General features: G+C 37.3%; 1 protein-coding gene across 1 annotated transcript; it reads left to right on the top strand.

Moving 5' to 3' along the window:
* Positions 1–33,354: 33,354 nt before the first annotated feature.
* LOC138340342 (uncharacterized) lies at positions 33,355–51,537 on the top strand. The gene is made up of 12 exons (XM_069292057.1): positions 33,355–33,568; positions 33,843–33,872; positions 34,114–34,374; positions 34,785–34,859; positions 35,168–35,458; positions 46,305–46,578; positions 47,028–47,261; positions 47,458–47,471; positions 47,769–47,879; positions 48,642–48,815; positions 50,870–51,003; positions 51,490–51,537. The coding sequence occupies exons 1-12, from the start codon at positions 33,355–33,357 to the stop codon at positions 51,535–51,537; spliced, it is 1,860 nt and encodes a 619-aa protein (XP_069148158.1).
* Positions 51,538–69,673: the final 18,136 nt, after the last annotated feature.

The raw sequence follows: 69,673 nt of genomic DNA on the forward strand, positions 1-69,673 counted from the left end.
AGTAGCAACAAGGCGAGTTTTAATGTTGGCCACCATTAAGAGGATTTCTAAACAATAGAATTATAAATACATGCAACAAACTGTTCTAAAACTGTTATGAAGCTAGTTTTACTTTGTTAATTACCAATGGTTTCACAACCCTAGTTGTAGATTGGTTACCCATGCTAAGAATTATACAATTCATAATTGTTAAACAAAAAAATCATGTACTTACTTTAACAAGATTGAAGAAAACCCATAAATATCACTTGAATTCACTAAAATATTGAAAGAAATAATTCAGAAAAAATTATGTATTCCCCAAAAACCAAAGTTTTTCTTCAAATAACACAAATATGAAAAATAGTAAAAAGTCTAACCTCAAAAACGAGGTTTTTAGTCCTACTTATAATAATAAATTCCTAAAATGAAAAGGAGTCCTATTAAGGGAAATCTATCGAAAACATGTCTTTCGGTGACGACACAAATGACGGTCCATTGATGGAATGACGGACCATCGACAACTTCCGTTGGTCCATACTTCAAATCTTTTTAGCCTTCACTTTTCAACACTTTATGTTTCCATAAACGAACCAAAAACACGGTCCATTGATCAGTCGACGGACCGTCGATCCTTCCGTAGCCCCACACTTGGTAAGAATTCCCCGATTTGATTGTAGCTGCTGGAACCCCCAGTCCATGATTATCACTTATGGACCGTCACTGGGTCGATGGACGGTTGGTTTCTGTGTAGGTCATTAATTCTGCACTGATTTCAGTATAGTCATCAACATTTCTGTTCTTTAGCTTTCCTGCAAACACAAATGAAAATACATTAAAACTACTACAAAAAAGGCCTTAGACACACATCTCATCATTAGAATTAATTATGCATTAACTTAAATACTTTCATTAGGGTGTTCATGGAGACTAGTCTCTTCATTAACTTTACACTCTCATAGGTGAGTATGTTTTGGTAACATTTACTTAGGCATCATTTGAGATTGCTCTCATCTTTCACATTAGACTCTTATCATATTGTCACCTCATTCTTTAACTTTAAAACATTTGCTTTTCAAAATTACTCACCCCTTCACGTGAATGTTCATTTCATCATATGCCAATGCACTTGGTCATTTAGTGTGTTTTACAGTCTTAATTAACCCTTCTAGGGTTACATCATTTTATCACAAACATCTTAGGCTCACTTACTTTTAAACCTATACTAGACTTATGAGTCTACACATACAAGCCATGAGGATTTATTCATAGTTTGTCTAAGTGATTCATGTATACCCAAAATTATGTGGTACAAGACTTATGCATCTTGTAAAATATTGATTTCCATCTTTAGAGGAAGAATTGATTATTTATTTGTTCGCATGCGACTTATGTGTCAATACTGAATTGGACAAGGGAACCCGATTTTGAATCCCTTGAGCAACACTTAATATATTATTAAATTTGGTACTTGCATTTTTAAGATTTTGGGGACCTTAGGTCGATCCCCATAACCCCCATAGTATTTTCTTTATTTTCCCTCCTCTTTTTCTCGTTTAAGACAAAGAGGTTGTGGGATCAATCCCCCACAAGCTCATTCTTTTTCTCTTTATGATTCTCTTAACTTTTTCACCTATCCAAGAGGTTGTAAGTTCAATACCCACTCACCTCATATTATTTTTCTCCTTTATTTTTTTTATAACTCTCTCATCTATTCAAGAGGTTGTGGGTTCAATCCCCACTCACCACATTAATTTCCTCCTTTATTTTTCTCCTCTCTCATCTATTCAAGAGGTTTTGGGTTCAATCCCCACTCACCACATCTATTTTTCCTTTCATTTTTCTTATGAATTTTTTATGTTAGGTTCAATTCCCAATGACCTCACAATTTTTTAAAAAATTTAAAACATAGCATTTTTTCAATTCTCGGACGAGACCACCAATTTTTAGCAATCGGAAAATTTGATCTCTTCCTATCCATTTTCTCTCATTCTTATGTTGATTTTTGTAGTATTTTGAGTGACATTAAGTCAGCCACCTTAACCTTATATGAACATCACGTTTATACATTTTTATACATGCAAACACAACATTTTAACATAAAAAATTCAGGCAGCAAAACATAGTAAATTTTCAGTACACACATGCTCAAAACAGTCAACTTAATATACTTTTTCCGGAATATATTTTTTCATCCCTTACATGATTTCCGAATACACATTCAACAAATAATAACAAATAGACCTAAAAGTATCTACCAGAATACATACCAACGCATGCTTTGAATCTTTCAAAGGATCTAATGACAAGGACATGCAACGGGGACAACCTTAGTTTTTCAATAGCGATTAAACTGAACCTTAAGGGTCTCCTTGGAAAGGGGACAAAAGAGAAGGAAACCCATACCTTAATGTCATTCCACACTTGTTTAAATGCTGCCAAGTTTCCACGAAACCAAGCCTCACCATCGATACTTCAAGCACAATCCCATCAAGAACTTTGTTTTGTTTTATTATTTTTGTTCTGTTCTTTTGTTTTACAGAATTCATAAGCGTGAAAGTGAGAGAGGGGTAGATAAAAACGTGAGAATGAGTTGATTAGGATTAGGAGAGTTAGGTAGAGACTTAGTCAAACTAGGACTCATCATTTTTTTATTAATTTTATTATTATTATTATTATTATTATTATTATTATTATTATTACTATTACTATTATTCAAAATCTGATTTTTCCTTTAATTAAATCAGTAATTCAATATTAATTAATTAAATTAATTAACCAAATAAAATAAATCAACTTAAATCATTGCTCCTACATAGGTTCGAACCCGGGTGGAGTATGATTTCACTCAAAGGGTCAATTTCGACCCTTTGTACCAAAATTTCCCCTGCACCATATTAATTAGTTAATTAATTAAATGTTTAGGGTAATTAAAATACTACACTTATCTTGGAAAAGACCATTTTATCCCTAAACCCTCCAAACTTAAGATTACCCCTTTTAAAGTCCAGTTAAGACTCATCCGGGTAAATTTTCATATTAGGGCTCCCTACATGGCTGGACCCAAGCTTTCCTATATCAACTAACTCACCAAGTTAGTTGGCATGGCTGTTGCAAGGTTTAAGAGGCCTAGTTCTACGCGCATGAATCCGTGTGAACCTGGTCTAATTGTAGTCATTCTAGATATATTAAGCATTACTTAGCATAGTCATTTTAGAGTTGTTACAGGACCGACCCCCTAAGGATCATCTTAGGTGTCCACGAAGTTGCCCCACCCTTTGCCAAGAAAGTTGTCAAAAGGCAGGAAAAAGTTACACTGGCAGAACCAGTCCGCATCGCGAGCTTGGTGCACCCATGGCCAATATATTTGTATGCAATGTGGACACGTCGTAGACTCCTCTAGTTCAAATATTATGTTCGGAAATCATACGGGAATAGCTCCATGACACTGACTTGTTTACCAATGAAAAATCTTAAATTAGAATTAGAGTTTGACTTCATCAAAATGTTAACTTAAGTGAAGATTTTTAGGGTATTTTAGGGAGGGTTATATATTGATTTTAAATCATATTTTTACCACAATATCCCTATAAATCAAATCCCCAAATCAAAACCCAAAATCTCTTCCTTACTCTCTACTTTCTCTCTCTATTCAACCTCCATTGAAGAAGCTTTAAATGTTGAAGGAAAAGACCAAATTTCCAAGTTTTCTACAAAAATTGGAGACTAAAGTCTTGATTAAGGTATGGTTTCTTTCACTCTTGATATTCATTTCCCCAGGAGGTCCTTTCAAAGAGATTTTCAAACTTCCCCCAAACTATGATTTTTCTCTACACATGGGTCTTCTTTGAAAAAACCAAATAAGGAATCAATTGTGATGAATTATGGTCAATTAAGTTGTGTAAGTTTATATTCATAGTTAATTCTTGTAATTCACTCAAGATTCCAATGGACCCATGCCTTTCCCCAATCTCATGAAAACATTAAAATAGTATGGTGAATGGTGGACATGGTGAATTTTTAATTGACTATATTGATGTTAATTGTGTAATTTCTTCATGAATTTACCTTAAATATGAAATGGCTATGCATTATTTGGTAATTAAAGTATGAAGAGAATGAGAGGTCAAGAAAGTATGAAGATTGATTCTTCTTCAATTCCATTATGAAGTATGAGTTACTTAGATTGCAATAATTCTATTTGTAATGGGTGGTTGTGATATTGATAGCAAGTATTCCTCATCCTAAATTCTAGAATATTGAATTGGTAATGAAGTATGCAAGTATGTGAGGTATGATTATTATATGATTTAATGTAGTTATTATTATAACAAAGTGTTGAGTGGAAGGTTTACTCAGTTGTATGTGTTTTCTAAAGTGAAAGGATTGTTCTCACTTATGAATATCTATGATCTATTATGATGAGACATTTCATATAGGGGTATAGAAGAGACTAATGCGATCTTGTATGATGAGTATGATGACTTCTAAATAGACTAAATGCTTAGCACCGAAAGGGCATGTAAATTAGATGGAAGTCTCACGTTTAGCAAGTACGGCCTCCCACATGGGCTTATTTACGTTTAGTTAGTTTGAATTTCCAAGATATGTGTTTTCTCATGATATGGAAACCTACACGTTAGTAAGTCAAGGTTTCTAGTAACAATCTCCTTGACCCTTAAATATGTGCCCACATAATACTATATCTTAGTGGATATACCTATATAGCTATGTAAGTATGGTTCCACCTTAGGTAAACGTTAACCGTTTCTTTTCGGTGTGGCAGAAGAACACCATATTTTATGTAGCTCACATGGTCTCATGTGGGTTATTACACTTCTTCCCTAATGAAATAAAGTAAATGAATAAGTCGAGTTTGTGAATTATTGTTAGGGTTTGTCTAAAATATTACTACATAGGGTGAGGGAGGATATAGGATTTCTCTTACTCTTTGCACATGTGGGATCCTTAAGGATGGACTTAGTAGTTTTCTTGCTTGATTAAGCGGCTCAGATGTTATGTATGTCAAGTTTATAGTATGAATCAAACATGTTATGATAAAGTATGAAGTTATGTTCTATGGCTGTAGTAAGTAGCTAATTGTGATGCTTAGATTTGGAAAGGGTTATATGGTTCTATTCTTGTCATTGCACAAGTGTTGCTTTGGGTTGCTTATACGTTAAATAAATATCATGTTTGGTTGACTTATATTGTTCCTAATATGTGTATGTTGAGTTGATTGACACTAAGCATGGTTTTGACTAAATTGTGTCTTTTCTCATGCAGTTTATGATTTTATTCATAGGAAACATACTTAGTACGTATGTTTTGTACTAACCCATATATGTTCTTTTTCCCCGCAAAATATAGGTTCGGGCCATTGAAGTATCTTGAGTCTAAATCAAGAAGGCTTTGATTAGTTTCCCTAAGTGTTGGTAGGTCCTTAATATCCGAGAATGTTACCGATTCATATTCAAGCTTTGTCATAGTGTTGCCTAAAGACATTATTCATTCCTTCATCATTTGATACATTGATGTAAGTATATATTGGCATATTGACTTTTTATTGGCTATGTAAAAAAATTATACTCCTTTAGATTGTAATGTGAGACAAAGTATTAGATTAAATTTTTACGTAATGGTATGTCGTGTAAAGTAGAAGCCTAAGTATGCTTCCTATGTGAGGAGTCTATGTAAACTCCCTATATGTTGTATGAGAGAGGTCTATGTAAACCTCTCTAAGTATATCTAAAAAAATACTTTTTCCTCATTTTAACCTATAACATGTTATGATCAATGCTAAAAGGCTAGCTTAGTCCTCTCCTAGGACAACGACACCGGTTACATCTAGTGGTGCTCTTCGGTCGTGACAAATTAGGTATTAGAGAATGAGTTTAAATAATTTTAGGATTGATATCTCACTTAACCCTGTCAATAAGAATCTTGTTCATGAATGTGAAGCACGCCACAATTATGAATGAGAGACAATGAGATGCCTAGGAAAGTCTCACTTTGGTTGTATTCTTGCGGTCATGCCTCGAGAGATTTAATTTTTGGTATCCTTATCTTTGAATCTGTTTGTTGTTCTAATAAACAATGAATACAAGAAGGAACAATGCTTGAAGGGTCGAAGAGGAGAATTTGAATGAGGCGGTTCCCCCTCCGCTCCTCGAAATCATCAAGCTACTACAGAAGAAGGGGTTATGTCTAATGTTGAGATAAGGGCGGCCATTCATAGCTTCACCCATGTGTTGGCTACTCAAGTTCTAAGGATGCCTGGGTCCAAGTGAACCCCAATGCTAGCTCCACCTCATCAAGGATAAGGGATTTCACAAGGATGAACCCCCGTACTTTCTTTGGCTCCAAGGTGGAGGAGGATGCACAACGGTTCGTTGATGAAGTGTTCAAGGTAATAGGTGCTATGGGGGTGTCTTCTCATCAAAAGGAATAACTAACCACCTACAAATTGAAAGATGTAGCTCAAGTTTGGTATGATCAATGGAAGGATGAAAGGTCGGTTATAGAAGGACAAACTACTTGGGGAGATTTCAACACAACTTTCCTTGATAGGTTGTTTCCTTTCAAACTAAGAGAGAGGAAAATGCAACAATTCATCAACCTACTCTATGGGGGTTTGAGTTTGATGGAGTATAGTCTCAAGTCCACTCAACTATCCAAGTATGCTCCTACTATTGTGGTAGATTCTAGGGACAAGATGGACAAATTTGTTGTGGGGATATATGATCTTGTGGTTAATTAATGTAGGTCAACTATGTTGATTCCTAGCATGGACATATCTTGGCTCATTGTTCATGCCGAAAAATTTGAAGACCAAAAGCTTAAGAAAGTTGGTAGAGAATTGAATAGGAGAATGGGCCGATGATGGAAATTCTTCTAAGGCTAGATTCGAGGTGCTAGATAATCCAAGGTTCAAGAATAGTTTCCCCTATCAAAGCGCTTCTACCATTCCAAAGGTCAACTATGGAAAAGGGTATGTCTACACCTAAGCTTAAGAATGATAGAGGTAGGGGTCCATATGTTGAGAAGTCTACTTATGCTAAATGTCGTAATTGACATGAAGGCAAGCGTCTTGTTGGTATGGGAAATTTCAATGGGTATGGAAAGAGTGATTACATAAATATGGATAGTCCTATGATTAATGCTCAAGGGAGAGAAAATGATCAAGCACAAGCAAGTGCTCCCTATCCCGATGCTCCTAAAAAGAATCACTTTTATGCTCTCTACTTTAGGGGTGATCAAGAAGAGTCTCCCAATGTTGTCACTAGTATGTTACAAGTGTTTTCTATTTATGTATATGCTTTGCTATATCTCAGTGCTACCGTATCGTTTGTAACTCCTCTAACACCTAGAAAGTTCAATGTATTACCCGATGTTCTAATAGAACCTTTTTCTGTTACAACCCTGGTGGGTTACTCCGTGGTTGTTAGAAAAGACTTTAGGAGTTTTACAATATATTTTCTCAATAGAATTACTTTGGTTTACTTGATAGAACTTGATATGGCTGACTTTGATGTCATATTCGCATTGGATTATTTCCGTGCTTGTTTTCTTTCAATCATTTGTAGGACAAAGTTAATTCATTTTCAATTCCCTATGACACCCGTTTTAGAGTGTAAAAAGGGTATGGTCTCCAAAGAGTGTATTTACCATGTTATTAGTGTAAAGGACCTTGAGTCTGAAGTTCCTCCATTATAGGCAGTACCTTTAGTGAGGGACTTTCCGAAAGTCTTTCCCCTTGACTTTCCTGGAGTTCCCCTCGAATGGGAAATAAATTTCTTCATAGACTTGTTGACGGATATGAAACATATCTCAATCCCTCCTTACCGGATGGCTCCGACCGAGTTGCAGGAACTTAAGCTTCAACTGAAAAAGGTACTTGACAAAGGTTTCATAAGACTTGGTATTTGTCCTTGGGGCGCTACGGTGTTGTTTGTAAAGAAGAAGGATGGGTCTCATAGGATGTGCATCAACTATCATCAACTAAATAAAGTTACCATAAAGAACAAGTATCCTCTCCCTAGAATTTATGATTTGTTTGATCAATTACAATGGGTAAGCTACTTTTCCAAGATTTACTTGAGGTTCGGTTATCACCAACTTAAGGTGAGAGGGGAGGACATACCTATAACGACTTTCTGAACTAGGTATGATCACTATGAGTTCCAAGTCATGTCCTTTGGTCTAAAGAATTCCCCAGGTGTTATGATATTACCTTGACTCCTTTTTATTTTCTTTATTGATGATATTTTGGTGTACTCCAAGTGAATATAAACATATGGATCATTTTGGGGTAGTGTACAAGTCCATAAGAAACACAAACTATTTGCCAAATCATAGCAAGTGTGAGTTTTGGTTAAGATCGGTTGTGTTCCTTGGTCATATTTGCCTACACATTTAACTCCAACCCACATTAGAAGTTTCTTGGGTTTGGCCGGGTACAATAAGTTTTATGGATGAATTTGCGTCCATTCATTCTCCTTTGTCTACCTTGACCCAAAAGAGTATTAAATTTGAGTGGTTGAAGGCATATGAAAGACGCTTCCAAATTTTGAAGGATAGGCTTGCCTCTGCTCCGGTGTTAACTTTACTAGAGGGTTACAAGGATTTATAGGTATATTATGATGCATCCCGAGTGGGTTTGGGTGTGTACTTATGCAACATAAGAAGGTAGTAGGATATGCCTCTAGAAAACTCAAGGTGCATGAGAAGAACTATTCAAAACATGATCTTGAATAAGAGGCTGTAGTGTTTATTTGAAAATATGGAGACATTACTTGTTGGTGTCCATGTGGATGTATTTACCGACCATAAAAGTCTCCAATCTGTGTAAGCCCAAAAGGAGTTGAATCTCGAACAACGAAGATGGTTGGAAATTTTGAAGGATTACAACATGAGTGTTCTCTACCACTCCAGCAAGGCCAATGTGGTTGCGGATGCTTTAATTCATATAACCATGGGAAGCGTGTTTCATGTGAAAGAATGTAAGAAAGACCTAGTTAAAGATGTTCATATATTGGCTCGGTTGGGTGTTCGGTTGGAAGATTCTCTAAATGGTGGTTTTGTGGTTCACCATAACTCTGAATCGTCTTTAGTGGTTGAGGTTAAGTCGAAATAACATCTTCATCCTCTATTAATGGATTTAAAGGAATCATTTCTTTTCAAGTGTAACGAGTCTTTCTCCCAAAGGGGGATAGTGTACTTACGTATCAAGGAAGGTTGTGTGTACCAACTTTGGATGATTTGTGGAATCAAATTTTTGAAGAAGCTCATTGTTCCTTATACTCTATTCATCTGGAAGCCACAACGATGTACCGAGATCTCCAAGAGATATATTGGTGGGATTGATTGAAAGAAGACATAACGGAATTTGTAGGTAGGTGCCATAATTTCCAACAAGTAAAAGCCGCGTGGTTCGACTCAAGTAATGCATGATCCTACTTTGAAGTGGGAAGATATTAACATGGACTTCGTGATGGGTTTGCCTCGGAGACGTTGGCAAAATGACTCAATATGGGTTATTGTGGATAGGCAGACCAAATTCTCCCATTTTATCCTTGTTAAATCTAAATATTCGACGGAGAAGTTTTATGCCTCGTATTTTTATACGTAGTGCGCGTCATGAACTAGTAGATGTAAGTCTAGGGAATGAGATTTTATTTTAAGTTCCAAGTGATTAAAGAAATATTAGGAAAGGATGTTAATTCCAAATGTGATATTAAGTATGATGTGGCTAATGTAAGTGCCATTAACTTTAAGTGAGGGATTAATTAGTGGCTGATTAGGATTAAATTAATGTAGTGGGCCCACCACTCAAGGCAAATTAAAAGGAATCATATTGGGAGTTTGTCTTAGTGGGGCACGTGTAGAGGGGGCTGCCTCCACTTCATATTATAAATGAGGTGGTTAAATGCATTGCAAACATATCATCTTCTTCACCACTTGGCTTAGGCAGCCATGGAAATGGAGAAAATGAACCATGCAACTCTTGGTCAGCAGCTACAAAGAATTTGGTTAGTAATCTCTTTGCTTGGTATGTTAATTCCTTAGAATGCTTTGTTAATTCTCCATTAATGTTAAGAAGGCAGCATGACCAGTAGCTTATGAAATTTGTTTTAGTTATTGAATGTGCTAAGTATGAACGGAAACCATAATCGAATTATTAGTGGTGTCGTGTTAGTGTTTGGGCTGTTTTGATTATAGCAAACTGCGGGAAATTCTGTTTTGGCGTTATGTATATGTTAATGTGATTATGGGTATATACTCAAAAGGATGAATACGATAAGGTAGATGTGTTGCGAATTATAAATGAGTTACCGCTTTGTGTTTCATTGCTTTGTTACTATGGTTGCCAAGATGGAACTATTTTTAGAGGAGGGGGGGCTGTTTAATATAATTCGTTGGGTTATATGTGTTATTGTTATTGCTGTGGATAATATGGGTAGTTGTCGGATTGGGACGAAGTAAGGAAAATAGGGAAAGTGCTGCCGGATTTTTGTTAGATTAGCTAGCTTACAATAAGTAGTAAAATGCGACGTTTATCTAATTGCGGCACGGTTGTTGCTTGTTATAGATTAATAGCTTGAGCAGCAAATATTGGACCTACGACTCGACTATACGGTATAAAACTCTATACTTTCTTTCTTTGTTTGGCATGACTTTTAAAAATGAGCGAATAACGGACAGGTTTGATACTTACTTCTAGAGCGTCTAGGTGACGTAGATTCTTGCTTCACAACTATTCATCTATATATCAGCTATGTCTAAGGCTATGGTGATTTCTCATATCTATGGTAGTGCTTCTTAGAGTCATTAAGATTTAACGTTTCCATATCGTATTAAAGGTTCATAATCTTGATAAAACGTTAATCTTTGGTAATACTCCTTGCTGGTTCACGTTTATTGTTCTACTAAGTTATAAGAAATGATTTTAATTGTATATGGTTGCTCAAAATGTTCTGCTCGTGCATAGAGTCATTTATTATTTCACCGAGTCCCAGGATGGGTAATGTTCGTGCGGAGTTTCTTGCATATGTTACCGAGTCCCTCACTAGAGGGCCGGGTATGTATATTATATATATGATTGGTGATGAGGATAGCTATGATGATGATGATGACGGAGATGATGTAATGACTATTTTGCCGAGTCCCTCACTAGAGGGCCGGGTACATATGATGTATATATATGATGATTATTTGGCTGAGTCCCTTACAAGGGAGCTGGGCACCTTATATGTTAAAGATATGCATGATTTTCACTTAAAAGGTACATGTGTAACGATATCTTGTTTCGACTTATCATGTTTGTATCCTGTAATCTTTATCTTATGCTTTACATACTGAGTACATTGTCTGTACTAACCCCCTTTCCTTGGGGGGCTGCGTTATATGCCCGCAGGTGTAGACGCACAATTCGGTGATCCTGCCGCCTAGGATATCTACTCTGCTGATTGGGAGAGCTCCACTGTTCTGGAGCCTAGTTGTTTTGGTACATAACTTTTTGTGTAGTCTTTTTCTTGTCTATGGGTATGGCGGGGCCCTGTCTCGTCGTGTTTCACTACTATACTCTTAGAGGTCTGTAGACATTATATGGGTTGTATATATATGTTTTGGATAATGGTCTAGACATATTTTTTTGGGGATGTCCGCTTGTGCAGGGGCAGCCTTGTTGACTGCGTACATCATTGTGTATTGTGTATTGGCATCCTTGTCGGCTTGTGTATGCTATTATGCTTTGGATAGTGGCGGCCTTGTCGGCTCGCGTATGTTGTTATGGTTGAATGGTTATGACTCCTTATGAAAAAGGTCCACTTTATATAGATATGGAGTTGGGGTTGTCTTGATTTGATTAAATTCCATATTGTCTTAGTTTCAGTTGGTTATACTTAGTAGGTTTGTATATGAGCGTCCAAAACGGGAACTAGTCGCAGCCCATCGGGTCGGGTCGTGACAAAGAGTGGTATCAGAGCGGTTCTTCCTCGAAAGTATCTACAGACCTGTCTAGTGGAGACTTGTTTATCTGTGTGTTGTGCACCACACCTATAAACAAGAAGCTACAGGACATTTAGGATGTCATCCTTTCTTCTTATTCTAGATCCTGCAATAGAGCTATATTAACAGGATAATCCCTCTCTAACGAATCTTTGTGTTTTAAGTTATGCCTACTAAGAAAGCGACAACCGCCCAAAAGGGCAAATCGGTAGCAGAAGGTACTAGTCAGATCCGGAGAGTTACTAGGGCCCGTGCCCACTCTATGCCTGATATTGTGCTCCAGTCGGAGAGATCTGCTACATCGCCACAACCAGAGGAGCTTAGAGCAGCATCATCTCCAGTTCGAGGGACACCACCACCATCCCCCGGGGCCCCAGCATCAGAACCTCCAGCTCCTCTCCCAGGGGCGGAGGTTAGGGCCATGACAGATGTGGTTCAGTTGCTGACTAGATTAGTGGCAGGTCAGGCTCACAGGCATGGACTACGAATTGATCATGCGGATAGATCTGATAGCTTAAAGGCTCGTGACTTCTTAAGTTCTAATCCTCCAAAGTTCTTTGGGTCAAGGCCCCATGATGATCTGCAAGAGTTTATTCGTTAGATATAGCGTACATTGAGGATAATCAAGGCTTCGGAGACCGAGTCTGTTGAGTTGGCTACGTATCGTTTGCGGGATGTAGCTATTAATTGGTATAAGTCTTGGGAGTTATCTATGGTTGTGGGTTCTCCTCAAGTGGTATGGGATGAATTTGTGGGGGCTTTCCAGGGACACTTCGTGCCTCTTGAGATGAAACGAGCTAGAGTGGATAGATTCTTGCGTTTGAGGCCGAATAGCCGGAGTGTTCGAGAGTATAGCCTTGAGTTTCATTCATTGGCTAGGCATGCGCCTACTATTGTGGCTGATATAGCAGACAGGGTACATCGTTATGGGATAGGATTGGATCATTATCTGATTGACGGTTGTATGGTAGTGACTCTTCATCTAGGTATGGACATAGCTCGGGTGCAGGCATATGCACAGGGGGTAGAGGATCGGCACCTGGGACGTCAGCCAGATAGAGATTATAATAGAGGCCAGCATAAGAGGGCTATATCAGCAAGTAATCCTGACGAGTTTCGACGTAGGCAGTCTCAATAGTATGTTAGATTTTCTTCCAAGCCATCACAGAGTGCACGCCCACGTTCCATGGGTAGGGGGTTCGATTGTAGGGGATATTCAGAAGTTGGTTACAGCTCTAGGGCGTCAGGGTCATAGATGGGCAGGGGTTCGAGCCAGTCGAGGCCACATATGCCTCTGTGTTCTCACTGTGGTAGGTCCCTTCCTGGGGAATGTCATTGGGATACATGTGCGTGTTTATCTTGCGGCCGTCAGGTTCATACTATGAGGGAGTGTCACCTTAGAGGTAGTGCAAGTGGTATGGCACAGCCTACTAGGTCCATTGCTGGTTCATCTTCTTCTGTGGCTATGCGCCCTACGGGACAGGGTATTCAGGCGCCAGTAGGCCATGGTAGAGGACGTGGTGGAGCTTCTAGTTCTAGCGGTCCCTCGAACCGTATATATGCTTTGACTAGTCAGCAGGATCAGGAGGCGTCACCTAATGTGATCACAGGTATATTATCACTATTCTCCCGAAGTGTGTATGCATTGATTGAACCAGGTTCAATCTTATCATTTATATCTCCCTTTTTTGCTAGTAGGATCGGAATAGAGTCTGAGTTGATAGAACCATTTGAGATAGCTACACCTTTAGGAGATTCTGTCATAGCTACACGAGTATATAAGAATGGTTTAGTGGTTATATATAGTCTTCGTACCATAGCAGATCTAATAGAGTTAAATATGATTGAGTTTGATATTATCATGGGCATGGATTGGTTGGCTGCTTGTTATGTTAATGTTGATTGCAGAGGAAAGATAGTTTGATTTAAATTTCTAGAGGAATCGATTATACAGTGGAAGGGGAGTACAATATCGCCGAAAGGTAAGTTCATTTCAAACCTTAAGGCTGTTAAGATGGTTAGAAAAGGCTATATTTATCATCTGGTTCGGGTTCATGACATAAAGGCAGAGGCACCTACTCTGCAATCAGTCCCGGTAGTTAATGAATTTCCCGATGTATTCCAGAGGAACTTCCAGGACTTCCTCCAGAATGAGAGATAGAGTTTACTATGGATGTACTGCCAGATACCCAGCCTATATCTATACCTCCTTATAGAATGGCACCTGATGAGTTGAAAGAATTGAAAGAGCAATTGAGATATTTGCTAGAAAAGGTCTTCATCAGGCCTAGTACGTCACCTTGGGGAGCATCGGTACTTTTTGTGAGGAAGAAGGATGGGTCGCTGCGGATGTGTATTGATTATAGGCAGCCGAAAAAAGTAACAGTAAAGAACAGGTATCCCCTCCCAAGGATTGACGATCTATTTGACCAGTTGTAGGGTGCTAAGTGTTTTTCAAAGATAGACTTGCGGTCAAGTTATCATCAGGTGTGGGTAAGGGAGGCAGATATTCAAAAGACGGTATTCCGGACCTGATAAAGGCATTATAAGTTTAGAGTGCTGTCTTTTGGGTTGAATAATGCTCCAGCGGTGTTGATGGGTTTAATGAATCGAGTGTGTAAACCATTCCTTGATATGTTAGTTATTGTATTTATAGACGATATTCTTGTCTATTCACGTTCAAAAGAGGAGCGTGCAGACCATTTAAGGATGGTACTAAAGGTGCTTCAGCACCCGAAGTTGTTTCCAAGTTTTCTAAGTGCGAGTTCTGGTTGACTTCAGTGGCATTCTTGGGGAATATTATTGGAGCTGATTGTATTCGGGTAGACACGCAGAAGATTGAGGCGGTAAAGACTTGGCCTAGCCCTATGACACCTACTGATGTACGCAGTTTTCTGCGTTAAGCACGATATTACAGGAGTTTTGTAGAAAATTTTGCCTCAATTTCAGCGCCTTTGACAAGGCTAACTCAAAAGGCAGCCAAGTTCCAGTGGACTGATGCTTGTGAGCGAAGCTTCCAGCTATTGAAAGACACATTGACTACAGCTCCAGTCCTAACTCTTCCGGAGGGACCAGACGGCTATGTTATTTACTATGATTCTTCGGGTGTTGGGCTAGGATTTGTATTGATGCAGCATGACAAAGTTAAAGCCTATGCCTCCCGAATGCTTAGGAAGCATGAAAAGAATTATCCTACTCACGATCTGGAGTTAGCAGTCGTGGTTTATGCCTTGAAGATATGGATGCATTATTTATATGGTGTCCATGTGGACATCTATACAGATCATAAGAGTCTCCAATATATCTTTAAACAGAAGGAGCTAAACTTACGACAAAGGCGGTGGTTAGAGTTGCTAAAGGATCATGATGTTTATATTTTATATCATCCAGGGAAAGCGAATGTTGTAGTATATGCTCTTAGCCGTAAGTCCATGGGTAGCTTCACAGATGTACAACCAGAACGGAGGGAGATGGTTTGGGAGATTTAGCGGCCATCCAGCCTTAGATTCCGTCTGGCTAATTCAGAAGATAGTGGAGTTTCTATTCGAGAGGTTGCTGAGTCCTCAATCATTGATGAGGTAAAGAGACACCAATATGAGGACCCTATTCTGGCATAGTATAGAGATGCAACTCTTCAAAAGGAAAAGACCCCATTTAAGGTTACACCTGACGGAGTGTTACGATATGAAGGGAGATTGTGTGTACCCAATATTGCGGGGCTACGACGGCAGATTATGGGAGAGGCACACTCTACCCGTTATTCTATTCACCGAGGATCAACGAACTGTATCATGACCTCAGATGCTTATATTGGTGGGATGGCATGAAAAAGGACATAGCAGAGTTTGTGCTCAGTGCTCGAATTGTCAACAAGTTAAGATTGAAAATCAAAATCCTGGTGGATTATTACAGGAGATAGAGATCCCGACTTGGAAATGGGAGATGATTAATATGGACTTCATTACAGGCTTACCTCGCACTCAACGGAAGTATGACTCTATATGGGTTATTGTAGATAGGCTGATAAAATCGGCCCATTTTCTTCCAGTCAGGATTACTTAATCGGCTGAAAATTATGCGAGGTTATATTTCAGGGAGATAGTGAGACTTCATGGGGTTCCCACGTCCATTATATCAGACAAAAGAGCTCAAAATACAGCCAACTTTTGGAGATCGTTTCAGAATGGATTAGGGACATAGGTGAACCTTAGCACAACATTTCACCCTTGGACTGATGGGCAGGCTGAGCATACTATTCAGACATTAGAAGATATGTTGCGGGCCTGTATTATAGACTTCAAAGGTAGCTGGGATGACCACTTGACGCTCATTGAGTTTGCCTATAATAATAGCTACCATTCTAGTATCCAGATGGCACTGTACGAGGCCTTATATGGAAGGAAGTGCAGGTCACCTATTGGTTGGTTTGATGTTGGCGAGACTAAGTTAATAGGCCCGCATATGATTCAGCAAGCTGTTGACAAGGTGAATCTTATTCAAGAAAGATTATTAGTAGCCTAGAGTTGACAGAAGTCATATGCAGATAATCAGCGTTGAGATTTGGAGTTTCAGATTGGTGACTGGGTATTCCTGAAGGTATCACCCATGAAGTGTGTGATGAGACTCAGCAGGAAGGGAAAGATCAGTCCGAGATACATTGGGCCTTATCAGATTGTTCGTAGGATAGACAAGGTTGCCTATGAGTTGGATCTACCATCTGATTTGGAGGCGGTACATCTAGTCATCCATGTATCGATGCTACGTAAATGTATTGGTGATCCTTTTAGAGTATTCCCCTGTAGATGATGTTTATGTAACAAAGGAGTTGTCATATGAGGAGAAACCCGTAGCTATACTTGATCGCAAGGTTAGAAGGTAACGTACTAAGGATGTGGCTTCTGTCAAAGTGTTATGGCAAAATAATAATAGGGAGGATATGACTTGGGAAGCGGAAGATGAAATGAAGAATAAGTATCCTTACTTGTTCCCCGTACCTACAGGTAATTCAATTCCTAGCTTGACTATATTGATTGATAAACTAGTCTTTGAGGCATCCGTAAGTTACGAAATGCAGGTTGATAGGTATAAATGTTAGAGACATCTCGCTGGAATTTTTGTTTGTAATACGCTAACTTAACATTCGAGGAGGAATGTTCCTAAGGGGGGAAGGATGTTATGCTTCATATTTTTATATGTAGTGCGCGTCATGAACTAGTAGATGTAAGTCCAGGGAATGAGATTTTATTTTAAGTTCCAAGTGATTAAAGAAATATTAGGCAAGGATGTTAATTCCAAATATGATATTAAGTATTATTTGGCTAATGTAAGTGCCATTAACTTTATGTGAGGGATTAATTAGTGGCTGATTAGGATTAAATTAATCTAGTCGGCCCCACCACTCAAGGCAAATTAAAAGGAATTAGGTTGGGAGCTGGCCTTAGTGGGGCACGTGTAGAGGGGGGCTGCCTCCACTTCATATTATAAATGAGGTGGTGCAATGCATTGCAAATATATCATCTTCTTCACCACTTGTCATAGGCAGTCATGGAATTGGAGAAAACCAACAATGCAACTCTTGGCCAGCAGCTGCAAAGAATTATGTTAGTAATCTTTTTGCTTGGTATGTTAATTCGTTAGAATGCCTTTGTTAATTAGCCATAATGTTAAGAAGGGGGCGCGACCAGTAGCTTATGAAATTTGTTTTAGTTATTGAATGTGCTAAGTATGAACAAAAACCATAATCGGATTATTAGTGGTGTCGTGTTAGTGTTTGGGCTGTTTTGATTAAAGCAAACTGCGGGAAATTCTTTTTTGGCATTATGTATATATTAATGTGGTTATGGGTATATACTCAAAAGGATGAATACGATAAGGTAGATGTGTTGCGAATTATAAAATGAGTTATTGCTCGGTGTGTCGTTGCTTCTTTACTATGGTTGCCAAGACGGAACTGTTTTAAGAGGGGGGGGGGCTGTTTAATATGATTCGTTGGGTTATATGTCTTATTGGTATTGCTGTGGATAATTTGGGTTGTTGTCGGATTTGGATGAAGTAAGGAAAATAGGGGAAGTGCTGCTGGATTTTCGTTAGATAAGCTAGCTTACAATAAGTAGTAAAGTGCGACATTTATCAAATTGTTGCACGATTGTTGCTTGTTATAGATTAATAGCTTGAGCAGTAAATATTGGACCTGCGACTCGACTATACGGTATGTAATGCTATCCTTTCTTTCTTTGTTTGGCATGACTTTTAAAAATGAGCGAATAACGAACAGGTTTGATACTTACTTCTAGATCGTCTAGGTGACGTAGATTCTTGCTTCCACAACTATTCCTCTATATATCGGCTATGTATAAGGCTATGGTGATTTCTCATATCTATGGTAGTGCTTCTTCGAGTCATTGAGATTTGACGTTTCCATATCGTATTAAAGGTTCATAATCTTGATAAACCGTTAATCTTTGGTAATACTCCTTGCAGGCTCACGTTGATTGTTCTATTGAGTTATAAGAAATAATTTTAATTGCATATTGTTGCTCATAATATTCTGCTCCTGCATAGAGTAATTTATCATTTCACCGAGTCCCGGGCCGGGTAATGTTCGTGCGGAGTTTCTTGCATATTCTACTGAGTCCCTTACTAGAGGGTCAGGTATGTATATTATATATATGATTGGTAATGAGGATGGCTATGATGATGATGATGACAGAGATGATGTGATGACTATTTCACCGAGTCCCTCACTAGAGGGCCGGGTAAGAATGATGTATATATATGATGATTATTTTTCCGAGTCCCTTAGTAGGGAAGCTGGGCACCTTATATGTTAAAGATATGCATGATTTTAACTTAAAAGGTACATGTGTAGCGATATCTTGTTTCGACTTATCATGTTGGTATCCTGTAATCTTTACCAGTCGTTTTGGTACATATTTTTTGTGTAGTTTTTTGCTTGTCTATAGGTATGGCGGGCCCTGTCCTGTCGAGTTTCACTACTATACTCTTATAGGTTTGAAGACATTATGTGAGTTGTATATATATCTTTTGGATAATGGTCTGGACATGGTTTATTTGGGATGTCCGCTTGTACAGGGGCAACCTTGTCTGCTGCGTACATCATTGTGTATTGTGTAGTGGCAGCCTTGTCGGCTTGAGTATGATATTATGCTTTGGATAGTGGCGGCCTTGTCGGCTCGAGTATGTTGTTACGGTTGAATGGTTATGACTACTTATGAGACAGGTCCACTTTATATATATATATATGGCGTTGGGGTTGTCTTGATTTGATTAAATTCCATATTGTCTTAGTTTCAGTTGGTTATACTAAGTAGGTTTGTATGTGAGTGTTAAAAACAGGCTCTAGCCACGGCCCATTGGGTTTGGTCGTGACAAGAAGTATGAGATACTATACCTCCAAGAGATTGTGAGGATGCATGGTATCCCTTCGTTCATCATACCGGATAGAGGTGCGAAATTCAATTCTCGTTTTTTGAGGTCTTTTCAAAAAGGGTTGGGTACTCAAGTGAAGCTTAGCACCGCTTTTCATCCCCAAACAAATGGTCAAGAGAAGCGTACCATTAAAAACCTAGAAGATATGCTAAGATCTTGCGTTATCGATTTTAAGGTAAGTAGGGACAATCACCTACCTTTGATTGAAATCTCCTATAATAATAGTTATCACTCAAGTATCTCCATTGCACCTATTGAGGCACTCTATGGTAGGAGATGTAGGTTTCCAATTGGGTGGTTTGAGGCTGGTGAGTCGTCACTCCTTGGTCCCATTATGATATATGAGGCTTTAGAGAAGGTTCGGCTAATAAATGATAGATTGAAAATGGCATATAGTCGGCAAAAGTTTTATGCCGCCCTTACTAAAAGAGATCTTGAATGTGAGGTAGGGGATAGGGTATAGTTGACTATCTCATCTATGAAATGGGTGATGAGATTTGGCAAAAAGGGAAAGTTTAGTCCACCAATATATGGGTTGTTATGAGATAGTGAAACCAATCAAGAAGGTGGTTTATGAGTTTGAGTTGCAAAGTGAACTAGCCTCGGTTCACCCCGTATTTCATGTATCCATGCTTAGGAAGTATATAGGTGATGCCGTATCCATACTCCCGCTTGAAGGGTTAGGTGTGGATGAGAGCCTTTCCTTTGAAGAGGTTTCGGTAAAAATTCTAGATCGCCAATTCAAGAAATTGAGGAATAAAAAGGTGGCCTCTGTAAATATTTGATGGATAAACCACCTAGCTGAGGGAGTAACATGTTGAGGCCGAGGTAGATATGAAGTCCCGTTATCCTCATCTTTTTCCTAACTAAGGTTAGTTGTTCCTATTAATAAGAGAGTAATGAATAAATTTGAATTTAACTTGTTTTGCAAAAATATGCATATTCATGATAAAAGGTTCATGTTAGAGTAGGTCTTCATATAAATATGCTTATATGTTTAACTTTCACTTATTGGTGATTTTGTGTATAGTTGTTCTCATGAAATGGTATTGAGCATGTGTAATGTGCCTTGAACTAAGTCTTTGCATAAGTGACTCTTGATTTTATGTTTAGTTCATGATTGATAATGAGAAGGTAGTTCATCGTGTTATGATGATGAGATCTAATGTGTTGTTACTTGATTTTCTATGTGTAATGCCATGTTTATATGTTGAATGAAGCTGAGTATTACTCCTATGAGATGTGACTCATGATGATTATGCATTTTTGTAGGGTTTCTAGCATTGAGACTATCCCTTACTCATAAAAAAGAGATTTTAGTGTCTTTCAGGAACCAATGTTACCAAGGAGGGGATAATGTAACACTCCGAAAATGCATGACTTGGTCTTGAGTCTCACATAATGAACTAAACTCTAAAACACTGTTTATAAGCCTAAAATAAGGTATTGAAACTAAATAGGAAGTATTAGAACCTGAACATCAAGGGATGACCATGACATCCCGAACTAGTGCAAGTTGAACTAGTAAACATCCTTAGGTCTTGTGAAGGTTTGCTAGTGTCATATGAAATCTAAAACTTGTGAAAAGACTTTAAATAGGAAAAATAAAGTAAATAGGGTAAAAACATCTAGGTCCGATACCCCAAAGATAACCTTAGGGTTCCACGAAGGGACCCACCGTTGGCCAAGCAAGATGCAAAAAGGCAGCAAAAAGTCGCACAAGTAGGGAACCAGTTGCGGACTTGGTGCAACCATGGAAAAAATGTTTATCTGCGATGTGGACACATCGCGGAATGCGTTGGTTCAGAAATTAAATATTGTAATGATGACTTAATTAAAAGGTCAACTTAAGTGAGGGGTCTTTTGGGTATTTTAGGGGAGGGTTATAGATTTATTTTAAATAAGATTTTCACCATAATTTACCACTTAAATAAAATCCCCAAATAAAAACCCAAAATCTCTCCCTTCTCTCTACTTTCTCTCTCTATTCAACCTCCATTGAAGAAGTTTTGAAGCTTGAAGAAGAAGACCGAATTCCCAATTTTACTACTCAAATTAAAGTCTAAAGTCTTGATTAACGTATGGTTTATTTCACTCTTGAGATTCCTTTCCTCAAGATGTCCTTTCGAAGAGGTTATCAAACTTTCCCCAAACTAGGGTTTTTCTCTTTACATGGGTCATCTTATAAAAATGAAAATAGGAATCACTTGTTATGAATTATGGTCAATCAACGTTTTTTATGTATCTATCCATGGTTAATTCAAGTTATTCACTCAAGATTCTTATGGACCATTGTCTTTCCACAATCTCATGAAAATCTTGAATTGATATGGTTAATGGGGGACATAATGAATATGTTAATTCACTATATTGATGTTACTTATGTAATTGCTTCTTGAATTTACCTTAATTATGCATTGGCTATTGATTATTTGCTAACTGAAGTATGAAGACAATGAAAGGGCAAGAAGGTGTGCATATTGATTATTCTTGAATTCAATTACGAAGTATAAGTTACTTTGATTGTAATACTTCTATGTCTAATGTGTGGCTGTGATGTTGATAACAATTATTCCTCATCCTAAACCCTAGAGTATTGAATTAGTTTTGAAGCATGCAGGTATGTAATAGTATGATTATTATATGATTGAAAGTAGTTTCTCATGAGTATAAAAAGTGTTGAGTGGAAGGTTTACTCACTTGTATGTTGTTTCAAAAGTGAAAGAATAGTTCTCACTTATGAATACCTATGAGCTATTCTGATGCGAGGGGTCTAGAAGAGACAAATGTGATCTTGTATGATGACTACTAAAGGGAATAAATGCTTAGCAACGAAAGGGAATTTAAATGAGAATGATTTCTCACGTTTAGCAAGTCCGTCCTCCCAGATGGGTTTCTTCATGATTAGTAAGTCCAGATTCCCAAGATGTGTGTTTTCTCATGAGATGGAAACCTCCACGTTAGTATTTCAAGGTTTCTAGTAACAATCTCCATGACTCTTAGCTATATGCCTACATAGGAATATAGCTTAGTGGATCAACCTATATAGATATGTAAGAATGGTTGCACTTTAGGCAAGTGTTAACCTCTCTTTTTGTCTGGGAGGAGAACACATGATTCCATGTAGATCACATGGTCTCATGTTGATTATTGCACTTCTTTCCAAATTAAAAGTAAATGAATCAGTCGAGTATATAAACTATTATTAGGGCTTGTCTAACAGGTTATTACATAGGGTGAGGGAGGGTATGACACTTCTCTTACTCATTGCACATGTGAGATCCTAAGGGATGGTCTTAGTTGTGTTCTTGAATGATTTAGTTGCTTACATTTTATGTATGTCAAGTTTATATAAACTTATGAATCAAACTTGTTATAGGAAACTATGAAGTTATGTTTTATGCATGTAGTAAGTGGCTTATTGTGATGCTTAACTTTTGATAGAATTATGGGGTTCGATTCTTGGCATCGCGTAAGTGTTACTTATATGTTAAGTAAATTTCATGTTGGGTATGCTTATAATGTTCCTTATATGTGTATGTTGAATTAATTGAAACTAAGCATCGTTTTGACTAAATTGTGCCTTTTCTCATGCATTTCTTGATTTTATGCATAGGAACAATACATAGTACATGTATTTTCTACTAACCCATATTTCTTCCTATTTCCCCCAACAATTTAGGTTTGGTCCATTGAAGTATATTGAGGCTAAATCAAGAAGGCTTGGACTAGTTTCTCCAAGTTATGGTAGGTTCTCAATGTACGGTGATGTTACCTTTTCATATTCACGCTTTGTAATAGTGTTGTCTAAAGACATTGTTCATTGCTTTATCATTTAAGACATTGATGTAGCTTATAGTGGCATAATGACTTTGTATCGGCTATGTCCAAAAATTGTACTCCCTTAGATGATTAATGTGAGATAAAGTATTACACTAAATTTTCACGTATTGTTTATGTTATCTAGAAGAGAAGCCTAAGTAATCTTCATATATGAGGAGTCTATGTAAACTCCCTACATTTTGAATGCGAGAGGTCTATGTAAACCTCACTAAATATATTCAAAAAGTTTTAATTTTTCCATATTTTATATTATGATATGTAATGATGAATACTAAGATGCTAATCTTAGTACTCTCCGAGCACAAACAGTCGGTTACGTATAGGGGGTGCTCTATCGAAAAGAGTAGGTAATGTAGCTTATGAGTTTGACCTATTACAAGAGTTAGCCACGGTTCATCCGGTGTTTCACATCTCCATGATGAAGAAATACATGGGTGATCCTTCTTCATTGATCATACCAACAGAAGATATTGGGATCAAGGATATGGTATCGAATGAAGAGATTCTGATTAATATTCTAGATTGCCATGTTCGTAAGTTGAGGACTAAATAGGAAGCATCAATTAAACTCCTTTGGATGAACCAATTTGTTGAAAAAGTTACTTGGAAGGCTAAAGAGGATATGAAGAAGAGATATCCACATCTCTTAGAATCCATAAAATTTCCAAATCAAGGTACTAATCCTTTTCTTGATATTTTATTTATAAGTTGGCATGTTGTAATTGCATAGCTTGTGGGGAGTTTGAATTGAATATTACATGTTACACCCTTAGCCTACTAAGAGTAATATCATTCGAGGACGAATGATCCCAATGGGGAGATATTGTAACATCTCGCAAGTTCAAATAACTAGGAAGAAGTTAATAATTGGAAACAAGGAATTTTGTAAAGAATTGAAATATGGAAATTTGCGTCAGTTAAGTTAAGAATGACTTTTTTTATACAATTCAAACGACCATAATCCGTGATTAGGATGAGTTAGGTGTGTTTCCAGATACCTCAGTAAAGATTCTTGAATAATGCCACTAAGTTTGCATGATTCTGATTCGTATGAGTGAGATATTCCCTTTTGAAGTTGGGTTGTTCGAAAAAGGAAAGTCCAATTCGGATTTTAGAGGGTAATTTGGTATTTTCTGTACAAACTTAATTAATTCTTTTTTGTAATACCTTTAAGATCTAAACTGATAGGATTAGCTTACACTTTTGAAATTAGAGTGATGGTTTTTGGAGACAGAACGCAAAAAAATAGGAGAAGGGAGAAAAAAGTTTAACATTCATCAATGTCTTGAAGATTTACTTGTGGATTTCATGAAGGGGTGATCCCTACGAGGTATGTAGATACCATAACATTGAGTTAGTTCACTCACGTGTTAATCATAATTTATTTAAGTGAATTTAAGTGTCTAAAAGTTTAGAAATTGAATTCTTGATAGGTTTGTTCAAGTTCCTTTATGTTCTTTGTTCGTTCAAATTGTTGAAGAGTTGTTGGTTATTGATTAATTTTCTCGGGTGCAATTTCGAGTTGAATATAGTTTATATTTAAGATATAATAATTGTAAGTGTGTGGGGAAAGAACTAAATTGATTTTGAGGGTCTAGAGTTGATAATGAAGAAGAAAAATCAGGGAGCACTTTGAGGGTCCTTGCATATCACGCCTCTTAGAGCCCCGAAAAGGGGTCTCTAAATGTTGATTCCTAGGGAACCGTGCTAGAATGAGATCCCCAACCTTCTCTCTAAATTTCTACGGATGGAGACCCTCACTTCACAGACTGATAAAGACGCCACTATTTCCCATTTTTTCCCCATCTTTTCGTACTAGTTCCTTAGTGATGTACCTATGTTTTATTGTAGATTCAAACACTCTAAGGTGAGTCTTAATATCATGAAATCATCCATAAACATGAAATCCTGAACCTTGAATCCATATTTCAAGTCAAGGAAAGTTAAGAGTCAGGTTTGAAAGTTAGAAGCAAGTCAAAGAGAAAGTTATAAAGTTTTTCAAAGTCTTTCACAAATGTTTAAATTTTTTATAAGACTTAAATTTCATGTTGAGTAAAAAGTGAAGATCATTTTTTCAAGAAGTATATGGAGACTATGTATTCCTAAAAACTTTTAAAGTGTTTTCACATTTGAGCATGCAATGGAATTTTGATTCAAAGAGATCTTTTAAGCTATGTTTTGAGTAATTATCTCAAACCAAACAAAAAAGATTGTTTTAAAAACATATGAGCTAAGTATATTTTAGAAGTAGTATTGATCACCTATATGGGGATGCAAGTTCATATTAACTCAAGTCTCTATAAACTATGTAGACATCATGGGTAGTAAAGGATCATAATTTTTAGATTACTCATTAAAATGATGTTGGCATAGAGTAGTGTATCCACTTAGTTAAGGCGTTCTATGTAATGTCTGGCAGCGTGGGCAAGACAATGTATCACCACTTAGGCTCATAATAGTAGTTGTTGGTTAGCTAAACTCAAACATAACATATATTACTTTATTATATGAGTAAAATTGAGTTTGTTATTTAATTTATATTAACAAACTAAGTTGCTTTCCAATGTTTTACAAGCGTAATATATATTTAATGTATTTTGTTATTTTACATTGAGTTAAGTTGTTCATGATTTGAATATAGCCAAGGTAAGTGTTCATTCCAGATTCTTTTCACGCTTAAGTTGTGTTTAACATTCCAACATGCATACTCGTACATTCAATAAACTCATGTCAGTTTGCCTGCATCATCTGATGATGCAGACGCAAGTAACCTGGATCAACACCCACGCCTCGTTGATCCAGTTTAGCACTCAAAGTCACATTGGTGAGACTCCACATTCCGGAGGACTCTTTTACTTTGTTTTTAGTATTTAATTGTTAGGCTAATCGAGTTTCTTGCCCAACATCCCTCATTGTTTTAGAGGCTTCATAGACAGTTAGTTGTTAAGTGTTGTTAAATTATCACCCAGATGTTGTTTAAAGGAATAAGTTGTCATTTTGGCCAAGTTTCATATCTTTTTAAAGTTATGTTTTTTGATTATTAGTTAAGTTAAGTCTTACAATGAGTAAGTAAATCAGGCCAAGGGTTCGCTTGAGGCCAACAATGGTTCTCGAGTGTCACCCACGTCCAAAATGTAGGCTCTGGACGTGACAAAGACAACCCATTTTATTTCAACTTTATATTTATTTATTTATTTATTCATTTAAATATAAAAGTAAGAAAGCTATTTTAAAGCTTGTCAACAATGTAAAGGCCTTCTGAAAAAAAACATATTTTCACATAGCACAGAACATTTTGGTCTATAGTGGGTAAACATTTTGGATTCAGAAGGTTAAATGCACATGATGCAAATAAAGATAGACTACCAGGGAAAGTTTTGCTTGGTTAAACCCTTTATAAAAAGATGTCTAGACTACTTTAATTGAGTGGACAACTCAAGCCAGGAAGGGTCAACATATACGTAGCTGAGATATTCCACTTAACTTGTGGTCCAACCCCGCCCAAAAAGTGTTACTAATCTTGAACGAGGAGTGTAACCGCACACTGGTCCATGAAATACAGAAGCCCTAGGTAATTTACTCGTACACACGGTGTATAACGAAAATCAAGAGACGCATAAGGTTTGCAAAAGAATAAAATTTATATACAATAACACAACCTAAAAATAATGAATCATTGAAATAGCACAATTAAGAAACAAACACAATTTATCCGAATAATCAAAATATCTAAATGTAGTGAATATACAAAGTTTGAATTCCAAAGAAGTTCTTTGGCGGAGTCGCGATATCTGTCACATCACTTCATTTTTTTTACAATATTTAAGGATGCGACGGGTTTCTTAAAATAAAGAAAAAGAAAAAAAATTAAACTCGTGATACGCTCAAATTATAACTCCCTAAAGAAGCATAAGGGGTCATTATCAAGTAAAGAATCAAACTAGTAGGCAGGGGTCGATCCCATGCAGAAAATTGTTTAGACTTAACTTTAACCCATAGTTATATCTTTTTAGTTAAGGTAATTTGGAAAAAATTAAGTAAAGGGGGGGGGGGTTGTAAAACAAATTTATTCAATTTTGTGATTATCCAGTGAACAAAAGTAGACTTTCGTTGTTATCAAGATGAGAAAGTAACTAGGGTGTGGGTGTTATCCATAAGTTCATAACGCGGTATTCCTAGTAGTAGCAATCCTTTCCTAGTGTATTACATGCAGAGTAATAAGTTAGATATCTCTAAATTCTTGGTCCACTATATAGAGAATTTCACCCCTCACCTTGGTTGCTACGTGTCTTTACCTCATATTTGACATCATAATCAATATATGGCTTAGTTATTACTTCGCTATAATCGACACTAGCCTATTAGATAGTATCACACTAAATATATGTTGATAATTCTTTTCTTGTTATCTACCTCCTTGCTACAACAATTATCAACGACGCGACTTCTAACGTGTGCACTCATTAAAAAAACTTCTGTTCAAAAGAATTGTCGATACATGTAAAAACACCATTCAAGAATTGCTTAATTACTAGTTATACTTTGTTATTCACTCATGGTTCACAGAACTCTAGTTGTTGATTTAACTACCCATATTAGAAAGAAAAAAGTTCATGGTTGTAGAAAAAGAAATCATGAATCTACGTAATAAGAATAGTAAACCCAGAAGTTGCACTTGAATTTCAAACCAAAAGCTTTAAAACCAAATATGAAAATCAATTATTAGCCAAAGTTTCAAAGTTTGATATCCAAAACATAAAGAAGATTAAGAGTAATAGTTGTTACCCCCCAAAAATGAGGTTTAGTTCCCTATTTATAGAAAATAAAATCCTATTAAAAAAAGAATTCAAAAATTAAATGATTGTTAAGACACGTGACTTAAGTCGACGAGCCCAACTCACGGGCCATCGATCGATCGACAGTCTGTGGTTTGCTTTCATTATCCAAGACATATGAAAATAATTCAACCACTAAATTGCATCTTCTCTGAATCAAATGCAGACTAACAAAAAAGTTTGTCGTTCCATCTAGAACCCGTTGATGATCTTCGTGTCTCTACATTTAGAATCTTCAAGTATCAGGTACTGGAACCATCGTAGTCGCAAACTACGGTTCACCAGTACGGTCCATTGATCAATCGATGGACCATCGATGCTAGTCATTGTTCCACACTTTATCATAATTCTCTTATTTCCTCAAATGCCTGAGCTATTCAAATGTGATCATTACCTACAGGGCATCGATTGAACGAAGGACCGTCGATTGCCTCCATAGTTCTTTCTTTACACTTTTTCAATTTTCTTCATCATTTTCTTCCTGAACATCTTTCTTGCAAAACAAGACACAATACTTGTTAAAACAAATACAAAATGGCTCTAGACACACACAACTTTTAAATGAAAAACATTAGAAATACCATGAACTCACACTAAATCAACACCCTCAACTTAAATTTGTTGTTTGTCCTTCAGCGACACATTATGGTCCTACACGACACTTTCCAAGAAGTAGGCCATTTAAGCTTGATCAATCCATGGATTTTTGAAGATCTATGCCTCAGCTGCGCCGAGCTAACTCATGACAATCATATCATGACACGAATTCACCATGCAATTGATTCCTCTACTTTTTTCCCTCTCACAAAAGGACCAATTTTCTCATAATGTAACTAGTGTCATCACTTCAAACAAAATTCTTAATTTTTACATAGTGATTATGAATTTAGGGTACAAGGATATATTTCAACAATCACGCTCAGGAATAAATTCAAATACAGTTTGTGCTTTACAACATAGGATTGCCCGTATCTTCGCTGCTTAGGTTCACCAAACTAAACCCTAGGATCACAGTAGATTTTCTTGTCTTGTAACCTAGGCTCCGTGTCAGGTGTGATACATTTGGGTACATTTAGTGACGATTTTCCCCTCCTTGACATTACAACTAGGCTTTCCACCTTTTTTTGATTGTTTTGATGCCCTATTTCTTTTCTCTTCTTTCCTTTGACTCATTTCAAACTTAGCTGTAAATTTCACTTTTGTATTTTTTTCTCAAAAACAATCTCTTTTCTTTATTTTACTTTTTTCTTATTATTCATTTCAACTATTCCTTTATTTTCACCAAGTCACATATATATCATACTTATGATTTTCTTTTCAACCTCCAACTCTTTTCACACACATTTCGGGTCTTCTCTCATAATAGTCACCCTCAACTTATGGCTTTTTCACGAGTCGAGCTGCACAATACGCGACGTCGGATAAAGTCCAAGACGAGGTAACTTTTTCATTAGCCACCCTTAACGTAGGTTTTTCACCTAAGTCGAGGTTCACATGTACAATGAGGGACTGGGGCCAAAACATTAGATCCTGGGAAGGTGAGTTAGAAAGAAAATGGTCTATTAAAGGCTCAAAGTATTTGGATCAAAAGAAACATTCACTTCTTTTGGTCAACTTCTTTTTAGGCTAGTTGTGGAATATTATGAACAAGGGCATCTGATCACTTCATAGATTCTAGAGCATATTCCCTTAACAAGACTAACAGGGAAAGTTCTAGTTAGGCACCAACTGTTGAATAGCATATATCTCACACTTTGTTGGCACATCATTGGAGTATCAGATTATCAGAATTCTGAGTTTACGCTTTAGTTACAGGTTATGTATTCGTGCATTTTCATGCCATTATTAGAGCTAACGCATTCAATTTTACTAAGCCTATACATTCAAGCACTAAAAGTTGACTGGTATCATTTTTTTTATTATCCATCAGGCTTCACTACTTCATGTTTCTACATATACACATACTAATATATATCGGTTCAACAAAAGTTTAGGCAGTCTCTTAGTGAAAAAGAACACACCTAAGATATTCCTAAGAGAGGATACTGAGTTGGGCTACTCATACTTCACCCAATCACTCACGTTCCATTTAGCCCTACCCCAAAAAAAGAGAATGCAGTTGTCCCCAATGCACAAGAAATTATAGAAATCATAATGGTAGGTAAAGCAAACATATGGGGCATAGAGGTGACGACCTATCAATAGCTAGGCGGGTCTGGTTTCTCGAAGCCCGTATGGTCTGCAATCGGGTCACCATTAGTAGTGCTCACATATCCAAAGATGAAACCATCAATAGATCCATCCATCAATACAGCCATGGAACTAGTTGCCCCAACACCTAACTTTTGCACAATCATCTAGAATATCTCTTTATACACTATCAAGGCCTTTCTAGCCTTTTCCACCAGCGTTCACTCACTTTTGTTGGCACACAACTCATTATCAGCCTCAGCGGTGCGGCTAGAATGGTGCCTCTTAACACAAACACGTGGTTCAAGCCCTGTCTCTGCAGGTGCCTTGAACAAAGCCTCAAGAACAGTATCTTCAGCTAGCTCTCTTGGGCATAGTCTGACTCAGTCTCTCGCATTTCGAAGATGGAATCAATATAAGATCATAGGCTAGCCAACCGAGTCTGTTAAACAATGATATTTGTGGGGGGGATGGTTGTTCCAGATATTTCATTTCAAATGCATTCAGGCATTTGTGAACCGCCTAAATCTGCTGCTCTATTTTCTTGAAATTCCTCATTTCAATGCGGTCCTCAAACTCTTCTATTGATTTTAGGCATCCATAGTTGTATATGATGGAGAAGGGTTTCCATCTAAGCCTCTAGCTTTTGAACTCTAGCCAAAGGAATTACCGTTGCAGTTGGTGTGGACCTCAAAGAGTTGGGGTTCCTACTGGCGGCATGAGAAGAATTGTTTAGGTGGGATTGGCATGCTCAGGTATGGAGGATTCAACACCTTGTGTCTGCCCCACCATGTCTTCAAGTTTGTTGTCTAATGGAGAGACCTCTATCCCAGGCCCTCTGTAGGAGCCACCACATTATCCTCATCATTTATGAGGCCTATATCTAATTTTTTGATAGGGCGACGAAGTTTATCACAGTTCCAAATTGGTAGTCCCGTGTCTGTGCACATCTAAAAGACAAACATGGAAAGAGGTAAGTAGTGGAGATCTTGAATGTCCTCTCATGTATATTTGCCAGCATCATTTGCGCAAAGTCAATCTCTGACCCTGCAACCAGTGCTGCCACCATGACTGCCCTATCCTACGTGAGTATGTTTTCGGTCTTGGTAGGTGATACTCTATTTCAGACAAACAACTTAAAGTATTTGGCCACAAAGTTCACTGTAGCCTTCTTAATGAACACTTGGGGTGGTATGACCCAGTCAGCTCGCTCACCATCTACCACAATGTATTGGGCTAGCCACATTTTTAATGTTTCCCGCTTCTCGACACTTCTCTAAAAATCACCTCTACGGACTATGTACCACCTATAATCAAACTCCGTAGTGTTGAGGCTCTAGTCTGGACTAGATGTGTAGTCATATAAAAATCGGTGGATGGTTGATCTTGAGATGTCTACTCAGCATCTTTGAACCATCAAGGAAGTGAGAGGATCCTGTTATGCGGGTTTTGTCAGCTTATTGATAGACCCTCAAAATGTGGCAGCATAGGAAGCGTAGAACTCCCTCATAATATCCTCGTTCTATAAGCCCATATCTTGTGGCCATTAGTAACACTTGTGGAGGTTGAATAATTGAAGAACTTTGGACACTGTGTGGAGGCTCTAAGTGAGGACTTTACGTTTCTCAACAACCAGTCGAGTCATCACCCCCTTGTCATCGGTCGTCTTGGAATCTTTGTAGATATACAATTGCCATTTGACATCACCATTTTTGTTAACCAATTATCAGAGGAGGGTAATCTATTTGGGGTGCTAGTATAAGTTCCAAGATAGTGGCCTCATCAGAATAGGATTTATGTTCATAATCTCCTGATCTGGTGACTCCATGAGAGTTTGAACCCGAATGCGGTGGATGACTTGGGCCCTGAATATTGTGAAGATTTTGATCCTAAATTAGTGGTGGACTCGAAGCCAGACATTAAGCCACTTATTGAACTGGAGGTAGCCTCAGTTGGTTAGTCGTTAAGTGTGCACTCCTCATCAGATGGGGAGGGAGTGACTACGTTGCGATTCACCTTCTAAGGGTTCCTCTAGTGGCTCGGAATGATGTCACTGGTGTTTTTATGCCCGAAGAAACGTAGGCTGGATCCCTCTCGGTGTCAGTGTGTTCATCTATCAACTGATAAGAATCGACTTGGATTTGCAACTTTTGGAGTGGAACACTTGCTTTTTTAGAGCCATGGTACCTGTGGAGCAATTGTTAGTACAAAAATAACTTACAACACACTCAAAAGAAATAAAAGTAAAAAAGCACGTAGGCTGCAGTTTAGGTTGACGGGCCCCATCCATGGTCTGTAGATTGATCTACAGTCCTTGAAACCCTTCTATCAACTAGGTGGGTTGAAACATCCTCTCCAATATAAACAACGGAGGTACAAAATGTCTCATCAATTAATCGGAGAAATGTAGTCCACATCCATCGTTTGAAACTTGTTCTTAATCTTGGGTGTTGAAAACTATGCACCCTCTCGACAGTCCATTGATGAAATGATCATCCGTAGATGGGATCTTGTAACTGAGGCCTTTGCTAGATTTTAGGCCTTTTTTAGTTCAAATTTCAATTTTATTTAGTGAATATTTTTAATACCAATAAATTATATTGTACTTCTCAACATATCATATGCTCGTTTGTCATTCCTAGGTTTTCGATTTCGTACAATTTCTAACCCTAATTTGTATAAAGTATGGAACCCTAGGTTGAGACTTAAATCTAGACTTAGACACAAATATTTTGGGTAATTACCATACTACACAATCATTAGCCATCATAACAAGGACAATTACTAGTAAGATATTATTATGCAATGTTAATTGATAGAGTCCCAATGTCAAGCTCCCACTCCTGATTTCCTATATTCAACTATGAATGCAAATTTAGATTTAGGGGAAGTCGAATTACCATTCACGCAATGATGATTGGTGTGATTATGTGGATACAATGTTATTGCTGACATTTTTGTTGTTGTTGTTGTTGTTGACGTTGTTATTGTTGTTGTTGTTGACGTTGTTGTTGTTGTTGTTGTTGCTATTGTTGTTGTTACTGCTGTTATGGATGTAGTTGTTACTGCTGTTAATGTTATTGTTATTGTTGTTGTTGTTGTTGTTGTTGATCTTGTTGTTGTTGTTCTTGTTGTTGTTGTTGTTATTGTTATTATTGTTATTATTGTTGTTGTTGTTTTTGTTGCTCTTGCGGTTATTGTTGTTATTTTTTTTGTTGTTGATGATGATGATGTTACTATTATTGCTGTTGTTGTTATTTCTGGTGTTGTTGTTATTGTGGTTGTTTCTATTTTTTTGTTGTTGTTGTTGTTGTGGTTGTTGTTGCGAGTGTTGCATGTGTTGTTGTTGTTGATGTTGTTGTTAATGTGCATGTTGTTTCTGGTGTTGTTGTTATTTTGTTGTTGTTGTTGTTTTTGATGTTGTTATTGTTGTTGTTATTGACGTTGTTATTTTTACTATTATTGTTATTGTTGTTGTTGTTGTTGTTGTTTTTACTGCTGTTGTTGCTGCTACTGTTGTTGTTGTTGTTGTCGTAGTTGCTGCTGTTGTTGTGGCTTTTTTTGCTGGTATTGTTAATGTTTTTTTTGTTATTATTGTTATTTTTTGTTGTTGTTATTATTGTTTTTCTTTTTGTTCTTGTTGTTGTTCCTGTTTTTGTTGTTGTTATTATTGTTTTTGTTGCTTTTGTTGATGTTATTGTTGTTGTTGTTACTTTTGTTGCTGTTGTTGTACTTATTGTTGTTGTTATTGTTGTTGTTGCTGACGTTGTTGTTGTTGTTGTTTTTGCTGCTGTTGTTGCTGTTGTAGTTGTTAATGTTGTTGTTGTTAACCTTGTTGAATTTGTTGTCATTGTAGTTCTTGTTGTTGTTGTTGTTGTTGTTGACGTTGTTATTGTTGTTTTTGTTTTTGCTGATGTTGTTGCTGTTATTGTTGTTGATGTTATTATTGTTGTTGTTGTTGTTATTGTTGTTTTTATTATTGACGTTGTTGTTGTTTTTATGGTTGTTGTTGTTGTTACTGCTATTGTTATTGTTAATGACGTTGTTGTTGTTGCTATTATTGTTGTAGGTTTTGCAGTTGTTGTTGTTGACGTTGTTGTTGTTGTTGTTATTGTTGTTGTTGCTGTTATTGTTGTTGTTGTTGACGTTGTTGTTGTTGTTGGTGCTGCTGCTTTTGTTGTTGTTTTGTTATTATTGTTTGTTATTGTTGTTGTTGTTGTTTCTATTGTTGTTATTGCTGTTGACGTTGTTATTGTTGTTTTTGTTGTTGTTGCTACTATTACTTTTGTTGTCGTCGTTGTTGTTGTTGTTGTTGCTAACGTTTTTGTTGTTGTTATTTTTGTTGTTTTTGTTGTTGTGGTTGTTTTTAACATTGTGTTGTTGTTGTTGTTGCTGCTGTTGTTGTTGTTCTTATTGTTATTTTTGATGTTTTTATTATTTTTCTTGTTCTTGTTTCTATTGGTGGTGTTGTTGTATTAGTATTTGTTTTTGTTGCTGTTATTGTTATTGTTGTTATTGTTGACGTTGTTGTTGTTGTTGCAATTATAATTGTTGGTGATGTTGTTGTTGTTTTTGTTGTTTTTGTTGTTGTTATTGACATTGTTGTTGTTGTTGTTACTGTTGTTGTTTTTGTTGTTATTAATATTGTTATTGTTGTTGTTGTTGTTGCTGTTGTTGTTGATGATATTGTTGTTGTTATATTGTTGCTGTTGTTGTTGCAGTTGTTGTTGTTGACGTTGTTATTGTGTTGTTGTTGCTGTAGTTGTTGTTGCTGTTGACGTTGTTGTTGTTGTTGCTGCTTTTCTTGTTGTTTTTTATTGTTGTGGTTGTTGTTGTTGTTATTGTTTCTATGATGGTTGTAGTTGTTAACGTGATTGTTGTTGTTGTTGTTGTTACTTTTATTGTCGTTGTTGTTGCGGTTGTTGTTGTTGCTGACGTTGTTGTTGTTGTTGTAATTGTTGGTGTTGTTATAGCTTTTAACATTGTTGTTAATTTTGTTGCTATTGTTGTTGTTGTTATTATTGGTGTTCTTCTTGTTATTTTTGTTGTTTTTGTTATTGTTGTTGTTGCTGCTTGTGTTGTTGTTGTTGCCATTGTTGCTTTAAAATATGTTGTTGTTGTTGCTGTTGTTGATGTTGTTGTTGTTGTTTTTTGTAACGACCTGTTTAGTCGTTTTGAGCAGTAGATTTTATTTCTGGAAAAACAGGCTGAGACGACGGAACCCACGACGAAACGTCATGGGCACGACGGACCGTCGAGGGTGTCTCGTCCCAAAACACTTAGAAATTCTGAAATTTGGGTGCTGAAATCCACTCTCTGGACTCTGTGACGGACCTGCAGGACAGACCGTCACAGGCACGACGAACCGTCATGATCCACCGTTTCAAAACACTTCAACTCTTGAGAATTTGGTACAGGGAACGATTCTCTGAACGTCGTGACGGAAGTGAAGGACGGACCGTCGTAGGTACGACAGGCCATCACAGACTCGTTAAGGAAATCGAGTCTCTGACGAACCTGCAAGACGGACCGTCGCAGGCGCGACGAGCCATCACAGGTTGCGTAATCCCAGTTGAAGTCGGAATTCTGGTTAAGTTGTAAAGGGGAGTTTTGGACTATTCCTGCTATAATTATATATTTCGTGTGTCTGTATTAATAACTCAATTTCTTGGGGGATAAAAGAGGCAACCTTAAGTTAATTAGTGGGCTATTATTGTCATCTTTTATTCTTAATTATATACTGATTAGGGTAAAAGAAAGAGGGTTTGAATAAAGAAAATAGAAAGAACAAGAGAAAGAGAGAGAAGGGAATTGATAGAGAGAGAGACGATTGAGAAGGGGAAAACACCAAGCTTTGGGAAAATTTGCTTGCTTGATCACGAATCTTCGGTGGAGGTAGGTTATGATTTTCATGCTTTCATAGTAAACTCTTAATAGAGAATGATATGTATTGGTAGTATTGTAAACCCTACTATGTGCTTAATTGTATGCATGCATGAACGTGATTATATAATTGTGATTATATTAAACATGATGAAGTTATTGTATCCCAAATCTTGATAAAAACCTAATCTCTTTTTAATGATGATGCCTTGGTAAGGGAGAAGGCTTGATGAACTAAAGTAATGAGATTGATGATGCATTGGTAAGAAAGAAGGCTTGATGAATTGATGGAAGGAGATTAGGGGATCGGATGTCACGAACCGACACGTAGTATTAGAGGATTGGGTGTCACGAACCAACACGTAGTATTAGGGGAACGGGTGTCACGAACTGACACGTAGTATTAGGGGATCGAGTGTCACGAACCGACACGTAGATTTAGGGGATCGGGTGTCACGAACCGACACGTAGTATTAGGGGATTGGGTGTCACGAACCGACACGTAGAATTAGGGGATCGGGTGTCACGAACCGACACGTAGATTTAGGGGATCGAGTGTCACGAACCGACACATAGTATTAGGAGATCGGGTGTCACGAACCGACACGTAGAATTAGGGGATCAGGTGTCACGAACCGACACGTAGTATTAGGGGATCGGGTGTCACGAACCGACACGTAGTATTAGGGGATCGGGTGTCATGAATCGACACGTAGTATTAGGGGATCGGGTGTCACGAACCGACACGTAGATTTAGGGGATCGGGTGTCACGAACCGACACATAGATTTAGGGGATCGGGTGTCACGAACCGACACATAGATTTAGGGGATCGGAGTGTCACGTACCGACACAAGAGGATTAATGAATATTGAGGGAGCGGAGTGTCACGTACCGACACAAGAGAAATAAAGATAATGAATCTTGAAAGATGTTAATATACTCAATCTAATGAACATGATTCCCAAATGAGTATGGTATCGAGGCTTGAGTCCTCATGTTTGAACTTGACGGTAATTGTTAATGATATAGTATTTGTTGTTGCTACATGTTGAGTATCATAGTTGATTTTATGATATTACTTGGTATATATTGATTTCTATTTTGAGTTGGCCGATGATATCTACTCAGTACCCGTTTTTTGTACTGACCCCTATTTTTATGTTTTCTTCTTGTTTATTTGTGGAGTGCAGCAAACGTGCCATCGTCTTCAACTCAACAGTAATTCAAGCCAGTCTTACTACATCGGAAATTCAGGGTGAGCTAATTCTTCTAGCTTGGACTGGATCTTCTTCTTCAAGTCTTGATGCCTTGAACTTCCGGCATGGACTAGCTTCTTATGTATTTTTAGTTTTTAGAATACTCTTAGTTTAGTCATTTGATCGTAGATATTGTTGTGATGATGACTTCCAGATTTTGGGGAATAATAGATGTTGAATTTTAGAAGTTAATGAATTGGTCTTTATTTAATTAGTTTAAGTCTTCCGCATTACTTTCTGTTGATATTATATTGAAATGTTAAGGTTAGATTGGTTGGTTCGCCCACATAGGAGGGTAAGTGTGGGTGCCAGTCGCAACCCGGTTTGGGTCGTGACAAACTTGGTATCAGAGCATTAGGTTCGTTGGTCTCATCACACAAGAATGAGTCTAGTAGAGTCTTAAGGAACGGTAGGGGGACGCCTTTTCTTTTCCTTGAGAGGCTATAAGACTTTAGGAAAACTCCATTCTTTCTTTCTTCTTTCGTGCTATTGCTTGGGTCCAATTGGTATCTAGGTGATACAAATTGGTATCTGACCATCGTCACTCTATTTCGCAGATAGTTAGAACTAGAGCAACGACTACGCAACCACCAACACCAGCACCAGCGGGACAGGGTGCGTCTTAGCCAGCCACTGGGGCTGTAGCTCGAGGAAGAGCAGCGGCAAAAGGCTGTGGTAGAGGTCGTGGGAGGACGTCCTCTAGGGGAAGAGGACGAGAACCTAGCCCATCTGATACTACGGCAGTGACTCCTCCACCGACTGAGGAAGTAATAAGAGAAGGGGAGGATGGGGAAAATGAACAAGTGCAGAATGAGGGATTGCCACCCCAACCTACCCCAGAGATGATCAATCAGGTTCTCGCCTATCTCAATGGGTTGTCTGATCAAGGTCAGGCACCTCCAGTGTTTTCTGCACCAACACCTCCGGTTTCAGAGGTACAACATGCAGCCACTATGGCTCCTCGTATGGATGCCTCATTAGATATAGGCACGTTTCCACGTCTGACTACTGGGCCTATAATGACAAATGATCAGCATGAACTTTTCAGTAAGTTCTTGAAATTGAAACCTCCAGTCTTCAAGGGTACTGAATCTGAGGATGCTTACGATTTTCTGGTTGTCTGTCATGAGCTACTACACAAGATGGGTATTGTAGAACGGTTTGGTGTTGAGTTCGTGAGTTATCAGTTTCAAGGGAACGCCAAAATGTGGTGGCGGTCACATGATGAGTGTCAACCAACAGAGGCACCACCTATGACTTGGGTGTCATTCTCTAGCTTGTTTATGGAGAAGTATACCCCTCGGACATTGAGGGATAGGAAAAGGGATGAGTTCTTGAGCCTAGAGCAAGGTAGGATGTCGGTCAATGCATATGAGACTAAGTTTCGTGCACTATCCAGATATGCCACCCAACTTTGTTTCAGTCCACAAGAGTGGATTCGTCGTTTTGTGAAGGGGTTGAGGTCAGAGTTGCGGATTTCAGCCTTACAGGTAGCGGCTACGGCAAAATCCTTCCAAGAATTGGTAGATTTCGTGGTAGAGGTGGAAGGAGTGAATCCAGATGAATTCACCATGGCATCGACATCAAAGAGGTTTTGAAAGGGAGGTGAGTTTAGTTGTTCTTACTCTAGAGGACAGGGTTCTGGAGGTTACTCAGTTCGACCAATTCAGTCTTCGCTACAGACTGTAGTTGGGGGTCCACCTCAGACTGGTCAACACTTCTCTAAGAGGCCTATGCTTGACTCTAGAGAGTGTTATGGATGTGGGGAGACTAGACATATTAGAAGGAATTGTCCCAAACAGAGTTATAGACCCCCAATGGCTAGAGGTAGAGGTGGTCATGGTAGAGGCCGTTATTATGGAGGACGTGGTGGTCGAGGTAATGGTGGTCACCAAAATGGTCGAGGTAATGGGCAAACTGGATCCACTACATCACAACATGGTAGGGGCAACAGACAAACAAACGAAAGGGGCCATTGTTACGCTTTCCCTGGGCGGTCTGAAGCGGAGGCATCTGATTTGTGATTGCATGGCTTCTGTATTGTTTGATACTGGATCCACAATTTCTTATGTATCTTCCTCATTTGCTAATGGTCTAAATTTACATTGGCAATTACTTGATATGCCTATTCGTGTTTCTACTCCGGTGGGTGAGTCTGTGGTAGTTGAAAAGTTATATAGGTCTTGTTTGGTGAACTTTGTGGGGAGCAACACTTATGTAGATTTGGTTATCTTAGAAATGGATGATTTTGATGTAATTCTGGGTATGACTTGGGTTTCTCCGCAATTTGCAATCTTGGATTGTAATGCTAAAACGGTGACGTTAGCCAAGCCTGGGACAGATCCGTTAGTGTGGGAGGGTGACTACACTTCCAATCCGGTGCGTATCATCTCCTTTCTTCGTGCTAAGAAAATGGTTAGTAAAGGGTGTTTAGCTTTCTTGGCACATCTCAAGGATGACACTACCCAAGTACCTTCGATTGAGTCACTTTCGGTGGTCCGTAAGTTTCTGGATGTGTTCCCTGCAGATCTTCCTGGTACGCCAGCAGATAGGGATATTGACTTCTGTATTGATCTTGAACCGGGTGCTCGCCCCATTTCTATACCCCCTTATAGAATGGCTCCCGCGGAGTTAAGAGAGTTAAAAGCACAACTTCAAGAGTTGTTGAGCAAAGGCTTCATTAGACCAAGTGCATCTCCTTGGGGTGCTCCGGTTTTGTTTGTGAAGAAGAAGGATGGGAGTTTTCGAATGTGTATAGACTACAGACAACTAAACAAGGTAACCATAAAGAACAAGTATCCTCTTCCTCGCATTGATGACTTGTTCGATCAGTTACAAGGTGCTTGTGTCTTCTCTAAGATTGACTTGAGATCCGGTTATCATCAATTGAAAATACGGGCAACGGATGTGCTAAAGACTGCTTTTCGAACGAGGTATGGGCATTACGAATTTGTAGTGATGTCTTTTGGTCTTACGAATGCCCCTGCTGCATTCATGAGCTTGATGAACGGGATTTTTAAGCAATATTTGGACCTCTTCGTGATCGTATTTATTGATGATATACTGATATACTCAAAGAGCAAGAAGGAACAAGAGGAGCATTTGAGAATGGTGTTAGAGTTATTGAGGAAGAAGAAGCTTTATGCCAAATTCTCCAAGTGTGAGTTTTGGCTAGATTCAGTGTCCTTCTTGGGACACGTGGTCTCTAAGGAGGGAGTGATGGTGGATCCATCTAAGATTGAGACAGTAAAGAATTGGGTAAGACCTACTAATGTGTCAGAAATACGGAGCTTTGTTGGGTTAGCTAGCTACTACCGCCGATTTGTCAAGGGATTCTCTGATATTGCTTCCCAACTGACGAACTTGACTAAGAAAAATGTTCCATTTGTATGGTCGGATGAGTGTGAAGAAAGCTTTCAGAAGCTCAAGACTTTGTTGACTACCGCACCCATTCTCACCTTGCCAGTGGAAGGTAAGAATTTCATTGTCTATTGTGATGCATCCTATTCGGGTTTGGGTGCAGTGCTAATGCAAGAGAAGAATGTGATTGCTTATGCTTCAAGACAATTAAAAGTGCATGAACGTAACTATCCAACTCATGATTTGGAATTGGCCGCGGTAGTGTTTGCATTAAAGCAATAGAGACACTATTTATATGGGGTTAAGTGTGAGATCTATACGGATCATCGTAGCCTACAGTATGTCTTTACTCAAAAAGATTTGAACTTGAGATAGAGGAGATGGATGGAACTACTGAAGGACTACGACATCTCTATTTTGTATCATCCGGGGAAGGCGAATGTTGTAGCGGATGCTTTAAGTAGAAAGGCGGGAAGCATGGGAAGTCTAGCTCACTTGCAAGCTTTTAGACGCCCATTGGCTAGAGAAGTTCAGATTTTGGCTAACGACCTTATGAGATTAGAAGTAAATGAGAAGGGAGGATTGTTGGCTTGTGTGGAGGCAAGATCTTCCTTCCTTGAAAAGATTAAGGGAAAGCAGTTTAATGATGAAAAATTGATCCGGATCTGAGATAAAGTGTTGCAAGGAGAGGCTAAAGAAGCGACAATCAATGAGGAAGGTGTTTTGAGAATCAAGGGAAGGGTATGTGTGCCCCGTGTTGATGATTTGATCAACACTATTCTGACAGAGGCTCATAGTTCAAGGTATTCGATACATCCGGGTGCAACCAAGATGTACCGTGACCTAAAGCAACACTTTTGGTGGAGTAGAATGAACCGTGATATTGTGGATTTTATTGCCAAATGTCCAAACTGTCAACAAGTAAAGTATGAACACCAAAGGCCCGGAGGAACACTTCAGAGAATGCCCATTCCTTAATGGAAATGGGAGAGAATCGCAATGGATTTCGTTGTTGGTTTTCCAAAGACAATGGGTAGGTATGACTCTATTTGGGTGATTGTTCATAGGTTAACTAAGTCTGCTCATTTTATTCCGGTTAAGGTGACTTACAATGCCGAGAAGTTAGCCAAGATCTATATCTCAAAAATCGTTCTATAACATGGGGTTCCACTATCCATCATATCAGATAGAGGTACGCAGTTTACTTCTAAGTTTTGGAAAACATTGCATGCGGAATTGGGTACTAGGTTGGACCTTAGTACTGCGTTCCATCCTAAGACCAATGGTCAGTCTGAGCGAACGATTCAAGTGTTGGAGGATATGCTTCGTGCGTGTGTGATAGAATTTGTTGGCCATTGGGATAGCTTCTTACCCTTAGCGGAATTTTCATGCAATAATAGCTATCACTCGAGTATTGATATGGCTCAATTTGAAGCATTGTATGGTAGGAGATGTAGGTCCCCCATTGGTTGGTTTGATGCGTTCGAGGTTAGACCTTGGGGTACGGATCCCTTGAGGGATTCGATGGAGAAGGTGAAATCTATTCAAGAAAAGCTTCTAGCGGCGCAAAGTAGACAAAAAGAATATGCAGATCGAAAGGTTAGAGACTTAGAGTTCATGGAGGGAGAACAAGTCTTGCTGAAGGTTTCGCCCATGAAAGGGGTCATGCGGTTTGGAAAAAGGGATATGCTAAGTCCAAGGTATATTGGACCATTTGAAGTACTCAAGCGAGTTGGGGAGGTGGCTTATGAGTTAGCCTTGCCTCCAGGGCTGTCCGGGGTACATCCGGTATTCCATGTGTCGATGTTGAAAAGATACCATGGGGATGGAAACTATATTATCCGTTGGGATTCAGTTTTGCTTGATAGGAATTTGTCCTATGAGGAGGAGCCTGTTGCTATTCTAGATAGAGCAATTCGCAAGTTGAGATCAAGGGAGATTGCATCCATCAAAGTTCAATGGAAGAATCGACCCGTTGAAGAAGCCACTTGGGAGAAGGAGGTTGATATGCGAGAAAGATATCCACACCTGTTCACAGATTCAGGTACTCCTTTTCGCCCTTATTCTCCTTCTTGTGATCGTTTAGGGATGAACGATGGGTAAATTGGTATCGAATGTAACGACCTGTTTAGTCGTTTTGAGCAGCAGATTTTATTTCTGAAAAAACAGGCTGAGACGACGGAACCCACGATGGAACGTCATGGGCACGACGGACCGTCGAGGGTTTCTCGTCCCAAAACACTTAGAAATTCTGAAATTTGGGTGCTGAAATCCACTCTCTGGACTCTGTGACGGACCTGCAGGACGGACCGTCACAGGCACGACAAACCGTCATGATCCACCGTTTCAAAACACTTCAACTCTTGAGAATTTGGTACAGGGAACGATTCTCTGAACGTCGTGACGGAAGTGCAGGACGGACCGTCGTAGGTACGACAAGCCATCACAGACTCGTTAAGGAAATCGAGTCTCTGACGAACCTGTAAGACAGACCGTCACAGGCGCGACGAGCCATCACAGGTTGCGTAATCCCAGTTGAAGTCGGAATCGGAATTCTGGTTAAGTTTTAAAGGGGCGTTTTGGACTATTCCTGCTATAATTATATATTTCGTGGGTCTATATTAATAACTCAATTTCTCGGGGGATAAAAGAGGTAACCTTAAGTTAATTAGTGGGCTATTATTGTCATCTTTTATTCTTAATTATATACTAATTAGGGTAAAAGAACGAGGGTTTTAATAAAGAAAATAGAAAGAACAAGAGAAAGAGAGAGAAGGGAATCGATAGAGAGAGAGACGATCGAGAAGGGGAAAAACACAAAGCTTTGGGAAAATTTGCTTGCTTGATCACGAATCTTTGGTGGAGGTAGGTTATGGTTTTCATGCATTCATAGTAAACTCTTAATAGAGAATGATATGTATTGGTAGTATTGTAAACCCTGCTATGTGCTTAATTTGATGCATGCATGAACGTGATTATATAATTGTGATTATATTAAGCATGATGAAGTTATTGAATCCCAAATCTTGATAAAAACCTAATCTCTTTTTAATGATGATGCCTTGGTAAGGGAGAAGGCTTGATGAACTAAAGTAATGAGATTGATGATGCCTTGGTAAGAAAGAAGGCTTGATGAATTGATGGAAGGAGATTAGGGGATCGGGTGTCACGAACCGACACGTAGTATTAGGGGATCGGGTGTCACGAACCGATATGTAGTATTAGGGGATCAGGTGTCACAAACCGACACGTAGTATTAGGGGATCGGGTGTCACGAACTGACACGTAGATTTAGGGGATCGGGTGTCACGAACCGACACGTAGTATTACGGGATCGGGTGTCACGAACCGACACATAGAATTAGGGGATCGGGTGTCACGAACCCACACGTAGATTTAGGGGATCGGGTGTCATGAACCGACACGTAGTATTAGGGGATCGGGTGTCACGAACCGACACATAGAATTAGGGGATCGGGTGTCACAAATCGACACGTAGTATTAGGGGATCGGGTGTCACGAATCGACACGTAGTATTAGGGGATCGGGTGTCACGAACCGACACGTAGTATTAGGGGATCGAGTGTCACGAACCGACACGTAGATTTAGGGGATCGGGTGTGACGAACCGACACATAGATTTAGGGGATCGGGTGTCACGAACTGACACATAGATTTAGGGGATCGGAGTGTCACGTACCGACACAAGAGGATTAATGAATATTGAGGGAGCGGAGTGTCACGTGCCGACACAAGAGAAATAAAGATAATGAATCTTGAAAGATGTTAATATACTCAATCTAATGAACATGATTCCCAAATGAGTATGGTATCGAGGCTTGAGTCCTCATGTGTGAACTTGACGGTAATTGTTAATGATATAGTATTTGTTGTTGCTACATGTTGAGTATCATAGTTGATTTTATGATATTACTTGGTATATTGATTTCTATTTTGAGTTGGACGATGATATCTACTCAGTATCCGTTTTTTGTACTGACCCCTACTTTTATGTTTTCTTCTTGTTTATTTGTGGAGTGCAGCAAACGTGCCATCGTCTTCAACTCAACAGTAATTCAAGCCAGTCTTACTACATCGGAAATTCAGGGTGAGCTAATGCTTCTAGCTTGGACTGGATCTTCTTCTTCAAGTCTTGATGCCTTGAAGTTCCGGCATGGACTAGCTTCTTATGTATTTTTAGCTTTTAGAATACACTTAGTTTAGTCATTTGATCGTAGATGTTCTTGTGATGATGACTTCCAGATTTTGGGGAATAATAGATGTTGAATTTTAGAAGTTAATGAAGTGGTCTTTATTTAATGAGTTTAAGTCTTCCGCATTACTTTTTGTTGATATTATATTGAAATGTTAAGGTTAGATTGGTTGGTTCGCTTACATAGGAGGGTATGTATGGGTACCAGTCGCAACCCGGTTTGGGTCGTGACATTATTGTTATTGTTTTTCTTGTTGTTCTTGTTGTTCTTTTTGTTTTTTTTGTTATTGTTGTTGTTGCTGCTGGTGTTGTTGTTATTGTTGCTATTGTTGCTGTTAAATTAGATTGTTGTTGTTGTTGTTTTTGATGTTATTGTTGTTGTTATTTTTTCTAGTGTTGTTGTTGTTGCAGCTGACATTGTATTGGTTTTTGTTGTTGTTGTTGTTATTATTGTGGACGTCTTGGTTGTTGCTTTTGATGTTGTTGATGTTGTTGTTTTGTTGTTGCTGTTACTCTTGTTGCTGTTGTTATTGGTGTTATTTTTGTTGTTATAATTGTTATTGTTGTTGTTGTTGTTGTTGTTGTTGTTGCTTTTTCTGTTGATATTGTTTTTATTGTTGTTGTTGTTGCTATTGTTGTTATTGACATTATTGGTATCGTTTTTGTTGTTGCTGTGGGTTATGCTGTTGTTGTTACTATTGTTGATGTTTCTGTTGTTGTTGCTTTTTTGTTGTTGTTTTTGTTATTGCTGATGTATTTTTGTTGTTATTGTTATTGACGTTGTTGTTGTTGTTGGTGTTGTTGTTGTTGTTGTTGTTGTTGCTTGTTTTTATGTTATTGCTTTTGTTGACGTTGTTGTTGTTGTTATTGTTGTTGTTGCTTTTGTTGATGTTGTTGTTGTTGTTGATGTTGTTGTTATATTTGTTGTTGTTGTTGTAAATGTTTTTGTTGCTGTTGTTGTTGCTGATGATGACGTTGTTGGTTTTGCTATTGTTGCTGTTGTTGTTGTAGTTATTGACGCTATTGTTGTTTTTGTTGTTGTTTTTGCTATTTATGTTGTTGTTCATTTTGTTATTGTGGTGATTGTTATTATTGTTGTTGTTGTTATTCTTATTGTTGTTAATTCTGTGTTGTTGTTGTTGATATTGTTGTTGCTTTTATTGTTGTTATTATTTTTGCTGTTGTTGTTGTTGTTGCTGACGTTGTTTTTGTTATTATTGTTGTTGTTATTGCGTTGTTGTTGTTGTTGTTGTTGCTGTTGTTATTGTTGTTGTTTTTGTTGTAGTTGCTACTGTTGTTGTTAATGTTGTTGCTGCTGTTTTTGTTGTTGCTGTTGTTGTTTTTGTTGCTGTTGTTGTCGTTGGCGTTGTTGTGGTTGTTGTTGTTGTTGTTGTTGCTGCAGTTGTTGTTATTGTTGTTGTTGTTGTTGTTGATATTGACGTTGTTGTTATTTTTACTGTTGTTGTTACTGTCGTTGTTATTGCTATTGTTGTTGTTGATGATGACGTTGTTGTTGTTGTTGTTGCTGCTGCTTTTGTTATTTTTTTATTATTGTTGTGGTTGTTGTTATTGTTGTTGTTGTTACTTTTGTGGTCGTTGTTATTGCTGATGTTGTTGTTGTTGCTGCTATTGTTGTTTTTGTTATTTTTGTTGTTATTATTGTTTTTGTTGCTATTGCTGTTAACGTTGTTGTTGTTGTTATTTTTGTTGTTATTTATGTTGCTTTTGTTGTTACTGTTGTTTTTGATGTTGTTGTTGGTATTGTTATTCTTCTTGTTCTTGTTGTTTTTTTGTTGTTTTTGTTATTGTTATTATTGTTGTTGTTGTTGCTGCTGTTGGTAGTGTTGTTGTTAATTATGTTGTTGTTGTTACTGTTGTTGTTGTTGTTGTTGTTGTTGTTTTTATTATATTTTTTGTTGATGTTGTTGTTGTTATTGTTATTCTTCTTATTCTTGTTTTTTTTTGTTTTTGTTATTGTAGATATCGTCGTTGCTATTGCTGTTGCTAGTGTTGTTGTTAAATATGTTGTTGTTGTTACTGTTGTTGTTTTTGTTGTTTTTATTATTTTCTTTGTTGTTGTTGTTGCTGCTGCTGACGTTGTTTTTGTCTTTGTTATTGACATTGTAGGTGTTGCTATTGACGTTGTTGTTATTGTTGTTGCTGTTGTTATTGTTGTTGTTGTTGATGTAGCTGCTTCTATTGTTATTGCTGTTTTTACTTATGTTTTTGTTAACGTTATTGGGTTGTTGTTATTTATGTTGCTGTTATTTTTGTTGTTGTTGTTGTTATAACTGTTGTTGTTGATGTTGTTGTTGCTGTTTTTTGTTGTTGCTATTGTTGTTTTAATTGTTGTTGTTGTTGTTGTTATTTTTAGCGTTGTTGTTGTTTTTTTGTTGTTGTTGCTATTGTTGTTATTGTTGTTTTTTTTGTTGTTGTAGCAGCAGTTGTTGCAGTTTTTGTTATTGTTGTTGTTGTTGCTGTCGTTGTTGTTGTTGTTGTTATTATTATTGTTGTTGTTGTTATTGTTATTGTTGTTGTTATTGACGTTGTTGTTATTTTTATTGTTGTTGTTGTTATTGTTGTCATTGTTGCTGTTGTTGTTGTTGGTTATGATGACATTGTTGTTGTTGTTATTATTGTTGTTGTTGTTGCAATTTTTATTGTTGTTGTTGTTGTTACTACTTACGTGGTTGTTATTGTTGTTGCTGCTGGTGCTTTTGTTGTTGTTTTGTTATTGTTGTGGTTGTAGTTATTATTGTTGTTGTTACTTTTGCTGTCGTTGTTGTTGCTGCTAATGTTAGTGTTATTGTTGTTGCTGACATTGTTGTTGTTGTTGTTAACGTTGTTGTTGTTGTTGTTGGTTTTGTTGCTGATGTTGTTATTGTTGTTGTTGATGTTGTTGTTGATAACATTGTTGTGTTGTTGTTTTTTACGTTGTTATTGTTGTTGTTGTTGTTGTTGTTAATGTTGTTGCTGCTATTTTTGTTATTGCTGCTGCTTTTGTTGTTGTTTTGTTATTGTAGTGGTTGTTGTTATTGTAGTTATTGTTACTTTTGCTGTCATGGTTGCTACTGTTGTTGTTGCTGACATTGTTGTTGTTATTTTTGTTGTTGTAATTGTTGTTGTTGTTGTTGTTGTTCTTTTTATTGTTGTTGTTATCGACGTTGTTGTTGTTGTTGTTGTTGTCGTTGTTGGAGTTGTTGTTGTTGCTGTTGTTGTTTATGATGTTGTTGTTGTTGTTGTTATTGTTGCAGTTGTTGTTGTTGTTGTTGTTGCTGCTGCTGACGTTGTTGTTTTTGTTGTTGTTGTTGTTGCTTTTGTTGTTGTTTTGTTATTGTAGTGGTTGTTGTTATTATTGTTGTTGTTACTTTTGGTGTCGTTGTTGCTACAATTGTTATTGTTGCTGCTATTGTTGTTGTTGCTGAAATTGTTATTTTTATTTTTGTCGTTGTTATTGTTGTTGTTATTGATGTTGTTAACGTTGTTGATGTTGTTGTTGTTCTTGTTGTTGTCTATGTTGTTGTTGTTGTAGCCGCTGTTGTTGTTGTTGTTGATGTTGGTGCAGCAGTTGTTGTTGTTGTTACTGTTTTTGTTTTTGTTATTTTTATTATATTCTTTGTAGTTGTTCTTGTTGCTGCTGACGTTGTTTTTGTCTTTATTGTTAAAATTGTAGGTGTTGCTATTGATGTTGTTGTTATTGTTGTTGCTGTTGTTGCTGTTGTTATTATTGTTGTTGTTGTTGTACCTGCTGCTATTGTTGTTGCTGTTTTTACTTATGTTTTGTTAACGTTATTGGGTTGTTGTTATTTATGTTGCTGTTGTTTTTGTTGTTGTTGTTGTTATAACTGTTGTTGTTGATGTTGTTGCTGCTGTTTTTGTTGTTGCTATTATTGTTTTTATTGTTGTTGTTGTTGTTATTTATAGCGTTGTTGTTATTGCTGTTGTTGTTATTTTTGTTGTTGTTGCTATTGTTGTTATTGTTGTTTTTGTTGTTGTTGTTGCAGCAGTTGTTGCAGTTGTTGTTATTGTTGTTGTTGTTGTTGTCGTTGTTGTTGTTGTTGTTGTTATTGTTATTGTTGTTGTTTTTGTTACTGTTGTTGTTATTGACGTTGTTGTTGTTTTTATTCTTGTTGTTGTTGTTGTTGTTGTCATTTTTGTTGTTGTTGTTGTTGATGATGATGACATTATTGTTGTTGTTATTATTGTTGTTGTTGCAGTTTTTATTGTTGTTGTTGTTACTACTGACGTGGTTGTTATTGTTGTTGTTGTTGCTGCTTTTGTTGTTGTTTTGTTATTGTTGTGGTTGTTGTTATTGTTGTTGTTGTTAGTTTTGCTGTCGTTGTTGTTTCTACTATTGTTATTGTTGTTGTTGCTGACATTGTTGTTGTTGTTGTTGTTGTTTTTGATGCTGTTGTTGTTATTGTTGTTGTTGATGTTGTTGTTGTTAACATTGTTGTGTTCTTTTTTTTACGTTGTTATTGTTGTTGTTAATGTTGTTGCTGCTATTTTTGTTGTTGTTGTTGCTTTTGTTGTTGTTTTGTTATTGTAGTGGTTGTTGTTATTGTGGTTGTTGTTACTTTGCTGTCGTGGTTGCTACTGTTATTGTTGCTGACATTGTTGTTGTTATTGTTGTTATTGTAATTGTTGTTGTTGTTCTTTTTGTTGTTGTCGTTGTTATCGATGTTGTTGTTGTTTTTATTGTTGTTGTTGTCGTTGTTGCTGTTGTTGTTGTTGCTGTTGTTGTTGTGTATGATGTTGTTGTTGTTGTTGTTATTATTGTTGTTATAGTTGCAGTTGTTGTTGTTGTTGTTATTGTTGTTGCTGCTGCTGACGTTGTTATTTTTGTTGTTGTTGTTGTTGTTTTTGTCGTTGTTTAGTTATTGTAATGGTTGTTGTTATTATTGTTGTTTTTACTTTTGCTGTCGTTGTTGCTACAACTGTTATTATTGTTGCTGTTGTTGTTGTTGCTGAAATTGTTTTTTTATTTTTGTTGTTGTTATTGTTGTTGTTATTGATGTTTTTAACATTGTTGTTGTTTTTAATGTGCTTGTCGTTGCTGTTGTTGTTTTTGTTTTTGTTGTTGTTGTGGTTGCTGTTTTTGTTGCTGTTCTTATTGTTGTTATTGTTGTTCTTCTTGTTCTTATTATTTTTTTGTTGTTTTTGTTATTATTGTTATTGTTGTTGTTTTTGCTGCTGGTAGTGTTTGTTGTTGTTGTTGTTGTTAATTTTGTTGTTGCTGCTACTATTGTTGTTGTTTTTGTTGTTGTTGTTTTTATTATATTTGCAACTGTTGTTGTTGCTGCAGATGTTGTTTTTGTTTTCATTGTTGTTGTTATTGTTGTTGACGTTATTGTTGTTGCTATTCACGTTGTTGTTATTATTGTTGTTGTTATTGTTGTTTTTGTTGTTGTTGTTGTAGTTGTGGCTGTTGTTGTTGTTGTTGTTTTTGCTGACATTGTTGTTGTTGTTGTTATAACGTTGTTGTTGTTGTTGTTGTTGACGTTATTGTTGTTGTTTTTGTTGTTGTTGTTATTGACATTATTGTTATTGTTGTTGTTGTTGTAGATGTAGGTTATGTCGTTGTTGTTGTTGTTGATGTTGCTGTTGTTGTTGTTGTTATTTTTTCTGTTGTTATTTTTGTTGTTTATGATGTTGTTTTTGTTGTTGTTGTTGTTATTGTTGTTGACGTTGTTGTTGTTGATGTTGACATTGTTGTTCTTGTTATTGCTGATTTTGTTGTTGTTGTTGTTGTTGACGTTGCTTTTGTTGTTGTTGTTGTTGTTGCTGCTGGTATTGTTGTTGTTGTTATTGACATTGTTGTTATTTTTGTTGTTAATGTTTTTGTTGCAGCTGTTGTTGTTGGTGATGACGTTGTTGTAGTTGTTATCTTTATTGCTATTGTTGTTGCAGTTGTAGTTTTTGACGTTGTTGTTGTTACTGTTATTTTTGTTGTTATTGTTGTTGTTGTTTCCGTTATTGTTGTGGTTGTTGTTGTTGTTGTTGTTGTTATTATTGTTGTTGTTGTTGGTGGTGGTGGTAGTGTTGTTGTTTTGTTGTTGTTGTTGCAAATGATGATGTTGTTGTTGTTGTTATTGATATTATTGTTATTGTTGTTGTTGTTGTTATTGTTGTTATTGTGTTTGTTTTTGTTGTTGTTGTTATTGTTGTTGACGTTGTCGTTGTTGCTATTGACGTTGGTGTTGTAGTTGTAGTTTTTGTTGTTGTCTATGTTGTTGTTGTTGTTGTTGTTGTAGCTGCTGCTGTTGTTGTTGTTGATGTTGGTGCAACTGTTTTTGTTGTTGTTGTTGTTATTGTTGTTGCTGTTGGTGGTGGTGGTGGTGTTGTTGTAGTAGTTGTTGTTGTTGATGTAGTTGTTGCTATTGTGATTGTTTTTATTGTTGTTGTTGTTATTGTTGTTGTTGTTATTGACGTTGCTGTTGTTGTTATTTTTGTTGTTGTTGCTGCTGTAGCTGTTTTTGTTGTTGTTAATTCTTTTGTTGTTGTTGTTGTTGCTTTAGTTGTAGTTATTGTTGCTCTTGTTGTTGATGATGTTGGTGTTTGTGTTGTTGTTGCTACTGGTGTTGTTGATGTTGTTGTTGTTTTTGTTCCTGTTAATTATGTGTTATTATTGCTGTTGCTGTTGTTGTTTTTGTTGTTATTATTTTTAATGTTGTTGACGTTGTTATTGTTGTTGTTGGTTTTCTTGTTGCTGTTGTTGTTGTTATCGACGTTGTTTTTTTTATTTTATTATTGTTAATGTTGTTGTTCTTGCTGTTATTGTTGTTGATGACGTTCTTGTTATTGTTATTGTTGTTGTTGTTGTTGTTGTTAACGTAGTTTTTTTTTGTTATTTTTGTGGTTGGTTGTTGTTATTGTTATTTTTGTGGTTGGTTGTTGTTAACAGCAACTAGAACAACAACAACAACAACAACAACAACAACAATAATACCAACAAGAACAACAACTATAACCACAATAACAACAATACCAACAACAACAACAATAACAACAAGAACAACAACAACAAGGACAACAACAAGGACCAAAACAACAACAACAACAACAACAATAACAACAACAACAACGTCAAAAGCAATAATAACAACAAAAGCAACAACAACAACAATAACAACAATAACAACAATAAGAAAAACACCAACAAAACCAACAATAACATTAACAAACACAGCAACAACAACAACATCAAAAACAACAATAACAACAACAACAACAACAATAAGAAGAACATCAACAACAACAACAATAGTATTCAATAACATTAACAAACACAGCAACAACAACAACATCAAAAACAACAACAACAAAAACAACAACAACAAAAACATTAACAGCAACAACAACAACAACAAGTACAACAACAACAACAGTAACGACACCACCACCACCAACAACCCCACCACCACCACCATCACTACCACCACCAACGACAACAATAACAAACAACAATGACAACAACAACAAAAAATAACAACAGCTCCACTACCACAACCACCACCACCAACAACAACAATAACAAACAACTATAATAGCAATAGCAGTCGCAACAACAACAACAACAACAATAACAATATCAATAACAAAAGTAGCAACAATAACAACAACAACTACATCAACAACAATAGCAAACAACAACAACAACAACGTCACCAACAACAACAACAATAACAACAACAACAACTGCAAGAACAATAACAGCAACAACAACAACAACAACTGCAAACAACGTCAACAGTAACAACAACAAAAAACAACACTAATTACAACAACAACAACAACATACACAACAACAACATCAAACAACAAGAATAAAAATAACAAAAACAACAACTACACTACAACACCACCACCACAAACAAGAATAACAATAACAAGAACAACAACAAAAACAACAACAACAACAACAGCACAATAACACCAACAACAATAGCAATAATAACATAAACAACAATAACAGCAGCGCTAACAACAGTAGCAACAATAACAAAAGTAAAAATAGAAACAACAACAACAAAAGAAGCTACAACAACAATAACAACAACAACAACAAGAAAAATAAGAAAAATAACACCAACACCACCAACACCACCACCCACAACAACAACAACAATAACACCACCAACAACAATAATAACAACAGCAACAACAACAATAGCAACAAATGCAATAACATCAACAACAACAATAATAACAACAACAACAACAACAACAGCAACAACAAAAGCAAACAACTACAACAAAAAATAAAAGCACCAACAACAATAGCAAAAACAGCAACAACAACAAAAACATCAGTAGTTACAGCAACAGCGGCAACAACATCAACAACAATAATAATAGCAACAACAGCAACAACAACAACATCCGCAACAACAACAGCAACAACAACAACAACAACAAAAACAACACAACCAACAACAACACAACCAACAACAACAATAACAACAACAATAATAAAACCAACAATAACAACAGTAGCAAAAAAATCAACAAAAACAATAACATCATCAACAACAACATCATCAGCAACATCAGAAGCTAAAACAACAAAAGCAACAATAACAATAACAACAACAACAGCAAAATCAAAAGTAATAGTAACCGCAAAAACAACAGCAACATCTATACAACAGAAACAACAGAAAAAACATCTACAACAATAATAACAACAACAACAAACAAAAACAACAGCAATAGCAGCAACAACAATAACAACAAAACATTAACACCTAAAATTGCAACAATAACAAAACCATCATCATCATCATCATCAACAACAACAACAACAACAACAATAACAACAACAACAACATAAACAACACCAACAACAGCAGCGTCAACAATAGCAACAACAACAACAAAAGTAACAACAACAACAGCAACAACAAAAGTAACAACAACAGCAAGAATAACAAAAAAAGCAATAGCACCAAGAACAACAATAACCAAAAAAGAACAACAACAAGAACAACAACAATATAAACAACAACAACAATTGCAGCATGAATAACAACAATAGAAACAACAAAAGCAATTAAAAAAGCAACAAGAACAACAATAAAAAAAATAAAAACAGCAATAATAATAACAACACCACCACACCAACAACAACAAAAACAACAACAACAACAATAAAGATATCAACAATAACAACAGCAACAAGAACAATAAAAAAACAACAACAACAACAACAACAAAAAAAAACTATAACAATCACAACAACAATAACAACATCAACAATAGCAGCAACCAAAATAACAACAATAACAACAACAGCAATAGCAATATTAACAGCAACAACAACAACAACAACAACAACAGCAACAAAAACAACACCAACACCAACACCATAACCACCACAAACAACAAGAATAATAACAACAACAACAACCACCACAAATACAAACAACAACAATAGCACCAAAACCGACACCAACAACAGCAACAACAACAGCAAGTAACAACAACAACAACAATAACAACAACAACAACAACAACTGCAACAACAACAACATAAACAACAATAGTATAAACAATAACAAGACAAACAACAAAAACACAACAACAACAACAACAACAATAACATTAACAACTGCAACAACAACAACAAAAACAACAACAACAACATCAAAAACATCAAGAACAACAAATAGAAACAACAAATACAACATCAACAACAAAACCAACAACGCCAAGAACAACAATAATAACAGCAAAAATAACAGCAAAAACAACACCAACAAAGACAATAAGAACAACAACAACAATAGCAGCAGCAACAACAGCAATAACAACAAACTAGAACAACAACAATAACCACAAAAAATAACAATACCAACAACAACAACAACAACAATAACAATTGCAACATCAACAACAACAACAACCGCAAATAACAACAACCACAATAGAAAATAAAAGCAACACCAGCAACAACAGTAAAAACAGTTTCAGCAGCAATAACAACAACAACAACAATAATAACAGCAGCAACAACAACAACAACAACAAGAACAAGTAAAATCGATCGATCCTAAAATAAAGAACGAATCACATTTTAGAATTAGCACACTAACTAACTTGTTTATTCGTTTTGTATTTTTATTATCAAGAGCCCTCTAATTCATTCTCCTAATGTTAGAATACTAATTTTTGGGACTGGGAGTTCACGTGTTTCTATTGTATTTTATCCCCTACACAAAATGACAATAATATATTCTCCTAATTCATCGATAATTAGGGGTATCTAACATTAAATAATGTCGATTCGTTTAGTTACAAGACCTTGTCTGTTTTTGTTTGAATAGAGCAACTAGAACACCACCACCAACAACAACAGGCAAAAGAACAACAACAACAACCACATCAACATCAACAACAACAGCATCATCAGCATCAACAACAATAACAACAATAGCAAATGTAATAGTAACCGCAACAGCAACAACAACAACAACAACATCAACAATAGAAACAACATCAATAACATTAATAACAACAACAACAAACAACAACAACAACAACAAATAACAACAACAGCAATAACAATAACAACAACAACAACAACTACAACAACAACAACAACAACTACATATTCAACAACAACAACAGGAGCAACAATAAAAATAATAGCAATAAGAACAACAATAACCAAAAAAGAACAACAACAACAATAACAACAAAAATAGCAATAACAACAACAACATAAACAACAGTAACATGCATAACAACAATAGAAACAACAAAAGCAACAACAGAAACAATAACAACAACAGCAGTAACAACTGAAACAACAACAACTGCCATATCACCACCACGACCACCATAAACAACAACAACAACAACTGCAACAACAATAACAACAACAACCATAATAACAACAACAACAATAATAATAATAACAATAACAACAACGACAACAAAAAATAACAACAACAACAACATCAACATCAACAACAACAACAAAAACAACTACAATAACAATAACAACAATAACAACAACAACAACAAAAACAATAACAACAACAATAAGAACGTGAACAACAGCAGCAACAACAATAAAAAACAACAACAACAACATCAAAAACAGCAACAACAACAACAAAAACAAACAACAACAAGAACAACAACATACACAATAACAACAACAACAACAACAACATATACAATAACAACAAACAACAGCAACAACACAACAACAACAATAACAATAACAACAACAACAACATAAAAGAGAACAACAAACAACAACAACAACAATAACTACAACACGAACAATAACAACAGCAACAACAACAAGAACAACCACAATAGCAACAACAGCAACAACAACAAAAGTAACTATATAAATAACAACAACAAGAACAACAATAACAACAACAACAACAACTATAACAACAACAACAATAACAACAACAACAAGAAGGACAACAACAACAATAATAACAACAGTCATAGTAGCAATAACAACAACAACAACGACAAGGAAAACAACAACAACGATAACAATAACAACAACAACTACAATAAAAACAACAATAACAATAACAACAACAAGGACAATAACAGAAACAAGGACAACAACAACAACAACAACAACAACAATATAAACAACAGCAACAACAACAGCGTCAACAATAGCAGCAACAATAACAAAAGTAACAATGGCAACAACAATACCAAAAGCAACTACAACAATAATAACAACAATAACAACAACAACAATAAAAACAACAACAAAAACAATAAGAACATGAACAACAGCGGCAACAACAATAAAAAAACAACAACAACAAGAACAACAACATACACAACAATAACAACAACAACAAAAACAACAACAACATCAACAACAACAACAAACAACAACAACAACACAACAACAACAACAAACACAACAATAACAGTAACAACAGCAACAACATAAAAATGAACAACAAACAACAACAACAACAATTACAACAACACAATCAACAACAACAGCAACAATAACAACAACAACCACAACAGCAACAACAACAACAACATGTCATGATCCAAATCCGGGCCGCGATTGGCACCCACACTTACCCTCCTATGTGAGCGAACCAACCAATCTAAACCTTAACATTTCAAGGTAATATCAACATAAAGTAATGCGGAAGACTTAAACTCATTAATAAAATCAATAACTATTATTATTCTCGAAATCTGGAAGTCATCATCACAAGAACATCTATAATCAAATTACTAAACTAAGAGTATTCTAAAAAGCTAAAATTACATAAGAAGCTAGTCCATGCCGGAAGTTCAAGGCATCAAGACTTGAAGAATAAGATCCAGTCCAAGCTAGAAGCATTAGCTCACCCTGAATTTCCGATGTAGTAAGACTGGCTTGAGTTACTGTTGAGTCGAAGATGACGGCACGTTTGCTGCACTCCACAAATAAACAAGAAGAAAACAATAAAAGTAGGGGTCAGTACAAAACACGGGTACTGAGTAGATATCATCGGCCAACTCAAAATAGAAAACAGTATATACCAAGTAATATCATAAACTCAACTATGATACTCAACATGTAGCAACAACAAGTACTATATCATTAACAATTACCATCAAGTTCACACATGAGGACTCAAGCCTCAATACCATACTCATTTGGGAATTATGTTCTTTAGATTAAGTATATTAACATCTTTCAAGATTCATTATCTTTATTTCTCTTGTGCCGGCACGTGACACTCCGCTCCCTCATATTCATTAATCCTCTTGTGTCGGTACGTGACACTCCGATCCCCTAAATCTACGTGTTGGTTCGTGACACCCGATCCCCTAATTCTACGTGTCGGTTCGTGACACCCGATCCCCTAAATCTTTGTGTCGATTCGTGACACCCGATCCCCTAAATCTACGTGTCGGTTCAAGACACCCGATCCCCTAATTCTACGTGTCAATTTGTGACACCCAATCTCCTAATTCTACGTGTCGGTTTGTGACACCTGATCCCCTTATTCTACGTGTCAGTTCGTGACACCCGATCCCCTAATCTCTTTCTATCAATTAATCAAGCCTTCTTTCTCACCAAGGCATTATCAATCTCATTACTTTAGTTCATCAAGCCTTCTTTTATATCAAGGCATCATCATTAACAAGAGATTAGGTTTTTATCAAGATTTGGGATTCAATAGCTTAATTATGCTTAATATAATCACAATTATATAATCACGTTCATGCATGCATACAATTAAGCACATAGCAGGGTTTTACAATATTACCAATACATATCATTCTCTATTAAGAGTTTACTATGAAAGCATGAAAACCATAACCTACCTCCACCGAAGAATTGAAATCAAGCAAGTTAATCCTCAAAGCTTGGTGCTTTCCTCTTCTCTCGATCGTTTCTCTCTCTCCCTTCTTGTTCTTTCTGTTTTCTTATTCAAACCCTCTTTCTTTTACCCTAATTATTATATAATTAAGAATAAAAGATGGCAATAATACCCCACTAATTAACTTAAGGTTACCTCTTTTAACCCCCTAGAATTTGAGTTATTAATATAAACCCACGAAATATATAATTATAGAAGGAATAGTCCAAAATGCCCCTTTAAAACTTAACCAGAAATCCGACTCGAACTGGGATTACGCAAGCAGTGATGGGCCATCGCGCCTGCGACGGTCCGTCCTACTGTCCGTCGCATAGTTCAAAAACTTGATTTTTGGGTGAATGGCCTGTGACGGTCCGTCACACCTGTGACGGTCCGTCCTGCCACTCTGTTACGAAGTTTAGAGAGTCGATTTTCAGTACCCAATTTCAGATTTTCTAAGTGTTTGGAAACGAGACCCTGCGACGGTCCGTCGTGCCCATGACGGTCCATCGTTGGGTTCGTCGCCTCAGCCTGTTTTTCCAGAAATAAAATATGTTGCTCAAAACGACTAAACAGGTCGTTACAATAGAAACCAATTTACCCATCGTTCGTCCCCAAACGATCACAAGAAGGAAAACAAGGGCGAAAAGGAGTACCTGAATCTGTAAACAGATGTGGGTATTTTTCTCGCATATCCGCCTCCTTCTCCCAAGTGGCTTCTTCAACGGGTCGATTCTTCCATTGAACCTTGATGGATGCAATCTCTCTTGACCTCAACTTGCGAACTTCTCTATCTAAAATAGCAACAGGCTCCTCCTCATAAGACAAGTTCTCATCAAGCAAAACTGAATCCCAACGGATAATGTAGTTTCCATCCCCATGGTATCTTTTCAACATCGACACATGGAATACTGGATGTACTCCGGACAGCACTGGAGGCAAGGCTAACTCATAAGCCACCTCTCCTACTCGCTTAAGTATTTCAAATGGTCCAATGTACCTTGGACTTAGTTTACCCCTTTTACCAAACCGCATCACCCCTTTCATTGGTGAAACTTTCAACAAGACTTGTTCACCCTCCATGAATTCTAAGTCTCTAACCTTTCGATCTGCATATTCTTTTTGTCTACTTTGCACCGCTAGAAGCTTTTCTTGAATAGACTTCACTTTCTCTATCGAATCCCTCAAAAGGTCAGTACCCCAAGGCCTAACCTCAAATGCATCAAACCAACCAATGGGAGACCTACATCTCCTACCATACAATGCTTCAAATGGAGCCATATCAATGCTTGAGTGATAGCTATTATTGTATGAAAACTTCGCTAACGGTAGGAAGCTATCCCAATGGCCACCAAACTCTATCACACATGCACGAAGCATATATTCCAACACTTGAATCGTTCTCTCAGACTGACCATCGGTCTGAGGATGGAACGCAGTACTAAGGTCTAACCTAGTACCCAATTCCGCATGCAATGTTTTCCAAAACTTAGAAGTAAACTGCGTACCTCTATCTGATATGATGGATAGTGGAACCCCATGCAATCGCACCACTTCCGAGATGTAAAGTTTGCTAACTTCTCTGCATTGTAAGTCACCTTGACCGGAATGAAGTGAGCAGACTTAGTTAACCTATCAACAATTACCCAAATAGAATCAAACTTTCCCAATGTCTTGGGAAGACCAACCACAAAGTCCATTGCAATTCTCTCCCACTTCCATTCAGGAATGGGCATTTTCTGAAGTGTTCCTCCGGGCCTCTGGTGTTCATACTTTACTTGTTGACAGTTTGGACACTTGGCAATAAAGTCAACAATATCACGCTTCATTCTACTCCACCAAAAGTGTTGCTTTAGGTCACGATACATCTTGGTTGCACCCGGATGTATAGAATACCTTGAACTATGAGCCTCTGTCAGAATAGTGTTGATCAAATCATCGACACGGGGTACGCATACCCTTCCCTTGATCCTCAAAACACCTTCCTCGTCGATTTGTGCTTCCTTAGCCTCTCCTCGCAATACCTTATCTTGAATTCGGCGCAGTTTCTCATCATCAGACTGTCTTCCCTTAATCTTGTCAAGAAAGGAAGATCTTGCCTCCACAGAAGCCAACAATCCTCCCTTCTCATTTACTTCTAATCTCATCAAGTCATTAGCTAGAGTCTGAACCTCTCTAGTCAATGGGCGTCTAGAAGCTTGCAAGTGAGCTAGACTTCCCATGCTTCCCGCCTTTCTACTTAAAGCATCCACTACAACATTCGCCTTCCCTGGATGATACAAAATAGTGATGTCGTAGTCCTTCAGTAGTTCCATCTATCTCATCTGCCTCAAGTTCAAATCTTTCTGAGTAAAGACATACTGAAGGCTACGATGATCCGTGTAGACCTCACACTTAACCCCATATAAATAGTGTCTCCATTGCTTTAATGCAAACACTACCGCAGCCAATTCCAAATCATGAGTTGGATAGTTACGTTCATGCACTTTTAATTGCCTTGAAGCATAAGCAATCACACTCTTCTCTTGCATTAGTACTGCACCAAAACCAGAATAGGATGCATCACAATAAACAATGAAGTTCTTACCCTCTACTGGCAAGGTAAGGATAGGTACGGTAGTCAACAAAGTCTTGAGCTTCTGAAAGCTTTCCTCACATTCGTCCGACCATACAAATGGAACATTCTGCTAAGTCAAGTTCGTCAATTGGGAAGCAATAGAAGAGAATCCCTTGACAAATCAGCGGTAGTAGCTAGCTAACCCAACAAAGCTCCTTATTTCTGACACATTAGTAGGTCTTACCCAATTCTTTACTGTCTCAATCTTAGAAGGATCCACCATCACTCCTTCTTTAGAAAACACGTGCCCCAAGAAGGACACTGCATCTAGCCAAAACTCACACTTAGAGAACTTGGCATAAAGCTTTTTCTCCCTCAACATTTCCAATACCATTCTCAAATGCTCTTCATGTTCCTTCTCGCTCTTTGAGTATACCAATATATCATCAATAATTACGATCACGAAGAGGTCCAAATATGGCTTAAAAATCCCGTTCATCAAGCTCATGAACGCAGCAGGGGCATTCGTAAGACCAAAAGACATCACTACAAATTCGTAATGCCCATACCTTGTTCGTAAAGCAGTCTTTGGCACATCCGTTGCCCGTATTTTCAATTGATGATAACCGGATCTCAAGTCAATCTTAGAGAAGACACAAGCACCTTATAACTGATCGAACAAATCATCAATGCGGGGAAGATGATACTTGTTCTTTATGGTTACCTTGTTTAGTTGTCTGTAGTCTATACACATTCGAAAACTCCCATCCTTCTTCTTTACAAACAAAACCGGAGCACCCCAAGGAGATGCACTTGGTCTAATAAAGCCTTTGTTCAATAACTCTTGAAGTTGTGCCTTTAACTCTCTTAACTTTGCGGGAGCCATTCTATAAGGGGGTATAGAAATGGGGCGTGTGCCCGGTTCGAGATCGATACAGAAGTCAATATCCCTATCTGGTGGCATACCAGGAAGATCTGCAGGGAACACATCCAGAAACTCACGGACTACTGAAACCGACTCAATCGAAGGCACTTGGGTAGTGTCATCCTTGAGATGTGCCAAGAAAGCTAAACACCCTTTACTAACCATTTTCTTAGAACGAAGAAAGGAGATGATACGCACCGGATTGGAAGTGTAGTCACCCTCCCACACCAACGGATTTTTCCCAGGCTTGGCTAACGTCACCGTTTTAGCATTACAATCCAAGATCGCAAATTGCGGAGAAAGCCAAGTCATACCTAGAATCACATCAAAATCGACCATTTCTAAGATAACCAAGTCTACAAAAGTATTGCTCCCCACAAAAGTTACAAGACAAGACCTATACACCCTTTCAACTATCACAGGCTCACCCACCGGAGTAGAAACACGAATAGGTATGTCAAGCAATTCACAATGTAAATTAAGACCATTAGCAAATGCGGAAGATACATAAGAAAATGTGGATCCGGGATCAAATAATACAGAAGTCATGCAATCACAAACCAAAAGATTACCTGTGATGACAACATCAGATGCCTCCGCTCAGACCGCCCAGGGAAAGTGTAACAATGGGCCCTATCGTTCGTCTGTCCGTTGCCCCTACCATGTTGTGATGTAGTGGATCCAGTCTGCCCATCACCTCGGCCGTTTTGGTGACCACCATTTCCTCGACCACCACGCCCTCCAGAAAAACGGCCTCTACCATGACCACCTCTACCTCTAGCTATTGGGGGTCTGTAACTCTGTTTTTGAAAATTCCTCCTAATATGTCCTGTCTGCCCACATCCGTAACACTCTCTGGAGTCAAGCATAGGTCTCTCGGAGAAGTGTTGACCGGTCTGAGGTGGTCCCCCAACTACAGTCTGTAGTGAAGAATGAATTGGTCGGACTGAGTAACTTCCCGAACCCTGTCCTCTAGTGTAAGCACCATTAAACTCACCTCCCTTTTGAAACCTTTTTGATGTCGATGTCGTAGTGAAGTCATCTGGCTTCACTCCTTCCACTTTTATCACAAAGTCTACCACCTCTTGGAAGGATTTTGCCGTTGCCGCTATCTGTAAGGCCGAAATCCGCAATTCTGACCTCAACCCCTTCACAAACCGGCGAATTCGCTCTTGTGGACTGAAACACATTTGGTTGGCATACCGGGATAATGCACGAAACTTAGCCTCATATGTATTGACCGACATCCTACCTTGCTCTAGGCTCAAGAACTCATCCCTTTTCCTATCCCTCAAAGTTCGGGGGATATACTTCTCCATAAACAAGCTAGAGAATGAGGCCCAAGTCATAGGTGGTGCCTCTGTTGGTTGACACTCAATATGTGACCGCCACCACATTTTGGCGTTCCCTTGAAACTGATAAGTCACAAACTCCACACCAAACCGTTCTACTATACCCATCTTGTGCATTAGCTCGTGACAGTCAACCAGAAAATCATAAGCATCCTCCGATTCAGCACCCTTGAAGACCGGAGGTTTCAATTTCAAGAACTTACTGAAAAGTTCATGCTGATCATTTGTCATTATAGGCCCAGTAGTCAGACGTGGAAACGTGCCTATGTCCAATGAGGCATCCATACGAGGAGCCATAGTGGCTGCATGTTGTACCTCTGAAACCGGAGGTGTTGGTGCAGAAAACACTGGAGGTGCCTGACCCTGATCGGACAACCCACTAAGATAAGCGAGTACTTGATTTATCATCTCTGGGGTAGGCTGGGGTTGCAATCCCTCATTCTGCACTTGTTCATTTTCCCCATCCTCCCCTTCTCTTATTACCTCCTCATTCGGTGGAGGAGTCACTGCCCTAGTATCAGATGGGCTAGGTGCTCATCCTCTTCCCCTAGACGACATCCTCCCACGACCTCTACCACGGCCCCTTGCCGCTGTTCTTCCTCGAGCCACAGCCCCAGTGGCTGGCTCAGTTGTTTCTTGTCTTGCCGGTGTTGGTGTTGGCGTAGTCGTTGCTCTAGTTCTAACCATCTGCAAAAGAAAGTGAAGATGGTCAGATACCAATTCGTATCGCCTAGATACCAATTGGACTCAAGTAGTAGCACGAAAGAAAGAAAGAATGGAATTTTCCTAAAGTCTTGTAGCCTCTCAAAGAAAAGTAAAGGCGTCCCCCTACCGTTCCTTAAGACTCTACTAGACTCGTTCTTGTGTGATGAGACCAACGAACCTAATGCTCTGATACCAAGTTTTTCACGACCCGAATCCGGGCCGCGACTGGCACCCAGACTTACCCTCCTATGTGAGCGAACCAACCAATCTAAACCTTAACATTTCAAGGTAATATCAACATAAAGTAATGCGGAAGACTTAAACTCATTAATAAAATCAATAACTATTATTATTCCCAAAATCTGGAAGTCATCATCACAAGAACATCTATAATCAAATTACAAAACTAAGAGTATTCTAAGAAGCTAAAAATACATAAGAAGCTAGTCCATGCCGGAAGTTCAAGGCATCAATACTTGAAGAAGAAGGTCCAGTCCAAGCTAGAAGCATTAGCTCACCCTGAATTTCCGATGTAGTAAGACTGGCTTGAGTTACTGTTGAGTCGAAGATGACGGCACGTTTGCTGCACTCCACAAAAAAACAAGAAGAAAACAATAAAAGTAGGGGTCAGTACAAAACACGGGTACTGAGTAGATATCATCGGCCAACTCAAAATAGAAAACAGTATATACCAAGTAATATCATAAACTCAACTATGATACTCAACATGTAGCAACAACATGTACTATATCATTAACAATTACCATCAAGTTCACACATGAGGACTCAAGCCTCAATACCATACTCATTTGGGAATTATGTTCTTTAGATTGAGTATTTTAACATCTTTAAAGATTCATTATCTTTATTTCTCTTGTGTCGGCACGTGACACTCCGCTCCCTCATATTCATTAATCCTCTTGTGTCAGTACGTGACACTCCGATCCCCTAAATCTACATGTCGGTTCGTGACACCCGATCCCCTAATTCTACGTGTCGGTTCGTGACACCTGATCCCCTAAATCTACGTGTCGGTTCGTGACACCCGATCCCTTAAATCTACGTGTCAGTTCGTGACACCCGATCCCTTAAATCTACGTGTCGATTCGTGACACCCGATCCCCTAATTCTATGTGTCGGTTCATGACACCCGATCCCCTAATTCTATGTGTCGGTTCGTGACACCCGATCCCCTAATCTCTTTCTATCAATTCATCAAGCCTTCTTTCTCACCAAGGCATCATCAATCTCATTACTTTAGTTCATCAAGCCTTCTTTTATATCAAGGCATCATCATTAACAAGAGATTAGGTTTTTATCAAGATTTGGGATTCAATAGCTTCATCATGCTTAATATAATCACAATTATATAATCACGTTCATGCATGCATACAATTAAGCACATAGAAGGGTTTTACAATATTACCAATACATATCATTCTCTATTAAGAGTTTACTATGAAAGCATGAAAACCATAACCTACCTCCACCGAAGAATTGAAATCAAGCAAGTTAATCCTCAAAGCTTGGTGCTTTCCTTTTCTCTCGATCGTTTCTCTCTCCCTTCTTGTTCTTTCTGTTTTCTTATTCAAACCCTCTTTCTTTTACCCTAATTAGTATATAATTAAGAATAAAAGATGGCAATAATACCCCACTAATTAACTTAAGGTTACCTCTTTTAACCCCCAAGAATTTGAGTTATTAATATAAACCCACGAAATATATAATTATAGCAGGAATAGTCCAAAATGCCCCTTTAAAACTTAAGCAGAAATCCGACTCCAACTGGGATTACGCAAGCTGTGACGGGCCGTCGCGCCTGCGACGGTCCGTCCTGCTGTCCGTCGCATAGTTCATAAACTTGATTTTTGGGTGAATGGCCTGTGACGGTCCTTCCTGCCACTCCGTTACGAAGTTCAGAGAGTCGATTTTCAGTACCCAATTTCAGATTTTCTATGTGTGTGGAAACGAGACCCTGCGACGGTCCATCGTGCCCATGACGGTCCGTCGTTGGGTTCATCGCCTCAGCCTGTTTTTCCAGAAATAAAATCTGCTGCTCAAAACGACTAAACAGGTCGTTACACAACAACAATAAGGACAACAACAACAACAACAAAAATAATAACAACAACAACATAAACAACAATAACAACAGAAGCGTCAACAAAAGCAACAACAACAACAAAAGTAAAAACAACAACAACAACAAATGCAACTACAACAGCAATAACAATAATAAAAACAACAACAACAACAACAAAAGTAAAAACAACAACAACAACAAAAGCAACTACAACAGCAATAACAATAATAAAAACAACAACAACAACAACAATAACAACAACTATAAAAACTTGAACAACAGCAGCAACAACAATAAAAAACAACAACAACAACAACATCAACAAAAGCAACAAAAACAACAGGAAAAATAACAACAACAACAACAACAACAACTGCAACAACAATAACAATAACGTCAACGACAACAGTAGCAATAATAACAATAACAACAATAACAACGTCAGCAACAACAATTAGAACAACATCAAAACCTTTAACAACAACAAAAACAACAACAAAACAATAGCAAACAACAACAACAAAAATGACAACAGCAACAACAAGAACATAATCAACAACAAAGCAAAAACAACAACATCAACAACAACAAACAACATCAACAAAAAAAAAACATACACAAATAACAACAATAACAACAACAACAAAAAACAACTACAAGAACAACAACAATAACAATGGTAAAAACAACAACAACAACAATAGAAGCATTAAAAACAATAACAACTACAACAACAAGGACAACAACAAGGACTACAACAACAACAACAACAAAAACAATAACAATAACAACAACAACAAAAACAAAAACAACAACAACAACAACAACAAAACCAGACTAACATCACTAACACCATCACCAATAATAATAACAACAACAACAGACAAAAATAGCAACAATAAAAACAACAAGAAGAACAACAGAAAAATAACAACAACAGCAACAACAACAATAACAACAACAACAACAACAACAATAGCAACAACAACAACAACGTCAACAACAACAGTAGCAACAACTAAATAACAACAACCACATCAACAACAACAAAAACAATAATAATAACATTAGCAACCAACAACAACAACAACGACAACCACAACAACTAGAAAATCAACAGCAACAAACTACAACAACAATAACAACAACTACAACAACAACAAACAACGACAATAAGTTCATAAAAAACAACAATAACAAAAACAACAACAACAACTTCAAGAACAACAACATCAACATTAACAACAACAACATCAACAACAACAACAAACAATAACAATAACAACCACAACAAAAACAACAATAACAACAACAACAACAATAGAAAACAACAACAATAGCAAACAACAATAACAACAATAACCACAACAACAACAATAAGAATTGCAACAACAATAACAACAACAATAACAACAAGGAAAATAACATGGACAATAACAACAATGACAACAACAACCATAACAACTGCTTCAACAACAGCAACAACAAAACAACAAAAGTAACAACAACAACATCAACAACAAAAGCAACTACAACAACAATAACAACAACAACACAAGAGAAACACCATCACCACCGCTAACACCATGATCAACAACAACAACAACAACAAAAACAAAAACAACAACAAAAACAACAACAACAATAACAATAAGTGCATGAACAACAACAACTACAACAATCAAATACAACAACTACAACAACATTAACAAATTCAACAACAACTATAAAAGCAAAAACAACAATAACAACAACAATAGCAACAACAACAACCACAAAAACAACAATAAGAACATCAACAATAGCAGCAACTACAACAACAACAACAACAACAACAACAACAATACCACTAGCACCACCACCACCAAGAACAACAAACAACAATAATAGTTCCAACACCACCACCAATAACAGCAACAACAACTACATACAACTATAATAGCAACAACTACAACAACAACAACAAGAACAAAAACAACAACAACAACAACAACAACATGTCAATAACATCAGTAGCAACAATAACAACAAAAATAATAACGTCAACAACAACAACAACAACAACAACAAAAACAACAACAACAATGTCAACAATAACAAAAACAACAACAACTGTATCAACAACAACAACAACAACGACAACAACAACAACAAGAACATCAACAGCAACAAACAACAAAAAACAATAACAACAAACAACAACAACAACAACAACGTCAACAACAACAAGAATAACAACAACAACAACTGCAAGAACAACAATAGCAACAGCAACAACAAAAATTGAAAAAAATAACAACGACAACGACAACAATAACAACAACATGAACAACAACAACAAATAACAGTAACAACAACAACAACATACACAACAATAACAACAAAAATAACAACAATAACAACAACAACAAGTAACAATTGCAATAACAACAACAAAAGAAACTAAAATAATAATAACAACAATAACAACATTAAGAAAAAAAACACCAACACCAACACCACCACCACCACCACCACAAACAACAACAACAATAACACCACAAACAGCACATTAAATACAACAATAACAACAATAGCAACAACACAATAGCATCAACAACAAAAATAACAATAACAAAAGCAACAACAAGAACAACAAAAGAAAACAATAACAGCCACAAAAGTTTAAATAACAATAGAAATAACAGCAATAGCAGAAACAACAACAATAACAACAGTTTCAGTAGCAATAAGAACAACAATAATAATAACAACAACAGCAACAACAACAAAAACAACAACAACAACAACAACAACATCCGGAACAATAACAGTAGCAACAACAACAACAACACAACCAACAATAACTACATCAACAACACCACCACCAACAGTAGCAAAAAGAACAACAACAACAATATCAACATCAATAACAACAACATCATCATTATCAACAGCAAGAACAACAACAAAAGCAACAGCAACAATAACAACAACAATAACAGCAATAACAAAAGTGGTAGTAACCGCAACAACTACAACAACAACAACATCAACAATAGAAACAACATCAACAATAATAATAACAATAACGATAAACAAAAACAATAAAAATAGTAGCAACATTAACAACAACAACAACATCAACAACTACAACAACAACAACAACCACAACAACAATAACATCATCAATAACAACAACATGAACAACAATAAAAGCAACAGCAATAAGAACAACAATAACCAAAAAAGAACAACCACAATAACAACAATAACAACAACAACATAAACAAAAGTAACATGAATAACAACAATGAAAACAACTAAAGCAACAACAGAAAAAGCAACAACAACGACAACAACAACAGTTATAACAATAAGACCACAACCACCACCACCACCACAACCACCATCACACCCACCACCACCACCACAACAACAAAGGTATCAACAACAACAACAGCAACAACATCAACAACAACAATAACAACAAAAACAAAAACAACCATTACAACAATAACAACAATAACAACATCAACAACAGCAACAACAACAACAATAATAATAGCAATAACAACAGCAACAACAATAGCAACAACAGCAACACTACTAACAGCAGCAGTAACAACAACAACAACAAAAGCACCACCACCACCACCACCACCAACAATAACAAAAAAAATACAAAA

The sequence above is a fragment of the Solanum lycopersicum genome, chromosome 12 (genome assembly GCF_036512215.1).
Source record: "Solanum lycopersicum chromosome 12, SLM_r2.1".
Taxonomy (NCBI): Eukaryota; Viridiplantae; Streptophyta; class Magnoliopsida; order Solanales; family Solanaceae; genus Solanum; species Solanum lycopersicum.

What these genes read in the sequence shown, in the direction of transcription:
- LOC138340342 (XM_069292057.1), top strand. Translation starts at nt 33,355, where the DNA reads ATGGATGTAGTTGTTACTGCTGTTAATGTTATTGTTATTGTTGTTGTT. An exon ending in TGTTGCAATTATAATTGTTG is followed by an intron (nt 34,860 to 35,167) that starts GTGATGTTGTTG and finishes TGATGGTTGTAG; the next exon opens with TTGTTAACGTGATTGTTGTT. An exon ending in TTGTTTCCGTTATTGTTGTG is followed by an intron (nt 51,004 to 51,489) that starts GTTGTTGTTGTT and finishes TTGCTGCTGTAG; the next exon opens with CTGTTTTTGTTGTTGTTAAT.